The following is a 65,186-nucleotide window of genomic DNA, read 5'->3' as shown; positions in this document are numbered from 1 at the left end:
CCATAGCACACAGAGAGGGAGTTAGTTGATTGGGGGTGGGAGGATAGGTTTTTGCCGCTGGGAAATATAATTTTAATTGGGGGGGGGTTTCATAATATGCATTTTATGTGGGTTTTTATTATTATGCAACCCACTGTGAGACTGCTCTGCTGAAAGCAGTGGTTAATAAATCTAATAATATTAACTGTAGCTCGGTGGCCCAGTAGAAGGCATTTGTTCAGGTCAACCTCAACCAAATGTCTGGTCGAAGAGCGCCTTTATGCACGCCCTGCAGAATTATTTTAGTTCTATTAGGGCCCTGATCTCTTTGAGGATCTCCTTCCACCAGGTGGGGGCCAGGACAGGAGAAAGCTCTGGCCCTGGTTGAGGTCAAGCGAGCTTTCCAAGGGCCAGGGATCACCAGAAATTTGGAAGTGCTGGAGTATAAGGCTCTTTGGGGGGTGTAAGCAGAGAGGTGATCCCTCAGGTATACTGGGCCCAGACCGTGTATGGCCTTAAAGGTGATTACCAGAACCTTAAGCCTGATCTGGAATTCAACTGAATATATATTTTATAGCTGTGCCACACAACAGGAGAGCTCTTATGATATCTCAACTAAACACAATTTCACCACCGTTACTATATGGTCAAGATAGTACCAGGCCTTACTCTAATGGGATATGCTTGTGTCCATCAGGGCAGTCAGAGTCATAGTAACATTGTCTTTTCAGAGTATAGGTTGTTCACTCATATAAGGAAAAAATTGTTTGTCTGTTGGCTGGGTCAGATCCTCACATCACCGTATCAGTTGCAAATAGGGTTTTTTTTCCAGAGTCATGGTAAATAGAAAATGACTGAGTGATTTTTTTTATCTTGGGTAATTTGATTGTGATTCAGTTCATGTTAGTTAAGCTAACAGAGCAGTATTGTAAAAGTAAAAAGGTAAGCTACAACCCACCCGAAATTGTTAGGTTTTTTGCCAAGGATGAAAATATGGGCTGGACCTCTCAACTTTCCTCCCTTCTCTGCAACCTCACAACTCTTCTTCTAGCACCTGAGAAGAGAGAGATCCTGCCACAAAAAGAGAGAGTCAAGCTACTACTGCCATTATGGCAGCCAAGCAGGAGAAGAACAAACTGTGTATTTAACCCTAGTCTCTATGGTTATAGAAGATGGCCTCCATAGGTTGATGGCCCTGACATATTTAATTGTGTTTAATCGTGTTCCAGCTTTCTTCTTCTATTGATCTAGTGTATTTTCATCCTTCCCTTTCTCCAAGAAGATCAACATATTGTATTGTTCTCACCTAGTTTACCCTCAGAAAGCCCTGTGAGGTAGGTTTGGCTGAGAGAAAGCTCATGGTCACTCTGTACATTCTGTGTTAAAGTAGCAAGTCCTGACTCTTAACTACTACAACACACTGGCTCTTGCATTCACTGATTGATGGGAATGTCTACTATTAACATTAATGTTCATGATTCTTTGCCTTGTTTTTAGTTGATTTGGACTGGTACAATTAACCGTGTCTGCCTCTTTAAAAAATTGTAGCATGCTATTAAATCCAATGTGGTGTTTTTTTGCAAACAAGCTTTGCAAATCAATTCTGGGTTTCCTATAATCATATGGAAATACCAGGGAAAATATACTGTCTGGGATTTTTTTTTAAGGACACTGTTGAGACATGTAATGATTTCCAGCTTCTAAAGATGCCAACTAACTTCCTGTATCCCCATCAGGCAATCTTGAGCATTATCAGGTTTGAAAAATATATATCCATTTCCCCCAGTGTGTTTAAGAATTGGCTATGGTTATATTTTTTTCATTTCCCCAAGTTTCCTCTTAAACACATTCATGACTAGAATTTTATTTTCAATAAACACTCCCTTAAGCTTAAAAAAAAAAGAATTCGTACAAATGTGAAGACAACCAGTAGGGTCTGGATGCTATTTGCCCAGGAAACTTCTTTTTTGACTTGCCAGGTTTAACGAACATTAATTTTGGTTGCATACATCTGTGGCTGCAAGAGTTTGAACGACACATTTTTCGTAATAACCCAGCCTTGGAAAAATGAGTGAGACTTTGGCTGGTCTCACCCTTTGTCTGCCACTTCACTGCCCATTTTCCTCAGATGGCTGACATCTGGAATGTAAATTATATTAAAATAATACTCCCATGTTATCAAATGTTCATTATTTGGCTATTGAACCTCATGCAGATCTGCAAAGTTATGCTTATTCACCGTAGTTGTTATTCACCGGGAACGCTGTAGAATGTCTTTGGGAAATATAATAGCCTAATGTTCAGGCCTCTGATGTTATTTTGCAGTGGCTGTTCCTAAGAAATATTGAACCTTGAGAACCTCTACCGCCTGCTGGTTGTTTCACTGGCCTTTTCAAAACATAAAACGTGCATTTCTGATTTCCTTATAGCTACTGCAAAAGGGTTTCTAGGAATTGCTCCCTTTCTTTTACCGCTTGGGGAGACCTCATAAAGAAACCTGGGGACTTATTCACTCTATTAATTTGGTTTCTGCTCACCCACATTAATTTAAAAGCCCCCTTAAGTCCAAGCTGCGCAAAACTTGGATTTCTATAGGCTCCTGGACTTGCACCTGCCATTTCCCCAGAAAACGCTTCTTTGAGAGCACCTGCTTTGTGGAGCCACAACCTGGACCCTGTAAATCTGATCCTCACCAAACTTGGACATCAGATAGAGGAAAGTCATTTGGAGATGTCCTGTGAGTTTGATACCTCTGAGGATGTTCAGAATCATCATGCGGAGGTCGGTAGTGGTAAACCACCTGTTTAGCTCTTGCCTTGAATACCGGGTCACCAGAAATAAGTAGCAATTTGATGCCGGGTTGCACGTGTGATATTGAATTGGGATGCATTTCCTTTGTCACCTGGGCCTAGTCTGCACACAATGCATAATGCACTTTAGAAGTAGATTTTCCTGTTCTGCACAGGAAAATCCAGTTGCCAAAGCACATTTATTTATTTTATTTTATTTTATTTATCATACTTCTATACTGCCCTCCCCGGAGGCTCAGGGCGGTTTACATTATAACAGAGAACCTTACATGTACATCGATAACCAACAATTGCAACCAACACAACACAGTATAACAGTAAACAGTCGTGATACAAACAGGTCCAGGGCTTGTTGATGGGATTCTGAGGGGGCTGGCTTATTGATTGAATTCTGAGGGGTGGGGGTGCATTGAAAGTGCATTACTATTACTATTACTATTACTATTACTATTACTATTACTATTACTATTACTATTACTATTACTATTACTATTACTATTACTATTACTATTATTAAATTTATTCCCCGCCACTCTCTTGCGGCTCGTGGCGGGTTACAGCATTCTACATTATCCTATGTGTGCGGAATGGGCCCTGGTGCTGAAGCTTCAGGAAGGAAAACTATAAAGGAAGTCCCTTTCTGAGGGTCCAGAAGATCACTGGTGAAAGTTAGGCTGAGAGCCGTTGCCTTTTGATAAATAGCCACTTGAGTGCTACACATTCAGCTTTGTTGGGTGCACAGGTAAGATGTCAGATAACATCCAGCGGGAAGGGCCGATTAAAGGGCGAATCATGCGTAGTATTTACTGGGAGCATACATGGAGTTAAGTCTTGGACCAGTCATGCTCTCTCAACCTAACCTACCTCACAAGATTGTTGTGAAGATGGAATGGAAGGGCGGAGAATGCAGTAAGCTGCTTTGGAGTCCTGCTGGAATTAGGCAAAGAAACAAATAAATGAAATAAACAAAGAAACAAACCAGAGTTTGCTGGTGTGAAAGACTGTGAGAATTCAGAGCCAAAGGCATCTTTTTTTGCACCCAGGTCAGCCGATTGACTTGACATGTCCTTTCCATTTGGTGAAAAAGAGTTTTAAAAACTTGTGTTAAAAAAAAAAAATTGTAATTCCCTTTTCAGGGTTTCATTTCCCCCTCCTGCGACAATGATGCCAATATCTCCAAGCATCTGCGGCAGGTCAGGCATTTATTGTTGGTTAAACATAACCTGTTCGATTCAGGACTGCTGCTTGCCCCTAACCCAAATGCTTTTCCAGGTGTTCCTGCCCTTCGCCTGTGCACATTTCCAAAGCTTTTCCTCCAACAGATGTGAAAGGCACTGATCTCCAGTTTCCTGGTCTTTAATCTCCTGACCCTTTTAAAACTAATGGAGTTGTATTTGCCACTTTCTAATCCTCAGGAATTACCCCCACGTTTTCAAGCGTGTCAGTTTAATTTCACGTTCTTTATTAAATTCCACAAAATCACATTACCTTGCAAAATCATCTCTTTCTAAGCAATTTGTAGTGTTTTCCCCTCCTAAGCTTCGAGTTTTGCACTTTAAGTGATGCTGTTCGTTGCCTTTGGGACCATTCGTTGGGTTTTCACTTGTGTTGTATTTATGGACAAAAATCTCTGCTCCTAGGATTGATTTGGAATTGAACCCAGAAAATTCATCTTCAACCTCAAATCAAAAAATGTCTCTGTTGGAAATAGTTTTGAACTACATATGCCACTGGGTGTCCTTAGAGCAGGGAGGGACCAGGCTGTGGCCCTCCAGATGCTGTCAGATGCATGCTAGCAAGGGCCCATGATCACTGGATCACCCCTGCTTTGGATTATGATAGCATCCGGAACCCCCTGTGATCTTCTGTGCTGGATCTTGGCCAGAGAGGGAGGTGTGTCCTGAATTACACCTTGGTGTGTTAAGAACTTTGCAGCAGTTTATTCACCAGGTGAGTGTACCTTCTTTGAACTCTGATGCGACGCAAGGTAAGCTCCTGATTGGATTGGACTGACGTTTCCAAATGACGTTCAGCTCAAGCATGGAGCTGTATCCTTCTGTTTTGCACAACAGTGGCTTCTTGTTGCAAATTGCGACTGCTTTTCCCCATCCAAGAACTAAATCATCTTACTTATTGAACAGGAAGAGAAAGAGCAGCAGCAGCAGCTGTGTTTGTATCGGCCACATTTCACTACCTGAAGGAGTCCCGAAGCCGCTTACCAACAATTTTCCCTTCCTCTCCCCACAATAGACACCCTGTAAGGTAGGTGGGGCTGAGAGAGCTCTAAGAGAACTGCACTGAAAGAACAGCTCTAAGAACTGTGACTGGCTCAGGGTCACTCAGCCCATGGAAAAGTGGGGAAATCAAGCCCAGTTCTCCAGATTATAGTCCACCCCTCTGAACTACTACCATGCTGGCTGAAGAAGAGGCATGTATCTCCTAAGCTCAATAAAGTGATCATCGATGTGTCTAAAGCACTGACTCTCTTGCCATTCATGCTGCCTTGGCACCTGCGTAGCAGAACCCAACCTTGACCGACTTGTAGGCATCTTCATAGCTTTGTCCAACTGGAGGAGGCGGCTGTGGCAGGTGGGATAGCCGTTGTTGGCAGGAGAGTGGGCCAGCGAAAGGTTAAATCGCGGACCATAATTCAGAGTTTGCAAGACCTGACGTTAATGATTGAACATGCTGGAGGACATTAATTAACAGGGTCACAACTTCACTGCCCAACACACAGCGATGATCCAGTTGCTGGAAAGGTGAGCCAGGAGCACTCTCTGCACCTCTGTTTTTTCCCTGTTATCTTCGTCTTCACCTTGAGGGTGGAAACTGCCTCCTCATCCATCATCCTCATTCAACAAAACCTTTGGGCCTTGATGGTTTATGCCCTTCCTCTCGTCCAGCATGCAGCGCAAGCCTGCCTCGATTCAGCAGCGTGCCTCTTCCATGTGCCTTCAGCCCGTACCCACTGCCACATGAAAACACTCAGGTCAGTTTGATTTGATGTATATTATGATGTTTGGATAATGAAATAACAGGCCTCGAAGACAAAAAGTAAGCAAAACCTTGGTGGTTCCAGTCTAGGGGGCCTCTTCACATGCTTAGTTAAACCTAGAAGCTGTGGGCATGCCACCCAATGTGACAGAAACTGTAAACACAGCTGGTCAGGGGTAATTGATCCTTAATCCCTAGCAATTTTCACTTTGTTAGGATCATGTGTATAAGTTTATATGAAGAACTCCATGAGATGCTGGATGCCAGTGCTCCAGTTGCTGGCCTTCTGTATCACGGAGATAGGGCTAGAAGGGCTCTTTATTTGGCTGTATCGTGCCTTAATGCTAATTTGGTGGGGTTGGGGTAGCACGATACAGCTAAGTATGCCAAGTGGAAGCTTCTCATGAGCAAGATATTGGTTTCCTTAGAAAGATTATGAGCTCTGTCTTCATCATAGAGAAGGGCAGATGACGGTACTAGATGGAAGATGTGATTTTTAAAGCTTGTAATGTTGTAATGTTTATGTTTAGGATTGACTAGAGGCAAAGCCTGTGGCACCCAGGGAAACAACGGGCACCAGGATGCACACCTGCACTGTAGCCTTCCTGGAGGCTGGCTACATGGTAAAAGCTCCTGCCCACTCCTAGGCTCCCCATCTCCAAACCTCAAGGAACATTTCTGACCCAGGGGTTGTCAACCTCCAGGTATGGCCTGGAAATCTCCTGGAATTGGAGGTCATCTGCAGACTACAGAGATCAGTTCCCCAGGGGAAAATGGCTATTTTTTGGAGGGGGGACTCTGCAATGACAATTCATCTCCAGGCTCCTGCTTCAGAGAGGAGAACTCTGTGATAGAGAGGTTGGGACCTGGGGATTTGCTGGAATGGCAGGTCATTTCCTTCCAACAGAGATCAGTCCCCCTGGAGAAAAGGGGGGGACACTTTGGGAGGGGGGAGTCTTTGGCTTTGGATTCCATGGAGGTGCAGGGATGCCAAGCTCCAGGTGGGAAACAAAGAGAAATGCTGTGTGGCAGTTATGGCTAATAACAATAAACATCATCAAATAACTCATAAACTTGTCACAGTTTCTTCTTTCAATGAAAATATTTTATATTCCGTTTTATATTCCGTTATATTCTAACGGAAGATGCAGAGAAAGCAGAAAGGCTTAGTGCCTATTTTACATCTGTTTTTTCCCACAGGTCAAAGTGTTTAGGCATATCTAAAGATGGCCATAGCCAAAGGACAGTGTCTGGGTGGCAGGTTAACATGGATAGAGAGGTTGTCGAGAGGCATTTAGCTGCACTGGATGAGTTCAAATCCCCTGGTCCGGATGAAATGCACCCGAGAGTACTCAAAGAACTTTCCAGAGAACTTGCACAGCCCTTGTCCATCATCTTTGGAACCTCTTTAAGGACTGGAGATGTCCCGGGGGACTGGAAGAGAGCAAATGTTATTCCGATCTTCAAAAAAGGGAGGAAGGATGACCCGGGAAACTACAGACCAGTGAGTCTGACCTCTGTTGTGGGGAAGATAATGGAGCAGATATTAAAGGGAGCGATCTGCAAACATCTGGAGGACAATTTGGTGATCCAAGGAAGTCAGCATGGATTTGTCTCCAACAGGTCCTGCCAGACCAACCTGGTTTCCTTTTTTGACCAAGTAACAGGTTTGCTGGATCGGGGAAATTCGGTTGATGTCATTTACTTGGATTTTAGTAAAGCTTTTGACAAGGTTCCCCATGATGTTCTGATGGATAAATTGAAGGACTGCAATCTGGATTTTCAGATAGTCAGGTGGATAGGGAATTGGTTAGAGAACCGCACTCAAAGAGTTGTTGTCAATGGTGTTTCATCAGACTGGAGAGAGGTGAGTAGCGGGGTACCTCAGGGCTCGGTGCTTGGCCCGGTACTTTTTAACATATTTATTAATGATCTAGATGATGGGGTGGAGGGACTACTCATCAAGTTTGCAGATGACACCAAACTGGGAGGACTGGCAAATACTCCGGAAGATAGAGACAGAGTTCAACGAGATCTGAACACAATGGAAAAATGGGCAAATGAGAACAAGATGCAATTTAATAAAGATAAGTGTAAAGTTCTGCATCTGGGTCAGAAAAGTGAAAAGCATGCCTACTGGATGGGGGATATGCTTCTAGGTAACACTGTGTGTGAATGAGACCTTGGAGTACTTGTAGATTGTAAACTAAACATGAGCAGGCAGTGTGATGCAGCGGTAAAAAAGGCAAATGCCATTTTGGGCTGTATCAACAGAGGCATCACATCAAAATCACAAGATGTCATAGTCCCATTGTATACGGCACTGGTCAGACCACACTTCAAGTACAACGATACAGGCTAGATATCAGGAAAAAGTTTTTCACAGTCAGAGTAGTTCAGCAGTGGAATAGGCTGCCTAAGGAGGTGGTGAGCTCCCCCTCACTGGAAGTCTTCAAGCAAAGGTTGGATACACACTTTTCTTGGATGCTTTAGGATGCTTAGGGCTAATCCTGCATTGAGCAGGGGGTTGGACTAGATGGCCTGTATGGCCCCTTCCAACTCTATGATTCTATGATTCTATTTAATTGATAGCAAAATTTGCTTGAAGAACTGAAAACCTTTCAGTCAGTATGTTCTTTAGTTCGGTACAATATCAGAGTAAACCAAGAGCACTTATATGTTACAATCAAACATGAAAACATTGATTGGCAAAGAACGTACAGAGGGTTTCTCAATTACTGCCTCTGTTAGTTTATCTAAACTTTTCTAAATGGACTCCGAGGAATGGTAGAGGACAGGAAGGCCTGGAGGATCATTGTCCATGGGGTTGCGATGGGTTGGACACAACTTTGCAACTAACAACAAAAAATTTTTTTTTACCATGGAGAACCCCCTGAAATATTCTTCAGCCTTCAAGAAACACCAGAAGTGAGATCTCATCAGGGATACCTGGTTGAAGACCATTTCCTATTGGGGGAATATTTCCAGGAGGCGGGGCAATCAGGTAGGGAGTGAGTTATCTGCATACAACTTGAGCCTGTATGGGGAGGGTGGTAGAAGCAGCATCAGCGGCCGAATAAGCTCCCATAGGGAGTTGAGTGCTTGGGATAAACTGACAGTATTCTTAGATGCTTGTCACTGGTTTTCTAGGGATAGACATTAATGTGGCAAAATGATAGCATTTCCTCACAAGCTCTGGTCCCCCCATATATCTATGGCAAAAAAATGTAACAATAAAATTCTTGTTGGATCTTGTTTAATAAGCATGGATGGACCCACATTGAGGAAGTTACAGACACAAGTGACAAGGAGAAGCAATGGCCTCCAATATCCATGATACACTTGTACCTGGAGCTGCTGGACATTGTGAGAGAGCCATCAGACTATGTGGTCTGCTTGAGGCCATGCCTTGAATTGTACCCAGAGCCGGTGTGGCACTGCGGTTAGGAGCAGTAGCTTCTAATCTGGCCAGTCTGGTCTGATTCCCTGCTCCTCCACATGCAGCCAGCTGGGGTGACCTTGGGCTAGTCACAGTTCTGTTAGAGCTGTTCTCACAGAGCTGCCCTGTCAGGGTTCTCTCCGCCTCACCTAGTTCACAGAGTGTCTGCTGCAGGGAGAGGAAGGGAAGGTGATTGTAAGCCGCCTTGAGACTCCATTGGGCAGTGAAAAGTGGGGTATAAAAGCCAACTCTTCTTCTTCTAGGGTGTCAGCCTATGACTGAAGAATCCTAGAATCAGATCCCCTCCCAACCTGGCTAGGAAGCTTGCTGAGGGGACATAGACCACTCTCCAACTCTCAAGTTAACCTTGCTCCCCAGGTTTTTGTGATGACGGAATGGAAGGCAGGGATGTCATGTCATCTTCTGGTTCGCTATGGCAAAGCTCTGCTTGGTTGACTCCCGGTTCCTGACATGGCTTTGGCTCTTGACTCTGCTCCCTAGCTACTTGATCACGGTATGGCTTTGTCATGTCATGTCTCATGTCATATATATCATGTCATGTCTTGTGCCCTATATGTAATGTCTCATGTTTCTTTCTTTCTGACTTTTATTGTTTTTTACATGTTGTAAACCACCATGAGCCAGAATTTCTGAGAATGGCGGTATAGAAATCAAATTATAAATAAATAAATAAGGGTTGTATGTGGCAGGGTTGGTGCACAGAGCCAAAGCTGAAGTCAAGAACAAGCAGAGCTTTGCCATAGCAAACCAAAACACTGAAAATGTCTAGGCAGACGGACAGGGAAATGCTGGTGGGGCCCCGGCTGCTTGTCATCTGGAGCAGTGGTAGTCAACCTGTGGTCCTCCAGATGTTCATGAACTACAATTCCCATGAGCCCCTGCCAGCAAATGCTGGAAGGGGCTCGTGGGAATTGTAATCCATGGACATCTGGAGGACCACAGGTTGACTACCCCTAATCTGGAGGACTGGGCTGGTGCTGGGCGTGTGCTTGGCCTGGGCAGCACACCTGGGTCAGCTACAGCCTCCAGAGCGCCTCCTGGTGGCTCAGCCAGAGGTGCAGCAGGCGACATCTCAAGACTAGACAAGACATTAAAATGTGTCCTGTTCTAACAAGGCTCCAAAATAAACTTCTTTGCTGAAACAGTGCTGTGTTTTGAGTCAAAACTGAGCTTCATTCAGGCGTATTAGATTGAAAACCTGAGATTTGTGCTTGAGGGGAAAAGATGGTGGTATACAACTCCATTGAGGACATGGAGGAAAATGTTCAACTCAAACCACACTCCTGTGCTCCAGACTTATTTCTACTTATTGCATCTTGGGTTTCATGGGTTGCTGTTTCCATGTGGAACCTGCTTGAATCCTCCCCTGCTCTCTTTTGCTGCTGCCATGTGGAGCCCACAGCCGTGTCAGCAAGGCAAACACCAACTGGGCTTTTGACCTAAATCCTGGGGTAGGAGGAAGCGGAAGAGGCAACTTTGATAGGCTTTGAATTGGATAACAGGATCCGACCCCTCACCAGCACAGGTATCCGTGAAAAAGAACAAAGACAGTCAAGTACAAACCTTGCGTGATCTTAATACTCTTGTTTAGACTGCCTGGCAGATTTACACAGCGATGTAAGGGATTCGGGTGTCGAAGCGATTAGTTTGGTGTGAATCACCAGAAAGGCAATGTGAGATTTGCGCATGGCGCATAAGAGGAGACAGCAAAAGTCTTAAAACATAGAATCCATGTCCTGTGCCGTCCAGTGGCAACAAGTGATACGGCACACTAAGCAAAGGGTTTCATGTGGTTATTGTGGTTGGAGCCATTGCTGCAGCAGGTGTGTTTTCAGAAGTCCTTTGGAGGTGGGGGTGGGGGGGGCTCAAAGATTGACATGTGCATCCTTAGCGATATTTGCTCTATTATTACTAGTTTTCATATTTTCAGTTGGAGGCTGCCGTTTCTCCTTTTTGTTCCTCAAAGGCGAAAGATACAAGTTGATAATAGCTCCATTCAGCAACGCCAAATCCGGGGTCTTCAACTCTGTCAAACCTGCGGGCACTTTGGGAATGTCGAAAAAGGGCAGTCAGTGCCAGCACGGTGGCAGGGCAATCATAAAACAGCTGCCACCATCGCAGAGCAGATCACAAAGCACTGGGAGGTTCCAGAAGATATGGGGAACCTCCAAGCCAAGCTCCTCCTCAAATATAATGCTTCCTAGACTTTTTGAGAGCCTCTTGTGGCGCAGAGTGGTAAGGCAGCCGTCAGAAAGCTTTGCCCATGAGGCTGGGAGTTCAGTCCCAGCAGCCGGCTCAAGGTTGACTCAGCCTTCCATCCTTCCGAGGTCAGTAAAATGAGTACCCAGCTTGCTGGGGGGTAAACGGTCATGACTGGGGAAGGCACTGGCAAACCACCCCGTATTGAGTCTGCCATGAAAACGCTGGAGGGCATCACCCCAAGGGTCAGACATGACTTGGTGCTTGCACAAGGGATACCTTTACCTTTAGACTTTTTGAAAGCACCTCCTTGCACTGAAGTGATGGTGGAAAGCTGGGGCTGGCTTTTCGCTTTGAGGAAGAGACACTATTTATTTTTAGTTTTGAAAGAAAAAGGAGGTTTTGCTCCTATAGGGGCCCAAGAAGACGTAACTTGATCTGGAGACATGAGAAGAACATTTTTTCTTATACCCCGCTTTTCACTACCTGAAGGAATCTCAATGCAGTTTACAGTCACCTTCCCTTCCTCACTTTCTCTCTCCTCACACCTGTGAGGTAGATGGGGGCGAGAGAGCCCTGACAGGACTGTTTTGTGAGAACAGCACTACCAGGAATGTGACAAGGCCAAGGTCACCCTGCTGGCCGCAGGTGGAGATTAGAAGACGCCGCTCTTAACTATTACACCAACAAAGATTCTATCAATGATCAGTCCAAGGGCGCATGACTACGAGACACCAGCAATCGGATAATCCAGACCACTCAATCAGGTGAGTCTTCCGTTCAAAACGGACTAGATTTTTATCCTCAAGATTCAAGAAGTGAGTGGGCTGGTAGGCACTTTGGTAGCCCCCACGAACCACACGAGGGAATCACTGGTTGCATCTGTTCAAGACTCTATAGTGTTCTCGTTCCTGGTTCAGTCCTATCAAGCCATGGTGACACCTGTCTTAGTTATATCTAGACTGGACCATTGCAATACACCAGGGGTAGTCAAACTGTGGCCCTCCAGATGTCCATGGACTACAATTCCCATGAGCCCCTGCCAGCATTTGCTGGCAGGAGCTCATGGGAATTGTAGTCCATGGACATCTGGAGGGCTGCAGTTTGACTACCCCTGCAATACACTCTACATGGAGCTATAGTTGAAGAGAGTTTGGAGCCTGCTGCTAGTGCAGAATGGGGTGCCAGGGCCAACTATGAGGATCCTCCAGCCCAAATTTTACAGCAATTACATCACCCTCCTTCCAAACTCATAAAGGCTATTAAAGTCTCTACCACTCCATTGCATATCACCCTAAATTCCAGTGGGCTTTTTGGGGGGCTCCTTTCAATACATTTCCATCAGCACTGCTCAGCAGAAGATTTCAGCATGTGTCTATGAAGTTCACGTGTCTATGAAGTTCAGGTGCAATCGAATCGATTACTCATATTCTACCACATTGTAATTTTTACCGGGATATCAGAAGTAGTCTAATTTCATCTTTGTTACTGCGGTTTTCTAGAGACGCAGATGATCTGTTAGATAACGTCTTACTTGCAGATAAAGATTGTTCTGTTTCTTATACAGTGGCAAAGTTCTGTTATATTACCAGTAGAATGCGGAAATATTTGGTTGATGTTAAATGAAGGGGTTTAGTTTAATAATGTTACTGCAGTTTTAGAGCCAGCTTGGTGTAATGGTTAGGAGCCAGGTTTGATTCTGCATTCCCCCACATGCAGCCAGCTGGGTGACCTTGGGCTCACCATGGCACTGATAAAGCTGTTCTGACCGAGCAGTAATATCAGGGCTCACAGGGTATTTGTTGTGGGGAAAGGAAAGGGAAGGCGACTGTAAACCACTTTGAGATTCCTTCAGGTAGAGAAAAAGTGGTGTATAAGTGAGTGACAGGCTGCTGTGATATACCGGGTAGGGATTGGTTGCCTACTGTGAGTGACAGTCTGCTGTGAGGCATGTCTCCCTCTTCTGCCTTTTCCAACTCCTACTGCAGAGGGTAAAACACGCAAAAAGGCAGCTGGAAATGGTGAGACAGCTTGAAGGTGAGGAGTGTCAATGAGGCACGATATAGTAGCACACATTTGCATGCAGGACATGTGCTGCTATTTTGACCGATGTGCAGAAAAGCTCTCCTTCTCTTCCTGAACAATTACCATAAATTAATAAATACTCCTAGCGCAGGGGCTTTTCCTGGCTGCCCTGGGTCCCAGAGAGCTGGCAGGACTCTTTTGGGGCCTCCCACAGCCCTTATTCCAGAAGGTGTGCAAAGGCTACGTCAGGAGGCAGTTAGCTCCGCCCCCCTATGTTCTCTGAGTTGAAAGAGGTCAGGAGGCCAGGTAAACGTACTGGCAGCAGGGCATGCTCTGAGTCTGCCTCCTGTTTCACCCAACAACCTTCTGAAACTGGCAGGAAGTTGGAGGCGGAGAGCTGATCACTTATTAGCCTTTCCTGTCTGTGAGCTTCCTCCTGATTGGGGCTAAACTACAAGGGCAGGCTATTCCTGCTGAGAACCTTGACTTACTCATGAGTAAACATTCCCAAGATAGAAGCTTTTCCTAGCCACTCTAGGTCCCAGAAAGCCAGTGGGGGGCATTTCTGGGCCTCCTGCAGCCCCCACTTCAGAAGGCACACAGAGGCTGCCCCAGAAGGCAGGTCACCCCACCCCCCCCCCCACCAACATATCCTCTGAGTTTAAAAAGACCAAGAGGCCAGGTCAACTTACTGGCAACAGGGCATGCTCTGAGGCTGCCTCCTCTTCCATCCAGCAAACCTCTGAAACTGACAGGAACGTAGATGTGGAGAGCTGAATCCTTACTAGACATCCCTTATTAGAGCCCTGCCTGAGGGCTTTCTCCCGATTGGGGCTAAAGTACCAGGGTGGGCCATTCCTGACTGAAAGCCATCATCTAATGGGGTAAATTTCCAGGGGAGGGGCAATCAGGTAGAGAGTGAGTCATCTGCATACTATTTGAACTGATTGGCCCTCACTGGCTTAGCAGGTAGAGTTGTCAGTCTCCAGGTGGGTCTTGCAGTTCTCCAGGAGGAAATGGCTACTTTGAAGGGTGGATTCCATAACAGCATATGGCCACTGATCCTTTTTTCTCCCAAATTCACCTCTATCTGGTTGTCACCCGCAAATGTTCAGGAATTTCTCAAGCCAGGATTGGCATACCTACCTGTAGGCAACATTTAGCCCTGTCCTGATTTTGATCACTACCATCACCGCACATGAAATGAAAATTTGACTCTTGCTGTCTCTTCAAAAGGCATCCATTTCCAGTAGTATGAGATCATTACAGAAGCAAATAGATCAGTTTGCTGAGTGACCTTGAGCCACTAACAGTTATCTCAGAATTCTTACAGCCCCATCTACCTTACAAGGTCCCTTTCATGGGGAGAGGAAGGGAAAGGCAATTATAAGATGCTTTGATTCAATAGGAATGGGCATGAATTGTATATCTGCTGTTAATTTTGGTTCATGGCTGGACCATGAAGTGGACCATGAACCTGGGGGCTGGTTTGCAAACTGACTTATTTATATTGGTTCTTTAGTCATTTAAATCTTAAACCCTGCTTTCTGTTCCTCACTAAGCTGTGGGAAGCAGAGAGTAGAGGGGGGCATTTAAACCAAACAGCTGAGTGACAGCTGCTTAGCTGTTTGGTTTAAGTGGCTGGAAGCCATTTAAAGCACAGCTTTCTGCTCCTCCCTTTTTTTCACAGGGAGCAGAAAGCAGGGGGTTAAATGGCTGGTCTATTTCACCCCTGCTTTTCTGCTCTTTGCTGCTTTTGGGAGTGACCCCAAAGTAGGGGATGAAAAGGTTGGGAACCATTTAAACCCCTGCTTGCTGCTCCCTGCAGCTTTTCATGAAGAGCAGAAAGCAGGGAGTTAAGTAGCCCCCAACCATTTAAACCAAACAGCATCTCTTCACATACTGCTATGAATGGGCCACAAACTGTATCCAAATTCATGAAAAGTCTGTGGCAATTCTTCAGCTCACGAGCACTGCTTCACAAACCACAAGCCAGCCAAAAATCATGATGCACTTGAGTTCATAATAGCTGGTTTGTGGCCTTCCATACTCCTGAAGGCACAGACAAGACAAGAGGGGCATAAACCTCTTCTCTTATTGCACACCTTTATCAGGAACTGGGTCCTGAGCACCCTGACCTTTAGCTATATTCCCTCCTAGCTTTAAATAGTTTACCATTCCCAGTGGAAAGAGTTAATTGGCTTCCCTTTAGTTAGTGTTTCAAAAATATCTCGTCTCGCTGTCACCGTGGACTTTCTTGACCTCTCCGTTAACAACACTGCGATATTAATTTCTTGGCGTAATCATTAAGTTTCCCCGAATCTCCCAGAGGGTCCCCATCCAGCGAAATCGCTCCGTAATGTATGTGGAACAAGTAATTTCTGGAAATATTTATCATGACTTAGTGTCAACAAAATGTCTTTCTTTGTGTGTGTGTTTTTTTAAAGGCCACATTTTTTTACGCTGAGAAAACAGATTTGTTTTTCAGCCATCCGAAGACCACAAGCTGCAAGGAGGAGACCCGGCGCTATCTGCAGTGGCTGCTTTCCTTTCGGCATCTGGCCGCAATCCCCCGGGAGGCATGTAAGTAACAGCTTACCACGTACATTACCAAATGTGCTGAGCTGCAAGAATGGATATGAAATGAAAATATCCACAGCACCTGCAGCTTGTCCTCGATGATTCCCCCCGAGTTGTGTGGGTGGGTTGACTTCAAACCCCCCAGTGACATGCAGGCTGCAGCTGCCGGCCGTGGTAGCGGGACAGCTCGCGGAGTGTTCGCAAATGGCTTGCAGATCCCCTTCCCCGAAACGAATCAGTATTGATTGATGCTGCCAATAGACTGGGAGGGATGGGGGAGGAGGAGGAGGAGGAGGAGGAGGAAAAGTAGAAATCCCAATTCTTATTACTTGCATTAGGATGATGTCTTTATTTTCGGATTCCTTTTTATTTGGGGGAATGAACAGCCTGCTCCAGAGGCTTGGCCAGTCCAAGGAGTCACGTTCAAGCAGGCCTGACTCCCACCAGTTCCTAAATCGGGTCACACGAATGTGTGGGTGTTGGGATATGATAACGGACATGCTTGGGCCAGCCTGGAAAAGCCAGGACATTGCTCTGCAGGTGCACCAGAAAACAATCAGGGATCAGGAGCCAAAATTCAAGACCATGTTGCCAAGTAGAGTTTGAGCTGGTATTAGGGCTGTACAACCTGGTTGGGAAAGTTGTTGTTGTTGTTGTTATGGATTTATTGCCCGCCACCCCCAGCAGGTCAGCCCGTTTATGTCCTTTCCATAACATTATGTGCGTAGAGATAATTCCCATGAGCCTCTGCAGCCTTCCATGGCTTACAGCAGGAGAGGCCAAACTGTGGCTCCCTAGACTTCCATGGACTACAATTCCTATGAGCAGGGGCAGGGGCTCATGGGAATTGTAGTCCATGGACATCTGGGGCACCACAAATTGGCCACCCCTGGCTTAGAGGTAAAATGGGAAATGAAATCCCATGAAGCTTCTATTACAGAAACAGGACATCCCCCCCCTCCTGCTCCAGGCAGATGGCAACCCTAGCTGACCCTATCAGGAAGTACTTGGCTTAACAACCCCAGCCGACCCTGTCCGGAAGTGCTTGGGGCTGGAGGTCTCCCAAAATTACAGCTGACCTCCAGACGACAGAGATCAGTCCCCCTGGGAACAATGACTGCTTTGGAGCATGGAACCCATTGTGGTACATCCCACTTCCTGCTGAGCTCCCGCTCCTCTCTAGGCTCCGCCCCAAATCGCCAAGGATTTCCCAAACCGGAGCTGGCAACATTTGGAAGTGCTGGAAAGCTGATAAAGGCCCTGAATTCAGAGAATAGACAACTGGGGAAGGTCTTTTCTCTTTTTTTACCCTGCTGGGCACGAGAAAGGCAAGAGGAAGATGTACTGCTTTAGGATGGTTAGGGCTGATCCTGCGTTGAGCAGGGGGTTGGACTAGATGGCCTGTCTGGCCCCTTCCAACTCTATGATTCCGTGATTCTATACTTGGTAGCTTGCAAACTGGGCGTAGACTATTTAGATTAGCATGGTATGAAGGAGGCTGGAAACTTATGCGCAGCATGCATCTGTCACTTTGATCATTGTTCATTGAAATGGCATGCTCAACTAGGGCTATTTCACTGGAATTCTCTTCGCCTTGGAGCACCCGTGTCTCTTGGCCAGCAGTGGACTCAGGGCTACTCACTGCCTGTCTCTTTCCTGCTCTTTTGGTCCCTGTCTTCTTCCACACACCCCGATCAAGTGCCTAGCCCCCTCATTTCTCCCCTTTCTAAAAAGAGGAGGAGCAACATGGGTGACTGCAGTTCCCCATTTCTTCACTACAGAGCCACTCCAAACTGTCCCCTGAGAAGAGACAAAATTGTGGGGAGGTGGGGGTCCACCTGCAAGGTGTGCAGGGGTTCGCTCGGGATTCTAGCACTAATATCAGGGCTCTCTCAGCTTCACCTGCTATACAGTAGAGAAAAGTGGCATATAAGAACCAACTCTTCTTCAGTAATATCAGGGCTCTCTCAGCCTCACCTCCCTCACAGGGTCTCTGTTGTGGGGAGAGGGAAGAGAAGGCGATTGTAAGCTGCTTTGAAACTCCTTCGGGTAGCGAAAAGCGGCATATAAGAACCATCGCTTTTTCTGCTTCTCAAAATGTTTGTAGTAACACCGACTACCCTGGCATCCTTTCAGTGGGGAAGGCAAGCTAAAAATGCCTTAAATAAATAAATGTAGAGAGGCTCAAAAGGCTAGGATTTTGAAATTTTCAGAGGTCTGCATTTATACATTTTGTACTTGCGGCTTTCATTGCCAAACGTTATTCAATGTATTGGCTTTATGGCTTGCTTGTCCGTGAGGGTGGGGTGATTTCATAACGGTAGTGCTAAATTTCCCTCCCCACCCTCATGGCCAAACATGTGTGTGACACATTTTCACACTCTGCTCTTGAGCGGTACATGAGATTTCCTAACTTGAGCATTCCTGGACAGAGGAGATTCAGAAGGCAGGAGCAAATTTATTATTCTATGCCTCACTTACTTCTACTGCAATTCCCAAATTGCTTTCAGCAATCAGCAGGCACATACCAATATAATGGCTACCTTTTGGAGCACCTGACTGGAGACACGCATGCCACACAGGTGCGAAAGGAGAGCATACCCTCATAATATTCTGGACTTAAGAGTTATGAGCGCAAGGACTGTTTTGGACAACAAAGTTCTCCCTGGAATACGTCCAGGTGTTGTGAGCCGAGTAGATTTGTATTCTGATCTCATTATTTCCAAAGCTGAGCAATCTCTCCAGTATCAGATTTGGAAGACTGGGTTAGGATCGGGTCTGAGGAGACCCATCAGTTAGAAATCACAAGTCTCCTTTGAAAGGTCTGTCCGATGCATGCGCGTGTGTGCACTGATGAGAGGAAATCAAGCCACACTCTGAAATGAAATACTCTTGACATAAACTCTTCTGATATTGCGTGTGAGGTCCAAACATAAGAAGAGCCCTGTTGGATCAGCTCAGTCGTCCATCTCGTCTAGCATCCTGTCACAACCTGGTTAGAAAACCACACCCATAGAGTAGTGGACAGTGGTATTGCATCAGAGTGGAATGAGGTGAAAAGTGGGGTGCCATGGGGCTTGGTACTGGGTCCAGCACTGTTCAACGTTTTCACGAATGATCTGGATGAAGGGGTGGAGAGCCAGCTTGGTGCAGTGGTTAGGAGTACGGACTTCTAATTTGGCATGCTAGGTTCGATTCTGCATTCCCCCACATGCAGCCAGCTGGGTGACCTTGGGCTCGTCACAGCACTAATAAAACTGTTTTGACTGAGCAGTGGTATCAGGGCTCTCTCAGCCTCACCTCCCTCACAGGGTGTCTGTGGTGGGGAGAGGAAAGGGAAGGCGAATGTAAGTCACTTTGAGACTCCTTCGGGTAGAGAAAAGCGGCATATAAGAACCGACTCTTCTTCTTCCTCATTAAATCTGCAGATAACACCCAATTTGGAGAAGTAGCAAAGTCCCCAAAAGATACAAATAGAGCTCAACAAGATCTGGACATGCTGGAAAAGTGGGCAAGTGAGAACAAGATGCAATTCAATAAGGAGACGTGCAGAGTTATACATTTGAGTTGCACAAATGAGACTCATGCACACTGGATAGGAGATACACTCCTGCGTAGCGGTATATGTGAACAGGTTCTTCAGGTCCTTGTGGGCTGTAAGCTAAACATAAGCAGGCAGTGTGATGCAGCAGTAAAGAAGGCAAATGCAGTCCCAGGTGTAAACTGCACGGAGCTTTTATTCCAATCCCATGTCGATTCAGTCCCTGCCCTCTACACAGAATGCGATTTCTGTTTGGATTTTGGGCGATTTAATTTTCCTTCTGCAGCAAGAAGGATTGATCTGGAGTGACCCTACCTTTATTGTGCGATATCTTAGAGTGCTTTTAACCTTCAATATTTTTCAAATCCGGATTGGGAAAGCAAGCTCCTGGTAGAGAACCTCTGATAGGCCACACCTGCTCATGTGACAAGCTTGCCTTAAAGGAGAAGCTCCTAGTTTCTCTCAACTTCTGTCGGTCCTGGATTTTTTCTCCCTTCTCTGCCTTTTTTGATCCTCTCCCCACCCTCCAAGAAAAGAAAGAGGCTCCCTGCTTGGCTCCTTCCCCCTCTTCAAGAAAAGAAAGAAAGAGGCTTGGCTCCCCCCCCCCCTTCTGAACTACCCTAGCCATGTGCAGAACACTTTCCTGTTTCAATGGGGGGGGGGAAGAGGAAGACCCGAGTTCAAATCGATCTGAATTCAACAGGATTGACAATGGAATAAAGAAAGTAAGTGCAGACTCTGCCCTGGGCTGTATTAACAAAGGCACCACATCAAAATTGCAAGATGTCATATTCCCGCTGTCTACTGCATTGGCCAGGCCACACCTGGAGTATTGTGTGCAGTTCTGAAGGCCTCACTCCAAAAAGGACATGGACAAAATCGAGATGGTTCAGAGGACAATGACAAGGATGACCCAGGGCCTGAGGACCAATTCCTATGAGGAAGGGCTGAGGGACTTGGGAATGTTCAGCCTGGAGAAGAGGAGGTTGAGAGGGTGCAGGATGGCTCTCTTGAAGTATTTGAAAGGTGGTCTTTTGGAGGAGGGCAAGGAAAGGTTCCTGTTAGCAGCAGAGGATAGGATCCACAGTAATGGTACCAGTTAGATACGGGGGGGGGGGGGATTTACAGTCAGATTAGTTCAGCAGTTGAATAGCCTGCCTAAAGGGGTGGTGAGCTCCCCCTCAGTGGCAGTCTTCAAGCAGTGCCTGGGTGTCAGGAATGTTTTGGCTGATCCTGCATTGAGCAGGGGGTTGGACTGGATGGCCTGTATGGCCCCTTCCCAACTCTATGATTCAATCAGTTCCTCTGGATGACCAGTGATAGGGCCTTCCCGTAATATTGCCTCCTGGGATTTGGAGATTGACAGCCCCTGAATATTGAGGTTCTGATAGATCTCTCCTCTATGATTCTCTCTTGTTGTTGTTATGTGCGAAGTCGTGTCCGACCAATCGCGACCCCATGGACAATGATCCTCCAGGCCTTCCTGTCCTCTACCATTCCCTGGAGTCCATTTAAGTTTGCACCTACTGCTTCAGTGACTCCATCCAGCCACCTCATTCTCTGTCGTCCCCTTCTTCTTTTGCCCTCGATTGCTCCCAGCATTAGGCTCTTCTCCAGGGAGTCCTTCCTTCTCATGAGGTGGCCAAAATATTTGAGTTTCATCTTCAGGATCTGGCCTTCTAAAGAGCAGTCAGGGCTGATCTCCTCTAGGACTGACCGGTTTGTTCGCCTTGCAGTCCAAGGGACTCGCAAGAGTCTTCTCCAGCACCAGAGTTCAAAAGCCTCAATTCTTTGTCGCTCGGCCTTCCTTATGGTCCAACTTTCGCAGCCATACATTGCAACTGGGAAGACCATAGCCTTGACTAAACGCACTTTTGTTGGCAGGGTGATGTCTCTGCTTTTTAGGATGCTGTCTAGATTTGCCATAGCTTTCCTCCCCAGGAGCAAGCGTCTTTTAATTTCTTTGCTGCAGTCCCCATCTGCAGTGATCTTGGAGCCCAGGAAAATAAAATCTGTCACTATCTCCATTTCTTCCCCTTCTATTTGCCAGGAATTGAGAGGGCCGGATGCCATGATCTTTGTTTTCTTGATGTTGAGTTTCAAGCCAACTTTTGCACTCTCCTCCTTCACCTGCATCAACAGGCTCTTTAGTTCCTCTTCACTTTCTGCCTGTACTTCTGGAAGTTCTCGGTCCACATATTGCTGGAGCCTAGCTTGTAGGATTTTGAGCATAACTTTGCTAGCATGAGAAATTAGTGCAATGGTGCGGTAGTTTGAACATTCTTTGGCATTGCCCTTCTTTGGAATTGGAATGTAAACTGACCTTTTCCAATCCTGTGGCCATTGTTGAGTTTTCCAAATTTGCTGGCATATTGAGTGTAGCACTTTTACTGCATCGTCCTTTAAGGTTTTGAATAGTTCAACTGGAATGCTGTCACCACCACTAGCTTTATTGTTACTCAGACTTCCTAAGGCCCATTTGACTTCACATTCCAGGATGTCTGGCTCCAGGTCAGTCACTACCCCATTGTGGTCATCAGGGATGTTAAGCTCGCTCTTGTATAGTTCTTCTGTATAATTTTGCCACCTTTGTTTAATCTCTTCTGCTTCTGTGAGGTCCCTACCATTTTGGTCCCTTATCATACCCATCTTTGCATAAAACGTTCTCTTCATATCTCCAATTTTCTTGAAAAGTTCTCTGGTCCTCCCGATTCTATTGTTTTCTTCTATTTGTTTGCACTGTTCATTTAAGAAGGCATTCTTATCTCTTCTAGCTTTTCTCTGGAATTCTGCATTCAGTTGGGTGTATCTTTCTCTTTCTCCCTTGCCTTTCACTTCCCTTCTCTCCTTAGCTATTTGTAAAGCTTCCTCAGACAGCCATTTTGATTTCTTGCATTTCTTTTTCTTTGGGATGGTTTTAGTTGCTACCTCTTGTACAATGTTGCGAACCTCCATCCATAGTTCTTCAGGCACTCTGTCTATCAGATCTAATTCCTTAAATCTATTTGTCACCTCCACTGTGTATTCGTCGGGGATATGATTTAGTTCATACCTGAGTGGCCTAGTGCTTTTCCCTACTTTCTTCAATTTAAGCCTAAATTTTGCAACAAGAAGCTCATGATCTGAACCACAATCAGCTCCTGGTCTTGTTTTTATTGACTGGATAGAACTTTTCCATCTTTGGCTGCAGAGCACATAGTCAATCTGATTTCTGTGTTGACCGTCTGGTGATGTCCATGTGTAGAGTCGTCTCTTGGGTTGCTGGAAAAGAGTGTTTGCTATGACCATTGTATTCTCTTGACAAAATTCTACCAGCCTGTGCCCTGCTTCATTTTGTACTCCAAGGCCAAACTTGCCTGTTATCCCGGTTATCTTTTGGCTTCCTACTTTAGCATTCCAATCCCCCATGATGATAAGCACATCATTTTTGGGCGTTGCTTCTAGAAGGTGTTGTAGGGCTTCATAGAACTGATCAACTTCATCCTCTTCAGCAGCAGTGGTTGGGGCGTAGACCTGGATCACTGTGATGTTGAATGGTTTGCCTTGGATTCGAACTGAGATCATTCTGTCATTTTGGGGATTGTATCCCAAGACTGCTTTTCCTACTCGCTTATTGATTATGAAGGCTACTCCATTTCTTCTGCGAGATTCTTGTCCACAGTAGTATACCTGATGGTCATCTGAATTAAATTCACCCATTCCTGTCCATTTTAGTTCACTGATTCCTAAAATGTCGATGTTCAGTCTTGTCATTTCTTGTTTAACCACGTCCAGCTTGCCTTGATTCATGGATCTGACGTTCCAGGTTCCTATGGAATAAAAATCTTTACAGCATCGGACTGTCTTTTCGCCACCAGTTACTTCCACAACTGAGCGTCCTTTCGGCTTTGGCCCAGCCGCTTCATTCATTCTGGCGCTACTCGTACTAGCCGTCTGCTCATCCCCAGTAGCATATTGGACACCTTCCGACCTGAGGGGCTCATCTTCCAGCGTCATATCGTTATGCCTATTGGAACTGTCCATAGAGTTTTCATGGCAAAGATACTGGAGTGGTTTGCCATTTCCTTCTCCAGTGGATCACCTTTTGTCAGAGCTCTCAGCTATGACCTGTCCGTCTTGGGTGGCCCTGCACGGCATAGCTCATAGCTTCACTGAACTACGCAAGCCCCCTTGCCACAACAAGGCAGCGATCCTTGAAGGGGGATGATTCTCTCTAATCTCCTTTTAAAGCTCTCTGTACCCGTGGCCATCCCCGATAGCAAATTCCACACTGCAATCTGTGTGTAAAAATATTTTATGCAGAGTTACACCCTTTCAAACTCATTGACGTCCATGGATTAGAAAGTTGTGGCTTTGTTCAGGGTGGACCCAAAAGCTGTACAAACCTCTCTCGGTCTGAGTGTGCTCTTGTTTGAAGATGGCAATGGAGGAGGTTCTTTTAGATATTTCTAAGGGTTAGGAATGAATCAGATTGTGGAAAGGCATGCTGGGGCAACAAAGAAATTTCTAATGGTGTGATCCTAAGCAAAGTTACACCCCTCTAAGTCCATTGAAGTCAGTAGTCCTAGAAGGCTGTATATCTGCTTGGGCTGCAGATGTTTGAAAGTGTGAGCAAGCCACAGAAGCGTGCAATCTGAAATTTTCTACGGATTGATAGCAATAGTAAAAAAAAAAAAACATTCCCTCTTGCTTTTCTCCTTTCTTTCTTTTTTAACACGCTGCTAGATTTAATGGAGCGTACAAGAAAATGTCAGAAGAAAATTAGTTTGTAATTCATGGATTACAGAAAAGCTTTTGAGCAATCATGAAAAGCTACAGTTGGCTTTAAAGGGAATGGGTGTGCCACGGCATCTGATTGTTTTGACAAGAGGCCACTGTTAGGACAGAGTTTGGAGAAACCGAATGGCTTCCAATTGGCAAATGCGTCAAACGAGGATGCATTTTATCTTGCAGGCTGTTCAGTCTGCGGGCAGAGCACGTCCTAAGGAAAACTGGATCAGATTTAGATGAAGGCGGAGTGCAAACTGGTGGAAGGAACATTCACAATCTGAGATGTTTAGATGGCAGAAAAGCAGGGAAGTCTTGAAATAGGTTTTCTATTCCTTGGCTCCCAAACGGGAGACTGCACCCAAGAAATCAGAAGGAAATTGAAACTGGGAAAGGGCAGCCATGAAGGAGCTAGAAAAGTTCCTTAAGAGAAAGCATATTTTGCTGTGACAACCAAGATAAGGTTAATTCAGGCCACAGCATTCCCCATTACTATTTATGGGTGCGAAAGTTCAACAATGAAGAAAGTAGATTCCTTTGAAATGCAGGAGAGTTTTGTGGATACTTTGGACTGCCACAAAGATGTATGAGTGTGTCGTAGACCAAAATTGAACCTGTATTCTTCCTGGAAGCTGAAATGACTAAACTGGGACTCGCACACTTTGGTTACATCGTGAGAAGACGCTAGCAAAGTTGAAGGCAGCAGAGAAAGAGGGAAGGCCCACCTGAGATGGATGGATTCCATCAAGGAGGCCCCAGCTCTTGGTTCACAAGACATGGCTGTTAATAATAAGACCTGATGATGGCTGTTAATGATAAGACATTAATTCATAGGGTCACCATAAGTCGGAAATGATTTGATGGCACTTCACACACACACAGATTTAATTATTCCAAATCAACGAATACATAACTGGTTTCCATTGATCCCATATTTGTGCCTCTGCAGCGTTTATGTTGACTGCAACCCTTTAGGGGCCTGTAACACTGATTATCTTATGAATTTATTGACCTTAGTTGTACCCCACTTTTCTCCTAAATGGGAGACCCAAAGCCGCTTACGTTGTTCTGCATGTGGTCCTCACAGCCTCATTGGACGATTCCTACGAGGCAGGTTTGGCTGAAAGGAGAGAGATTGGCCCAAGGACACCCAACAAGCTTCCTTGGTAGAGTCAGGATTCAAACCTGGGTCTTCCTTGTCCCGGTCTGAAAATCTAACCACTGCACCATGCTGTCTTTCTTATGAAAAAGTCAAGAGGAAAGGAGAAGAGATGCAGAGAAAGGATTCTGGTTGTGGCTAAACAGATGTCACAAGCTTAGAACTTTATCTGGCTCTAAGATTGGTTCACAAGGATCTCAGTTTTTGATTTAGCCACTTTGGGATGTTTGAGGATCATTTTAGTGACACCAAAAGAAGAGTTCCAGGGGTAGTCAAACTGCGGCCCTCCAGATGTCCATGGACTACAATTCCAATGAGCCCCTGCCAGCATTTGCTGGCAGGGGCTCATGCGAATTGTAGTCCATGGGTATCTGGAGGGCCGCAGTTTGACTACCCCTGAGTTAGACTCCTCTAGCCCATTGACTTCAACACAATTCTGCAGGGAATGGCACTCATGACTTCCATGAGAAATTGCATCAGTTCCAGAGCTTTAAGCTTTATTGATGTGTTCTCTTTCTTATAAATGTCTGGATAATCAATTTTTCAGGGAAGCACCATTTGGATTTTCTGCTTCAAATGGGAAAATGTCTCGAGTCGGTTCTGAGTTCCCTAAACTCGTGGCAAAGGTTCAGCAGATGATGCGCCCTTGCTTCCAGTCATGCTCAGCTCCCAGCAACACCCGAACTAAAGAGGCCAACATCCTGATCACCCACCGTCTATTTTCAGCTCCGAGATGCTTCTGAACATGAAACTCGGGACACAAAAGTGACATTCATCACAACTCCACTGTTGTTCCATCCACTGTTGGAAATGATGCGGGTGGAGTTGGAAGGTAAAATGGTCATGCTACAATCCGAGGATGCTTCCCCATGTGGCAGAATGTGCATGGATATTCATTCATTCATTCATTCATTCATTCATTCATTCATTCTTTGATTTATATACCACCACTCTCAAAGACAATAAAATAGTCAAAGCACAGAATCCTTAAGATCCCCAACACATTAAAACATGCTAAAAGATGGCTATTCATTGGAGTTCACTCCCCATCTCCTCTCCCCTGTCCACCTAGCAGTTCGGAGCTCTTTCCTTAGGAGCTGAGGGTCTTGATCTCACCCGCACTAGGCAATCCCCTGATGTTAATTCCGGGACCACAACCTGGCCTAAACCATTCGCCTGGCGGAAGAGCTCCGTCTTACAGGCCCTGCGGAAAGCTGATAACTCCGGCAGGGGCCTTAGCTCTTCTGGGAGTTCATTCCACCAGGTTGGGGCAAGGGCTAAAAAATCCCTGGCCCTGTTCGAGGCCAGGTGAATGTCCTGGGGCCCTGGGACCACCAGCAGATCCATACCCTCAGAGTGAAGTGCCCTGCGGGGGGCATAGGCAGGCAAGCGGTCCCGCAGATATGCAGGGCCCAAGCCTTAAAGGTTAAAACCAAAACCTTAAACTTGATCCGGAAACAGAGTGGTAGCCAATGTCGATGAAATAGCACCAGCTGGCTATGGGCCCTCCAGTGTACCAGTGAGAACCCTCACAGCCACATATTATACCAGCTGTAATTTCTGGGTCAAAGCTAAGGGTAGCTCCTCATAGAGCGAGTTACAGTAGTCTAATCTGGGAGTGACTGTTGCAAGGATCACTCAAGCCACATTCCTCCTAACATGCCAATTGTGTTGTGTGGGCTGGTTCTAACAGTGGCTGAACACCCCTCAACACCCCCCCCCCACCAATATATTGGTCAAGCCAGCCTATTTATTTCAAGCTGTTTGCAGCTGGATGGTTTTTCTAGTGAAAGGAATAGGGTCTCTTTTTTAAGATGCTCATGAAAATGCACCACGGAACAGCTAGGCAAATTTTGATATACTGCAATTTCAGTGCAATGTTTACACGGTCAAAAGGTCGAGGCTGCTTTTATTACAACCCAAATCCAGCCGTTGTGTGAATTCTGCTGACTTCATAGCCTTTCTGTATCTAGAGAGCACAGCGCATATGTGGGACTTGGCTGCATTTCAAATGGTGCACTTGAAAGGATCCGGCTTGGGAACAGCTCGGCCTTCCTTGTTATCTCCGCGCCTGGTTCTGTGCTTTTGCATCTGGGCCCTTTGGTTTCTGTAGCACCAAGACGGTCAGCACAGGTGACGCTCGCTCTGCTATCTAGTGGCTCCATAGAAGGTTTAAATGTTTGGACTTATTGAATGCAGAAGGGAAATCAAAGGCAGATCATTGCTTGGCAACACACTACAAGGAAACATGACTGGGTTCCCTTTGGGTGTTGGGATGTCCAGGCAATAACAAATGCGAATGTCAAGTGGTGTTTAATATATTTATATTTGCAGCAAGATAACGTAAATAATCTTTTCTGTAAGCTAGGGCTGAATCTGCACGGAGCTTTGATTCCAATCCCAGGTCGATTCAGTCCCTCCTGTCTATACTGAATGCGATTTCCATTTTGATTTTGGCCAATTGAAATTTTCCCTCTGCAACAAGCATGATTGATCCGGAGTGACCCTACCCCGCAATATCCTGGAGTGGATATAAGCCTCAATATTTGAAAAATCGGCATGAGTTAAAGGTGCAGCTCTCTGCTTGTCCTGAATTAACTTGTTCCCTCGAGCCTCCGATGCTGTAGAAAAGCCATGATTGGCCAGGGCGTCAGTTCAAAGGCTTCCTTGTTTCCAGGTTGTAAGGCTTCTCTTAAAGGGGAAACCCTAACATCTCTAAGCAGAAGCTCCAGAAGCCCTAACTTCTCTCAGCAGAGATTTGCCTCTGGGATTTATTTCCCCTCCTCTGCTGTCTCCAAACCTCCTCCCCCCCTTCAAGAAAAGGAAGAAAGAGGCTCCTGTTGTGCTTGGCTCCCCCCACCCCTTCTGAGCTTCCCTAATCACATGCAGAACACTTTTCTGTTTCAATTTGGTGGGGGGGGGGGGATAGAGGAAGACACGAGTTCAAATCAATCTGAATTCACCAGGATCCACAATGGAATAAAAGTAAGTGCAGAACCAACCTAGGAAAGGATGCCAGCGTCTTCTGTTTTGGGTACCCAATAGGAATCTTGCTGGGATGGAAAATGCTTACCTATGAAGACATGCATCCCCAGAAGAAGACCAAATAGCACAGCAGATAAAAATGAAAGCTTGCTAGCCCTACTTGATGAAGGACACATTGTGAAAGGCATGGGATTCTTTATTCAGAGAAATCTTGGGGACAATATTTCCTTCGGATGTTATCCTCCTTTTGTATAGGCTCCTTCGAACTGGTCCACCATTGAAAAAGGCCTGAACAAATAAATGGAAGGAAGGAATAGGAATGGTTAGTAATGAAGCAATCCAAGTATGCTCAGCCCCAGAGTTTCTGGGTTAGTCTACCATCCAAGTACTAAGTACTCTCATCCAATGGCCAGCTTGATGTAGTGATGTAGGTTAAGAGCAGCAGCCTCTAACCATTCTTCTACATGCAGTCAGCTGAGTGGTAATGGACAAGTCACAGTTCTCTCAGAGCTCTCTCAGCATCACTTACCTCTCAGGGTGTCAGTAAGCCACTTTGAGTCTCCTTCACATAGTAAAAAGCAAGGTACAAAACCCCTAATCATCTTCTTCTTTTTTGTCTTCCCAGGGTCAACCCTGATGAACTTCTGAGCTCCAAAGAGATCTGGCTAGCCTGGGCCATTCATGTCAGGGCACAGTCTTCATTAGCTATCGCTAAATATTAACAGTGGCTGATTGAGGGCCTTTAACATGGCCTCTCTTATTGTCTTTTGTTGTACTAGGAGGAAACTCACTCTAACCCCTCCCCTCCATGTCCTCTGAGTTGAAAGAGGCCAGGGCAACTTACTGGCGGCAGAGCATGCTCTGAGGCTGGCTTCTATTCTACTCAACAAACGTCTGAAATTAGCAGGAAGTTGGAGGTAGAGAGTAGACTATTTATTAGCATTTCCTGGCTGTGAGCTTCCTCCTGATTGGGGCTCAACTACCAAGGTGGGCTATTCCTGGCTGAAGGCCATTTCCTAATGGGAGAATATTTCCAGTGGAAGGGCAATCAGGTAGAGAGTGAGTCATCTGCATGCAGTTTGAGCTGATTGGCCCTCATTGGCAGAGTGCAATTTGAGATGATTGGTCCTCACTGGCAGAGTGCATTTTGAACTGATTGGCCCTTGTTGTCAGAGTGCTGTTTCTATAGGTGGCACACCCCAAGGAGGGCCAATCAGGTAGGGAGTGATTTATCAGTTTGGGTTTTATAAGGTTTACTGATGATGATGATGATGATGATGACGATGTACCCAGGACCATACATGACCCCAAAGAGAATCCTCATGTTGTCTCATATTGTATGCTTTTTCAGCATGCACACAACTGGCAGAAAGTCATCTGTACCACTTTTCTGCATAAAGCCCTTCCAGGAGGCATATGATCCTAAAATAAAGTCATGACACATACCATGTATTAACATGTAAAGAGTAAAGTCTGCTTCCCTCTTCTCTCCTTGGGTTTCCTGTTGATAGTTGTGGAAGCAATGAAGTCACCTATAGACACTGTAGTAGGCATACTGATCCATGCCTTCACCAATTTGGAGGCAGCCAAGCCAACTAAGAAGGAGACACAACACTCCTAGTATACTGTTAAACCCTCCCTCATGAAAGCTTCCTTGCTGGTTCATCAAATGATACAACTCCTGGTCTTTCCCCAAAGGCAAAAAGGGCTTGCAAGGAGTTATTCTAAGTCTATTGAAGTCAATGGCTTCTTTCTGGGAGGTAGGGTGTAACTGTGCCTAAGATCACAATGTTAATAGCAGTCCTGCTATTCTTTTGGGATTGTTGAGTGTGTCCGCCTTCAGTGATGCCTTGGTGTAGTGGTTAAGAACGGTGGCTTCTAATCTGGCGAGCTGGGTTTGATTCCCTGCTTCTCCTCCACATGCAGCCTGCTGGGTGAACTTGGGCTCACCTCGACACTGATAACGCTGTTATGATTGAGCAGTAATACCAGGGCTCTCTCAGCCTCACCTCCCTCACAGGGTGTCTGTTGTGTTGAGAGGAAAGGGAAGGCGACTGTAAGGCTCTTTGAGACTCCTTCGGGTAGAGAAAAGCGGCATATAAGAACCAACTCTTCCTCTTATACCTCACAGGATGTCTGTTGAGGGGAGAGGAAAGGGAATGCAACTGTAAGCCACTTTGAGACTCCTAGAAAAAAGCGGCATATAAGAACCAACTCTTCCTCTTCTTCTACCTCACAGGGTGTCTGTTGTGGGGAGAGGAAGGGAAGGAGATTGTAAACCACTTTGAGACTTCTGGTAGGGAAAAGTAGGGTATAAAAACCAACTCTTCCTTTTGCTGCTGCTTCTATTTATTTGGACTGGGTTGGAAATACCTCGTTGAACTTAACGACTGAACTGAAATATGCTCTTAAATATACTGGCCTGGTTTGCCTGTGTTGCTTAAAGTGAGCTCGATGGTGCTTTAAGATACCACTAATAGACAGGAAATGGAAGAGCTTGTCTTCTGCTTGACTGGATCATAACAACGTCCTAATGAAGCGCTTCAACCTGTTTCCTCCTTACGGCATGGCCCTTGGAAAGTGTTTTGAGTTCTGTCAAGAGGTGTTTCTTTTATGAGGGTAGTTAAAGGGACACCTGCTTGGACTGATATAGCTAATGCTGTGTCAACATTTCCACTGATTTGGTTTATAACCCAGCTGTGAAAACTCATTTGAGCCCAAGACTTCGTATAAAATATCTAAAACCCAAGAAAGGGGGAGGGAAAAGTCCATCACTACCTAGACCGTTGTAGGGCACTAGAGGACGAAAAGAAAATGAAAAGGATTAGGGTCAAGGTAGCTACGTTCCATCTAATGTAACCCATTAGATGGAGCATAATTTTGATCTATTAAGAAGTTCAGTGACTCAGGTTATTAAATCACACACAGATTAGGTTGGATCAAGTAGTACAATGGCTACTGTTTCTGTTGGTTAGTTCAGTTTGTCAGCATCTATCTTTTCCCGCTCAACTCTGGCAAGGTAATAATAGTTCATAGAATAATAGAATCATAGAGTAGGAAGGGATCTCCTGGGTCATCTAGTCCAACCTCCTGCACTATGCAGGACACTCACAACCCTATCGCTCATCCACTCTAACCTGCCACCCCCTTGAACCTTCACAGAATCAGACACTAGGTCAGATGGCTATCCAGCCTCTGTTTAAAAATTTCCCAAGATGGAGAACCCACCACCTCCTGAGGAAGCCTGTTCCACTGAGAAACCGCTCTAACTGTCAGGAACTTCTTCCAGATGTTTAGACAGAATTTCTTTTGAATTAATTTCGTCCCATTGGATCTGGTCCTTCCCTCCGGGGCAAGAGAGAACAACCCTGCACCAACCTCTATATGCCAACAATGTAGGGCTCTGAGGAAGGCCTTTACATGTATATAAGGACCATTGTGATTTGGTATGGAACCTGCTGGCTGGAGCAAAATTTGTCCTAATCAGAAAATGGAGACACAAGGAGGTTCTAGTGGAAACAGGACAGTTTACTTTAGATATATAGATGAGATATCATCCATAAAAATGAATTATATAATGAATTATCTACTTCATGAGCATATCACAGCTATTTTGTTGTTCTTAGAGCAGTTTCTCAGTGGAACAGGCTTCCTCGGGAGGTGGTGGGTTCTCCATCTTTGGAAATGTTTAAACAGAGGCTAGATAGCCATCTGACGGAGGGGCTGATTCTGTGAAGGCTCAAGGGGACGGCAGGTTACAGTAGATGAGCAATTGGGATGTGAGTGTCCTGCATAGTACAGGGGATTGATGACCCATGAGGTCCCTTCCAACTCTATGATTCTATGAAATATTGTGGTACAAGATGAAAGAACATATATGACTTTTTTTTGCTTACATAATATGGCTCTACCTGCAATGTGAATCATACATGTGATGTTCTATTAATTTAGAAAGATAAAAATGACCCCAATTATTTATCCATAGATTATAAGAGAGCCAAATAAAATCAGATTCCTGAATAAACATGAATCCAAATACCATAAAGGTTTTGAGATCCTGAAAAATCAGGAATGTCAGTCGTTTTTGTTCCAATATACCTGGACCAGGGGGAAAAAAGCCCTCTTTTTGAGGCATACCCTTAGTTATAGTGTAAGACTAGGATCTGAAAGGCTTTCGGTCTCCTATCCTGTTTCTACCTTAGAAGTTTTCTGGGGGACCTTAGGCCAAAACAGCCCAACCTATATCACAGGTATAGGCTTATTGTTTATTGTTGTAGGGATTAAATGAAGGAGAGGAGGAGGGTGTTAGCTGCTTCGGGACTCCACTGGGGAGAAAGGCAGGTTAAAGATGAAGTAAATGAAAAAAAAAACTATTCCTTGCAGAAATATATTGAAGATTGACATGGATCCCAAGAAGCCTTTCCACCAGCAGAAGAGAATTTCACTTTGCAGGTAAAAGAGAAGGTGATTGCTAGTTATTCTTCCCTCCCGCTGCAGGTTATAACTTGCCTCTCCTTACTGTTCTTATGAGTCCATTGATATGCAGAACCACAATTGGAGGTGGGCTGGCAGAAAGCTGCAGTGGAATGTAAACGGTTAAGTTGCCTTCTTTTAGCCCTAGAGCAGTGGTTCTCTCAACCTTCCTAATGCCACGGCCCTTTAATACAGTTCCTCGTGTTGTGGTGACCCCCAACCATAAAATTATGCAAGTGTTCTTTCACAGAAATTAAATCGGAACTGACCAATGGCTGAAGATCCATTGTTCATGATTGTATATAAATTGTTTTTTTCCCCAGGGTTTCTCAGTTCAGTTCTGCCTCTTGTCCCACCATGCCGATCTTGCTCTTTTCCGCTGCTCCAGACAGACAAACGCTCTATCTCGATCTATCCCGCAAGGCTGTTGTGTAAATGGCACCCCCCTGGCCAAGCTGCTTGCCCTGCCACGACCCCCGTGAAAGCATCGTTCGACCCCCAAAGGGGTCCTGACCCCCAGGTTGAAAGCCACTGCCCTAGAGGATCCATGCCTTTATTTCCATGCCTTTATTATCCATTCACAAAAAGTCAGGTAACGCGGCCACGGTGCATATCCCTTACACTTGTGAAAGATACCTCCAGAAGCTGACAACACACAGGATCTGCCCTGTGAATCTCATTAGGCTGTGATGTAACACAATCTTTATGCTGAGAAATAGTTCCGCAACACCCCACCCCCTCCATGCATTAGCCTTCTTGACTTATGCTGCAGTCATCACAGGGGCTGGCCTCCCATGAGGTTTCAGTGTGTGTTTAACTCCTGTGGGTTGGCTAAATACGTTGGTGTGCAGTGGGACGAGTATCACTTGCCGCAGCGAGAAGTAAGTGATTAGTATAGTGGATGTCTCCACTTTCGCCGAGGCTAATGTCCGGGATCGAGTGTGAGAAGAAAGACAACGCTCGTCCATCTGGGGTCCAAAGGGAGGGGAAGTGCATGGAAGTGTGTGATCTATTACTTCTCCGGGTCTGTGGTAATGGGACTGGATTCCTTGACTCTCTCCGCATGGGCCCACATGGGTCCTTCCCATGCCCACCACGAGCGCAAAAGGGAAGAGTTCTGAAGCAAAGAACTAGTCAATTATTTATTCTGACAATTTATAGTGTCTGCATTTGCCAAAGAGCTCTAGGCGGTAACCATAAAACCAAAAGACAGCAGACAATAAAGTGAAACAAAACTCATAAATCCCAATATCGTAAAAGAACAAAACCATTCATAACTACATGAGGCAAATTCTTTTCTTTCTTTTTCAATTAAAAGGCTGCAGAGATGTCTAAAAGATGTCCGTTTTACAAAGTCCGGCTAAATCACCATGATGTGAAAAATATGAATTTTGTAGTCCTGGATGAGACGCCGGTTCATCTTGTCCACTTTGTTTATAACAGCTGTTGGCCAGATATTTCTGAGAAGCTTACGGGACAGGTTTCCTGAGGTTTTTGCTGCAAACATCACCCCTGGTGATTGGACTTTAGCATCTTGTCAAAGATAAAGATTTCACAGGTGAGTTTATTGCAAGGAAGGAGTAAGGCTTAGGATAATTTTGAGAGCAAACACCAAAGAAGAGGGGCCACTCACAAAAAGACCATGAACAATGTTCTTACAACTATGATTTCTGCCAGTGAAGAAACTGTGATCAGATTTTCATGACCGTCTCCGTGGCTGAGAGAACTCCTGTGACTAGAAATACTCCTGGTCCTACGACAGAAGGCTTAAACCAGCACTTTGGAATTGATCTTGGAAACCACTTCAAAACTCTGTGCCCATGGGAAAGCTAGTACTTCAGGGAGAAGGAGCTTGATCTTGTGTTTTCCTTGACGTGCTACCTTTCAGTATGACTTCTACATCTGCGTTCTGGAGTGGTACCGTTTTTTTGGGGGGGAGGGGCATGCCATTTATTCGAATGTGTCTTCCACCTCAGATCGAAGGGAATGCTTAATAAAAACTGCAAAGGTCAACGGGTCTGACAGGAACTTTATTTTGAAATCCATCAAGACTATAATTTCACAGGGAGAGGACCTCTTTTTCTTTTCTCTTCAGGCCTTTTCCTCAGCTGTAGCTTGTTAACATTTTCAGGGGAGTTTACTAAAATTTGATTGCCAGAGGACAAATCTCCAGTGATTACCTTCGAGCTGCTCTTGTTTCCAGTAGTATATCCTTTTTATGGCACTTGGCATGTAAATGATGCTGACCTTGAAGAAAGCAAGGGAGGGGGAGAGAAAGATTAACATTTGCACGTCATTCCTTGGCTACTCGTGCTGTGTTGGACTACGTTATTTATGATTATTTTTGTGACCACCAACCAATCAGCTTGGGGGCTCCCAATAAAACAAAGAATGTCAATGCAACCTGCACACTTTATTGGCTTGGTGAACGTTCAAGGGAATTTTGTGCGACTTGTGATCCGGGGCTTTGTTCGGCTTCATCGCTAACGTTCCTAAATGACATTCTGGATCATTTGTTACCAGAAACGCGCTTATACATACGTGTTCTGTGACATGTGTGTAATCAGCAGTGGGGAATAGGCGTAGCGAGAGGCGGTAACGTAGCGAAATGGACCGTTTGCCAATGTTTAGGAGGTGATTACACCCTTAGAAACTCAAGGCCGACAACAGATATATAGTAAAATAATAACCGTGTTTATTGGAAGGAAAATAATAAACTAGGCAAAAATATATCCAGCACACTAGCAGGCAGTTGCATAGGGAAAAATAGAGTGGGAGAAGAAGTTTCAGTATAATTACCGGTCTTGAAGAGTAGAGAGGCAGAGAGCTGCAACACGAACCAGCGTGAAGGGAGTTTCTAATGTGTCCCAAATCAGAAAGCACACGGTGGGTGTGAGAAGCCACTGTTTGTATATGTTTTTTGGGAGTGAGCTATGTGATGTAGCCCAGGTGAGCACATGAGGGGATTTTCCATGGAGCAAGATGCTGGGCAATGCCCTGGCCAGGTCCAGAGATGGGTGATGATGGGCTTCGAAAAAGGAGTTAATGGGCCTAAGAAAGGGAGCCATCATGTCTCAGTGGGTCTAGCTAATGTGTTTGGGGGAGAGATTTCCCTTGGCAGATGGGCCAAGTCATATGTGTAAGAAAAAGAGGCTTGCCTAGGAGCCCTTGGGCAAACAGATATAAGCCAAGCCACTGAATCAGCAATACAATGGGTTGGGGGAGAAGGAGGAAAGCAATTCCTGAGTCAAGCTGTACCTGTGATTCCCAACCTACAGTGAAGGACAAGCCGAAGAGGGGGGTGGCCAAGATGGAATCAGTACCTAACAGTGTCTTGTCAGGATATTATAGGGTCTGGTTTTGGCACAAGCCTTGACTATTGAGCAGTACTACTGGTTGTGGAAAGACAGGGTGCCAGCCTGTGAGGCAAACTTCACACATTTTACTGTCCAACATTTCTAATTTAATTCATAGTTCTCCGTTTAAACACATATGCATACAATCATAGATGCATAGTGCTTTTTGAATGCCACCCCTTAAGGAATCATGAGTCTTTTGATACTTTTAAACATGAATCTCATTCCTGATTTGGGGGGACTTTAGAGAGGCATGCTTTGTGTTACAACTTTGGAAAATAATAATTTTATTTCTGACACCCCCTGCATGCTTCTTCGCCTATTCATTGCTCCAGGCAGTTCATCTTAAAAAAAAAAAGAAGAAAGAAATTCCCATCCCAGGAAGAAGGAAGAGGGAGGCAGGTGCAAGGGCAGGACACTGGAGGTGGAGGTAATGCTTCTTCGCCTCCATACATTTCTTTTGCTGCTGGCCTGCTGGTTGTCTGCTGGGCGCAAATAGCGCTTTTTAGGATTCACCAACTCGCGCTTTAAAATGTGGGATATAGCAAGCAGTTTGCTGGCCAGATGTGGGAGATTGGTGACGTCATGCGGAGCAGCCAGAATATAGTGTCTTCGGAGGGTAAGTATGACACTAAATTTATGGCATGCAGAAAAGCCCTTTGTATAGAAAGCCGTAGGAGAGAGAGATTCCTGTTCAGTTTGTTATGGAAGCAAACAGGAAGGAAACGTACTTAAAAGGACAGGAAGTCTCCAATTGAGCCAATCAAGACACAGGACACAATTTGAAAAATATCAGGCATTTCCTAATCTAGCTACATGTTAACTACACATTTCCTCCGGTGTTCCCTGTAGGATATTCTTCATATCCTTTTGAGTCATGGACACTACAGTTCTTGCACATTCCAATAGAATCATAGAATAATAGAGTTGGAAGGGACCTCCTGGGTCATCTAAGACCAACCCCCTGCACTATGCTGGACACTCACATCCCAATCGCTCATCCACTGTAACCTGCCACCCCCCTGAGCCTTCACAGAATCAGCCTCTCTGTCAGATGGCTATACAGCCTCTGTTTAAACATTTCCAAAGATGGAGAACCCACCACCTCCCAAGGAAGCCTGTTCCACTACTCTAACTGACAGGAACTTCTTCTGGATGTTTAGATGGAATTTCTTTTGAATTAATTTCATCCCATTCGTTCTGTTCTGTCCCTCTGGGGCAAGAGAGAACAATTCTACTCCATCCTCCATATGGCACAATTTTAATCCATGGCATATCATAGATCAGGGGTATCAGTGGACTACAATGACCATAAATCTGTGCCAGCACAGGGACTCATAGTAATCCTAGTCCATGGACATCTGGAGAGCCACAGTTTGGCCAACCCTGCCATAGATTCTAGGACAAAATCTCTCTCTCAATTCTTCCCTTCCACAGACCATTCCCACAGATCTCCAGAAATTTCCCAGGCTAGAGTTAGCAAACCTCCTACACAACAGCAGGCCCATTCACCTGAAACCATCTTAGTGCCGCTTTTAACTCTTTGCCTGTGTCCTTCAGGCGTCCAGGTCAGAATGAGGCCTTATCTAACCTGCAGATTTATCCTAGTTAAGGCATGCTAAGGCATTAAATTAGGTCTTGTTTAAGAGTCCCTGTAGAACTGCCAAAACTTAGTAATTTAATATTTTAGTGTTTTTTTAATTTAGAGGCCACTTATAATTGGAGGACCTGAGCTGCAATGTACTTAGATTGTGCATAAATCATTGTCACACAAAGAATCTCCGAAACTGGCATTTCTTTAGGCACTACGAACCCTTTGCTAGAGATCCATAGCTTCAACTCCCAGCCCCAAATGTATAATTCCCAGAGTTTCTGGGTATGAGGAAATGACCATTAAACCAGTTTTAGTCTGTAGTTAGATTTCCCCCCAGAGGAACAGAATTCAGAACACACGAGAGTGCTTGTACGGGTATGTGGTTTGTTGATGTATGCTGTTTGAGTTCTCTGCTTGGTTTCCTAGAGGCAAGAATATGGAAGGAATCAATCTTTGTGTTCCTAGTGGAAAATAAGGGAGGCCCTTTTTTTGGTACAAAGGAAACCAAACAAAAACACCTGCAAAGAAACCGTACACACATGTGCTCTCTCCCTCCCCTCCCCCCTCTCTCTCTCACACACACACACGCACACACACACACACACACACAGCATAATGTGTTCAATTTATCATCATTGTCTGTAGGCTGAGCTGAGGAAAGCCTTCCAAACACTGTTGTTACAGTGGAATGCGGTCATTCTTCATGATATCCTTTAGGGCATAAAACATTTTTAAAACTGAGAGTGTTTCACAATGTAGTTTAAATAATCCATCATCACACAGAACTTTCTCGGGGTCTCCAGCACTTGGGATGGAGAGTGGCTACTTAGAGAAGAATTGCTAAGGGGTAAAATAACTCAAGTTCTGAGGTGAAATTTGACATAATGAGAGGCTGTCCCGTCTCCCCTCTCAAGCTGGGTTCTCTGAAGGTGCTCCTAATGATGGTGGCTGCTGGATGCCGTCAACCACCTTTTGCTCATGATGAGTCCAGGCCAAAACTCCTCAGGTCCATGGCTTACCTCCTACCCCTTGGCTTCTATTGTTTGCCATATGAAGCTTGAAGACTTCCTGGTTTAGTCTCTAAGCAAATTGCTGTTGGTTAGACATCAAAAGGGGGATGTTTTAATTGTTATTGTTGTTGTTGTTGTTGTGTGTTGGGGGGGTTGCCCTCAAGTAGTACTGTAAACTGGATGCAGGAAAGACAATAAATGTACAGGATAGAAGATGAGGCAGCAGTTTTAACTTGTAGCTTTTTGTTCTTTTTCTTTTTAAATATCTTTTTTATTTTTTAAGAGTATGCAAAAAGAAAAAAAGACATTTCAAATACAGTATTTCCTCCTTCCCTTTGCCCCCCCTTGCCCTGTTTTCTTTCTTATCTCACACCTCATTTAGTGAGATAGTCCAAATAGAAGCTCCATTGCTCTCAAAATGCTTCATCTGACTTTCTATTTGCCATAGATGTAAGTTTTGCCGTTTTCGCCAGATCAGCAAGTTTGCCTAGCCAAGAGTCAACCGTTGGCATATCTTGGGATTTCCAATTCTTGGCTAATACTAATCTTGCCACCATTGTAGTGAGAAAAAAAATAGATTCCTGGCATGAAAAGGTTTGTGTTTGGTTTTTAGTTCACCAGTGGCCGAGCCTATGCATTCTTGTGCCTGTCTTGTTGTTTTTGTATCCTTACCAGGATCCCTGGAGAGAGGAGGGGGGGCTGGGGGACAAATTATTTGCACCCTAAATCAGCTGGAGGGCTTCTGAAGGCAATACCATGTTGGTTTTAGAAGCCATCTTGATGTATTTTAGTTCTAAAGAAATTCCTCACTGCAGCCACTAGGGGCGCAGGGAAAGCAGAGCACAGGGAAGGTATATTACAAGGAGGCAATTGGCTTTATGCTAAACCCATTGACCAAGCCTGCACTAGGGCAAGGCAAGACGGAGCAGCTCATGGGTGCTCCAGTCATCGCCAGGCTGCAGCCTCCCAACAAGATTGTTGCTTCCAGCAGTCTGTACCACTCTTCCTTCCCTTCCATAGTTTTGTCTGCTCAGACAGAGCTGCCTTTTTAGGGTGTTGTAGAAAATAAAAGAACTTTCCCTCTTAATTTCTCTTTCTCTTTCCCACATTTTTCTTCTTCTTCTTCATTATAATCTCTTCCTTTCATTAGGAGCCTCCCTTTCTCTCTCCCCGCTTCTAATTCTACCCCCTTTATTTGTCAATCTTGGACTGAATCTGCACTTACTTTGTTTAGTCCATTGTGGATCCTGCTGAATCCAGATTGATTTGAATTCGGGTCTTCATCTATCCCCACTCCCCATTGAAACAGAAAAGTGTTCTGCACGTGGTTAGGGAAGCTTAGAAGGGGAGGGGGAGCCAAGAGCAGAACCAGCCTCTTTCTTTTCTTGAAGTGTGGGGGGGGGGGGAGGATTGGAAACAGCAGAGTAGGGAGAGAAAAAGCTAGAGGCACATCTCTGCCGAGAGAAGTTAGGGCTTCCCCTTAAAGGCAAGCTTGCAGCCTGGAAACAAGAAAGCCTTTGAACTGAAGCCATCGCCAATCAGGGCTTCTCTACCACGAAGGCTTAGCAGCAAGTTTGGAACAGGCAGAGATCTGCATGCTTTCTCATGCTGGTTTTTCAAATATTGAGGGATATATCCACTATAAGATATTGCGGGAGAAAGGTAGGGTCACTCCGGATCAGTCATGCTTGTTGCTGAGGGAAAATTTAAATCGGACAAAATCAAAATGGAAATCGCATTCAGTGGAGACGGCAGGGACTGAATCGACGTGGGATTGGAATAAAAGCTCCGTGCAGAATCAGCCTTGATCTCAATTCCTTCTCATCCACTTAGAATGTAGTATAGCAGCGAAGCCTTGTTAATTTAATGAACAGAAGGGGGACAGGGAGTTAATATTTCCCCATAACCAAAGTAGTAGAAGGATGCTTCCCCCTATCTTCACATGCATGGTTATTTTGACACATATGGAACCAAAGTTAGAACACACATACACAAAAACACACACACACACCGATTTCATTACATTTTAAGCACTGTTCAGGCAGTGAACAGTGGTGAAGTTTCCTTTTGCTACTGATGGATTGGATTTCTATCCCGCCACTTTCCGTAGACTCGTGGCGGGTTATGTAAAACAGATAACATCTCCAATGAAACCGATCCACTCACTTTAAAACAAACAAGACATAAGAAGGCGGCATAATCCCCATCTCCCATCCCCCATCCTCAGCCAACCACTAAACTTCATAGGCACATGCTGAAATCTTCCGCTGAGTGGTGCTGATGGAAATGCAGGGCCATTTCGCACGGCTTCAAAATAGCACAATGGTTGCTAATTGGAAACGCTACTAATTTGCCATAACCCACGACGTCGTAGACAATCTGCAACAATCCTGAAACCGACCCGCAAAAAGCGCTTCGTTGTGGCGCTTTCAGGGGAATCCAGAAAAGTGGATTCACCCTCCGGATAGCGATACACTCCTGCAACCAATCTGCAACAGTAGCGCTAAAGACCTGTGCATTACCATTGTTGCTGGTTCTTCAAAGTCCCTCCCCCTGGCTCTCTCCTCCAAACTTCCGGCGAAGCGATCGCCATTTTTTTTTCTCCGAGCGAGCGGGGATAAACGCACCGGCGAGCCTCTTTCTGTTTAGAGGCTTCCCTGGCTTCAGTCCTTCACCTTTAGTCACTAAGCACAAACCACTTAAAAGCCCGTTTGCTGAAATAAAGTCCCTTTATTTTTTACACATAAATTCAGCCGAAAATCGGGCCCGTGAGAAGGGGGGGGGAATTTTCTTTTATCACTCGAGGCAGCGTGCAAACGATCATACAATCAAACGACAGCTCACATTAGGCAGCTGGATGGGTCTCTCCGTAGCAACGAATCTACCTAGATTCGTTGCTATGGGTCTGTTTTTTTTTTTAAACCTTTCTTAAAGGGAAAGGGGCTGTTTGGGAGCATGCTAACGGCTGCCCATTGGGCTGCTTGACGGCCAGGGGCGGGACGAGCTTGGCAATAGCGCTTCCTTTCTAGCGATTTCTGCCGAGACCGGAAGCCTGTGGGAAACGCTAAAAAACGCAACTGATTCCACTACAAAGGCAGGTATGCATAACGACGAATTCCACTATTTTAAATGGCGATTTTTCATTCCGCAAACAATTTGCAACAAAGATCCCCGTGCGAAAAGGCCCGCATTGAAACGAGCGCTCAAAGAAGCCCGCTAGAATTTAGCAAGGGTGATATGCATTAAATATGGAGTGGCAGAGAATCCCCCTGAGACTTTAATAGCCATTATGAGTTTGAAAGGAGGGTGAATGTAATTGCTGTAAAACTGACTATGCCATCTGCTCGTTGCTACTGGCTATGTTATGGGCTAGGTTTCCATTCTGTAAGAAAAGTATTAATTCGGTGGGATGATCAGAGGTAGCCCTTTTTTCTTTTTTAGAGTCATAGAGTTGGAAGGGACCTCCTAGGTCATCTAGTCCAACCCCCTGCAGCATGTGGCACTGGTCAGACCACACCTGGAGTACTGTGTGCAGTTCTGGAGGCCTCACTTCAAGAAGGACGTAGATAAAATTGAAAGAGTACAGAGGAGAGTGACGAGGAGGATCTGGGGCCAAGGGACCAAGCCCTATGAAGATAGGTTGAGGGACTTGGGAATGTTCAGCCTGGAGAAAAGGAGGCTGAGAGGGGACATGATAGCCCTCTTTAAGTATTTGAAAGGTTGTCACTTGGAGGAGGGCAGGATGATGTTCCCATTGGCTGCAGAGGAAAGGACACGCAGTAATGGGTTTAAACTACACATTTAAACACGTTTAATGGGTTTAAACTACACGTACAACGATATAGGCTAGATATCAGGAAAAAAAATTTCACAGTCAGAGTAGCTCAGCAGTGGAATAGGCTGCCTAAGGAGGTGGTGAGCTCCCCCTCACTGGCAGTCTTCAAGCAAAGGTTGGATACACACTTTTCTTGGATGTTTTAGGATGCTTTGGGCTGATCCTGCATTGAGCAGAAGGTTGGACTAGATGGCCTGTATGGGCCCTTCCAACTCTATGATTCCATGTAGGACACCCACAACCCTATCACTGACAGTGTAACCTGCCACTCCCTTGAATTTTTTTTAACCTAGACTGTCCAGTGGTAAAAAGAATTTTGCTGCACGCTGTCCACAAATGTATTTATGTTAAATAAACAGATAAAACTGTATGGCAGAACAGTAAGCCATGACCTTAACTCAGTTTAAAGTGAGTGCAGGGGAACATTAGAAGGTGCATCCTCATGGCAGCTGCCTGGCCTCTGGTTTTGAGTATCCAACTAGGGTGGGGAAAAGAGAAGACCGATAACCTTACCCTGGCTCCCCCTAGTCAATTGGGTGACTTCATTGTGAAATTATCCCAGGCTGGTCTCACAATCATTCAAGCCATCTAAATTGCTGGGCAGCAGTCCCAGAATATGTAGTTTAGCTCTTAGACTGAAGCTGATCTCCGAAAATGAGTCAAGAACAATCAATGCTTGGCTAAAGCACATCATATGCAGTTATAATATGCTATAATTTAAAAACAAACAACATAGCTGAGCATGTCTGTTTCTTAGGGAACTAAATACATATTTGAACATATCCCATCCTCAGAACTTCACAGGTTGCACAGTCACAAGCATCACATGGGACAACAATAAGAAAGCATACAGAAGATGTGAAGTCTGTAGGGTTTCCAGTCCCCAGGGGATCCCCTGATTTTACAGCTCATCTCCCAGCAACACAGATCAGTTCCCCCCGGAGAAAGTGGCTGGAGAGTGGACACCATAGTATTATATTCCATTGAGGACCCTATCCCACAAATGCTGTCCACTCCCAGCTCCAACCCCAAAGTCTCCAAGTGTTTCCTAATCCAGAGCTGGCAACCCTAAATATTTGAAAGCTCCTCCAAGTGAAAAGTACACACACACACACACCAGCATTTCTGAATGGATTGTGTCCATATAGGTCTGTTTTGGAAGGGATCTCCAAAGTTCTGTTGTCTACCGTGAAGAGATCCCATTTCATATCATTTCATCGAATAACAGATTCTTGTGGGCCTGCCAGGTCATACGAACAATAGTCCCCCAAATCAGCTAGAGGAAAGGGATGTGAGAGCAATCTGGCTGTGATATCTGTCGCCAGATTGATCACCAGGGTTGATTCAGCTGGTTGGGCTGGCTTGACCGGTGTGTCTCCCCCCCTCAGAACTCCATGTGTATCCCTCCCAAAGCTGCACATTCGGTGGAAGAGGACAGCCATGGACGGATAGGAGGAGGAGGAGGAGAGTTGGTCCTTATATGCCACTTTTCTCTACCCAAAGGAGTCTCAAAGCAGCTTATGATCACCTCCCCTTTCCTTTCCTCCCAACAGACACCCTGTGAGGGAGGTGAGGCTGAGAGAGCCCTGATATTACTGAAGAAGAAGAGTTGGCTCTTATATGCCGCTTTTCTCTACCCGAAGGAGTCTCAAAGTGGCTTACAGTTGCCTTCCATTTCCTCTCCCCACAACAGACACCCTGTGAGGTGGGTGAGGCTGAGAGAGCCCTGATATTACTGCTCGGTCAGAACAGCTTTATCAGTGCTGTGGCGAGCCCAAGGTCACCCAGCTGACTGCATGTAGGGGAGCGCAGAATTGAACCCGGCTCACCAGATTAGAAGTCCGCAGTCCTAACCACTACACCAAACTGGCTCTCCAGTGTACCATTCTTCGGTCAGGGGTATGCAATAGCTGCACTCCCCAGCTAGAACCTCCAAATAAGCTCAAGGTCCAGAGTAAAGCCCCTTAGATCAGTGGTCCCCAACCTGCGGGCCGCGGCCCGGCGCCGGGCCGCAAAGGCCATGGCACCGGGCCGCGGCTCCCTCTCCCCGCCCCGCCCCCGCAGTAAAAAACTTCCCAGGCCGCAAGCTTGCGGCCCGGGAAGCTTCTTACTGCGGGAGGCGGGGAGAGGGAATCAGGGCCGGGCCGCGCCTGTGCGGGCCACGCCCGCTCGGCCCGATCCGTGGGCGCGGCCCGGGCGCGGTCCGCGGGGGCGCGGCCCGATGCCCTGCCGGTCCCCAGCCTCGGAAAGGTTGGGGACCACTGCCTTAGATCATGTGCACTCTTATTATCTTCCCACATCTCTCCAGCCCTCTACTCATTCTCCTGCACTGGAATAACTCCAGAAGGATTTATCCATACGGAGAAAAATCTCACAACGAAGAGAGTAAACCAACATACAACAAGCGCTGCTGTGCCATTAGTGAAACCTAAGAACGTAAGAGGAGAACCGTTCGATTGAAACAGTGGTCTAGCAGTTTTCCACAGTGGCCGAGCAGATGCTGTGGAAGGCACATAGCACTTGGCATAAGGCCAAAGGCCTCCACCCCCCCCCCCTTTTTGCCTTTCAACTACTGTTGCATTGAGATATAGTGCCTTTGAACATGAAGGTCTCCACTAGCTCTGATAGATGATAGCCATTGATGGACCCCTATCCCACGAATTTGTCTGGTTTAGTTTAAAGCCGAATCACGTGACGGAGAAGGCAAAGAGAGTTGACTATGGAATAAGTCACATTATGCATTGGTTTGTACACCAGAGAAACATTCGCGGCCTAGCCTCTAAGGGCAGATGGCTGGGGACAGGACATGAATTTTAACAAACATGCTTGACATGAAAGAAACCCCTGCCTCTAGGAGTTTACAGTCTAGATGATAGATTACTCATACATATGGCTACTAACATATGCCTAGGCTGGTGTATGAGTATTTTTCAGACAAATAAAAGATGCCCCAGAGAGTATTTAATCTGCACTGTTCAAGAGAAGCATTTTTCTGTGAATCATTTTTAGGACATGTTCCGAGAATATTTGATTGAATAAATGTCAGGGTTTTTTTTTTCCTGTGAGGGGGAAAATAATGTGAGAAAGTGAAAATGTAACAATACTGTTTTTAAGATGATTTAGGGTTGTTAGATGAACCGACTTTAGCCAATTTGGGCTGCACAGGATAAATCCTAAAGGGGTTACCCATGCTGTAGCCAACTGAAAGCAATACATGCTTGAATGTGGCGCCAAACATATAATAGCTGATAGATAAACAAAGAGGAAAGTGTTAAATGTGAGAAGAACTGGAGGGCTTGTAGGTTTCTAAAAAGTCCAAATCAGACAAGACTTGCTTGTTTTTGTTCCTGACAACCATAGACCAGGTTTATCAAAAGGCTCATTACCATCTTCTCTTTTCTGAGGGAAAAAGGGCCAAGCATTATGTAAAACCTGGCAGATTTATGTGCCACATTTTCACATGATTTTGACATGAAACCTGATAAAACTTGGCAGTTTTTCCTGTATGCCTCACTGTGGGATTTTGCCTTTATTTGGATCTGAAATTCAGAACATAACTCATACTCTAAGAAATCACCCTAAGATTTGAAGGGGAAAAGCCATAGAATTAAGGGCTCTGCCACCTCATGAGTGATATGAGCCACTGAGAATAGAAGCTGGACTCTTGACTGTACAGTACATTTTTCATGGAGGCTGTTGGAGAAGGGGGTTTAAAGTTAGAGGGACTACAGCATCTCTCTCTCTCTCTCTCTCTCTCTCTCTCTCTCTCTCTCTCTCTCTCTCTCAAGAGGGGAAATGGAAGAAGCCCACAATGAGCCTCAGTCCCAAAAACACCAATTTCAATTAACTTAAATCATAGGAACCAGCAGTTATGACAGAATTTTGCTGTCTGGAGTGAATGTTTTAAGAGAGCTGAGAAAAAGCTCAGGAAAATAAGGTACTGGAATGGACAATTGTTAAGTTTCTACAATAAATGCTGATTGAGGCAATACTCAGGTTCATACAAAACTCTATTTACTGTTCTAGAAACCATGGAAGACCATCATGGCATACTATTATGAATGGTGGTTGGGAGCTGAGAAGGACATAAGAGAAAGAAGAGCTGGGGGGGGGGGTTGTACCCTGCTTTTTACTATTCAAAAAGAAGAGTTGGTTCTTATACCCTGCTTTTCACTGCCTGAAGGAGTCTCAAAGTAGCTTACAATTCCCTTCCCTTCCCCCACGACAGACACTCTGTGAGGGAGGTGAGGCTGAGAGAGCCCTGACAGGACTGCTCTGTCAGAATAATAAGACTGTGACTGGCCCAAGTCACCCAGCTGGCTGCATGTGGAGGAGCAGGGAATCAAACCTGACTTGCTGCTCTTAAACCATTAAACAGCAGATTGCCTGTTAAGAGACAGGGAGAAAGGGGCAAACACACTTTCACATATAACACAGGAAGAGTTAGAACACTGTGAAAAGAAAAATCTCAGAGCGATCCAAAGCAGGCCTGCTCAGAATCATAACTGAATCTCTTCAATGGAGCTTACTCCCAGGAAGACTTTGAGTAAGAAAAAAGAGTCTACAGCTAAGAAATAACCTCCTAGCGCAGCAGTTCTTGACAAACATGAGTTCCCTCAGAGGCCAATGGCTGTGACGGATGAAGAAACCTGGAGTTTTTAGGACACTGTGACCCGCCACGAGCCACTTAGGGAGTGGCGGGAAGTAAATTGAAAAATAATAATAATAAAAATAATAACAGAGAGTTGTTCGCTGTACCACCCTGAGCACTCTAATAAACCCACTGGCTTTAATGGAGTTAGAAGAATGTGACTCTGTTTAAGATGGCACTGAGATTCAAGGCCCAAGAAATACAAATAATAGTGATAGGCCCCAAGGAATTCTGGGAAGCACCCCAATTGTGGGCTAAATCTGCCTTCAGATGGGCTTTACACAAGAATGAGGCCACTCCTCTAAGAAAGGCCTAACTTTTCAGGTGTGGGTGAAATTAGACATTAAAAACATGAACAAAGAGTGAAGTTCACCACCCACATCTTTCCAGATGTCGAAACAAGAAAACTCTCTATTAGGCCGTTGTAATTCTTCTTTATTTGGCCTGGTGTTTGGATTAACCTTCACCTGTTTTTTTCACTTGGCCCTTTATTACAACATTTGTCAAGGGTTCAGAGGTGGTCTCTCCAAGGTGTTAATTTTAAACTTTCTTTATAATGTAAACATACTCACTGAGCATTCTTTTATTATGGAGGGAAAGCTAATCCAGACAGTTTTTTTCTCTCTTAAGCCCTCAATTCTTACATATTTTAACAAAAAAAAAAATTTTTTTTTAAACCCACGTTTTACTCAATAGGTATGTTTCAGTTGAAATGGTGGTGTTGTGTGTAATTGAATTAGTGGTGGTAGCTGTCCTTCCTCACGGGAGACTGATTCAAGGCAGATGGCAATAAAATGCCATTATATCCCACTAATAATTAAAAAAACCAACATGTGGTTTTGGCAGCAGGGAAATTTATTTGCTCGGGAGGAAATCTGTTCTTCTGACAGAAGTTCATGTAGTTACATTCTTTTTCTGGGACCCAATTCATAAAAAAAAACACACACATCAGAAGCTCATTTTACATATCGTTCTTATTGATAGCCCAGGACATTGAAGTAGGGCTAGAAACTGGGGGTTTTGTCCCCAGGATGTCAAACTAAATAGCATTTTGCAAGTCAGTCTGGAAGCCATTTTTGCACAAGTTTAAATTGGGATCCATTGTTGTTTATGCTGACATTAGAAGAAGAAGACGAAGAAGAGTTGGTTCTTATATGCCGGTTTTCTCTACCCAAAGGAGTCTCAAAGCGGCTTACAGTCGCCTTCCCTGTCCTCTCCCCACAACAGACACCCCTGTGAGGGAGGTGAGGCTGAGAGAGCCCTGATATCACTGCTCGGTCAGAACAGCTTTATCAGCCCCTGGCAAGCCCAAGGTCACCCAGCTGGCTGCATGTGGGGCATGGCATCAAACCTGGGTCGCCAGATTAGAAGTCCACTCCTAACTCTACACTCCTAACCACTACACCAAACTGGATCTTTTGATAACCCAGAGAATAATAGCATTTGTCATTAGGGAAGCTGCTGAAGGTCATAATGAATAGGCTTGCAATCTGAACACTGGCAGCTCGCACCTTGTCATGCTCACCTTTAATATGTGGTGAGCATCAATGGCCAAAAAGCTCTTCTCTGCTTTGAATGGCATTCCAAGAGAAAAGCTCCTCAAAACTTCACTGTCTCTTCTCTTCTTCCTTAACTTCTTGGCAGAAGGAAAACAAAGGGAGGATAGGGGAGTGAGGACACAAGACCAAGGGTCATGGGAGGTCAGCAATGTTGGTAGGAAAGCCATAGCGTTGTCGTCCCTGGCGTTTTCCTTCTGAATGTCTCTGGCGAGGCTGTAGACCAGGGGTAGTCAAACTGCGGCCCTCCAGATGTCCATGGACTACAATTCCCAGGAGCCCCTGACAGGGGCTCATGGGAATTGTAGTCCATGGACATCTGGAGGGGCCGCAGTTTGACTACCCCTGCTGTAGACTGTGAGGGGGTGTCTCTACCTTCATGTACCTCCAACTTAGCTACAATCATTATTAATATCTCTCAAGGAGAAGGTGTCTCCATAATATGTGTTAGGCAGCCTGAGGATGTAGATTTGACAAAACTGTTTGGAGCTGATTGGTCTGAATGAAGGAACAGCAGGAGAGTTGACCCTGCTCTATTGTTCTTGGCAGGGGCACTTCTTTTTTGGCATGCCTTGCTGCAGGAAACTTCAGGTAGCCATCACGAGTAATTAAAATTAACGGCGTATATGGAGTTCCTTGCGGCCTGGTGATAAAAACCAGTATCTGCCTATTTGAAGAAGTAGAAGAATTGGTTTTTAGACCCCGTTTTTCACAGCACAAAGGAGTCTCGAAGCGGCTTACAATCGCCTTCCCTTCCTCTCCCCACAACAGACACCCTGTGAGGTAGGTAGGCTCAGAGTGCTCTGAGAAAGACTTCTCTGTGTGAATAGGACTATCGGGGCTGTGGCTAGCCCAAGATCACCCAGCTGGCTGCATGTGGAGGAGTGGGGTCTCGTCAGATTAGAAGCTGCTGTTCTTAACTACTTCACCATGCTGGGTGCAGGTGTCTTCATATCTCTGTAATGTGGGTTTCCTTGCCTGTTTTTTTATGTGGCTCAGTTCACTTATAACCCTAAACCCAGGATTTAGCTCATAGGCAATCACTTGTGAATTATTTGTGCACGAGGGGCAAAGCCCCCTGTATCCAGGAATACAACGGGCGTTAGAGAGTGAGGGTGGTAAAAGTAAGTTAGGAGTTGTTGATTCTGGAAGGACATGTGGAGGCATGGGTATGTTGTCTGGGTTGTGGTTGTGTGGCTGGGCATGAGGGTGTGTGATTGCAGAGGGTAGTGGCATGGATGGCACGCAAGAGACTTTGTAGGTTTTAGAACAGGGGTAGTCAAACTGCGGCCCTCCAGATGTCCATGGACTACAATTCCCAGGAGCCCCTGCCAGCTGGCAGGGGCTCCTGGGAATTGTAGTCCATGGACATCTGGAGGGCCGCAGTTTGACTACCCCTGTTTTAGAACAACGGGCGCTAGAGCTTGGTGGTGGGAAGAGGAAAGGGAGGGGTTGTTGAGGATCCCTGGTGTGGGGGATTGTGGTGGAGTGGTGACAAATGAGACCGTGGGAGTGGAGACATGCGTATCAAGAAGCTGTGGTGTGGAATGTGCATTGAGTGTGGGAGAGGACTGACCTTTGGGAATTGTGGCATAGTGGTTACAGATGAGCTTTCAAGAGCCATGTCTTCAGATATGTGAAGGGAAAATCAGACTGGAGACTCTTCTTAGGGGGAGATTACATGGCAGCCAATTCCTCCCCGGTCTGTGTTCAACCTCATTTCCCTTCTTGTGTGAATTAGGCCACAGGCGCCGAAATGTCCCTCTGCCCTAATCCGCATGGGGTAGTCACAGTACGCAGGTGTCTACCCTGCTCCTTCTATCTCATTTTTTTTACGGTTGATAAAACGTTATGTGCCCACATGCTTCTTTCATGGTTGCCCCTTGGAAGAAGAGCTGGATTTTTTAACCCTGCTGTTTACTATCCAAGGGAGTCTCAAAGCGGTTTACAAACACCGTTTCCCTTCCTGTCCTGAAAATAGACACCCTGTGAGCGAGGTGGAGCTGAGAGAGCTCTGTAAGAACTGGGAATGGTCCACAGTCACCCAACAGGCCTCAGGTGTCTCAAGCAGTTTACAATCGCCTTCCCTTCCTCTCCCCATAACAGGCTCCCTGTGAGGGAGGGAGGGAGGATCAAGAGAGCCCTAGCTCATGGTTTGGTGTGGGTTTAGTGCCTCACTTGGGAAGTGGCAACCCTGAGAGAAGGTCTCTCTGTGCACAGCAGTCTTGACCCTAGTCAGATTTATGCACACCCAGGGAGTGTGGAATTCCAGAACATGAACCTACACCAATCTGGCAATCTTACCTCCTCTCTGCAATGTTTTCTTGACCTGAAATAAGTCAGGAGGTGCTAGGTGGCTGCGGGGGCACTACACACTTTGAGGCCCCACTTCCTAACTTCAAGTGATATGTTCAGACCAGGGTCAGCCAACCTCCAGGTGGGACCTGGAGATCTCCTGGAATGGCTGCTCATCTCCAGACTATAAAGATCAGCTCCCCAGGCAAAAAGGGCTACTTTGAAGGTTGGACAGGGTTGTTGTGGAGAAAAAACATTCCCTTCCTCTCTCCATAACAGACTTCCTGTGAGGGAGGTACAGCTGCGAGAGCTCTGAGAGAACTTGGACTGTCCCAAGGTCACCCAGCAGGTCTCAGGTGTCTCTCAGCAGTTTACAATTGCCTTCCCTTTTTCTCCCCATTACAGACTCCCCATGAGGGAGGAGCAGCTGAGAGAGCTCTGAGAGAACTGGGACTGTCCCAAGGTCCCCCAGCCAGCTGCCTGTGGGGATTCAAACCCGGTCTCCAGGTTAGAGGCCTCTATTCTTTAAATGTGCCCCCACAGTGGCTCTCAGAGACCAACGCTAGAGTTGCTCTTCTCCCTCCCCCAGCTGCTTCATCCAACATTATAATCTTTGGCAAGGAACCCTCCAGCCACTCCCAAACGGAGGGATTTCCCCTCAGAATCCCCACAGCACATGGAGGCCGGGCCTTAGAGGGCCCTCCCTCTGATTGGCTGACTCTCCTTCCCCCACATTCTCATTGGATCTGGTCGCTGTCTGTTGCATGGAGGCCCCTGGGAGTGCACTCCCCAGGCACCTGCCTGCTCTGTCAGTGGTCTGAGGAGAAGGGAGCAAAGTCCTTGGACATGACAGTTAGGGGCGGGAGACACAGTCTGATTGGGCGGCCAGCCATAGGGTGAGCGGCCACTCAGGCAGCAGGACAACGCAGGCAGGAGCATTCATTGGCCCATAAATTGTGAAGGCCCAAAAGGTCATTGTGAGGCCCAAAGGCCATTAGGTCTTTTATAATAGTTACATGTTTCTTGCATACTGCCGGGGGGGTGGACTAGATGACCCTGGAGGTCCCTTCCAACTCTATGATTCTATGATCCTTATAGATTCAGTGGTTGCCTTTTCACTGTCATCTGGCCAAAAGGAGAGTGAGCAGGGGACAAGCTGGGAAGTCGCATTCGTAGATCACATGAAGCCAGACTTTTCACTCCATAGCACTCAATTCCCCACCATACTGCTGCTCCCAACCCACTCAGCTTTTGCACCTGACTATCCCATGATTCTCAGCATAGCCCTTTTGAGTGGTCTAAGCGGACAAACACTTCCATTTCCGCTAACAGGAAAGCTGGTTGGATCCAACTCATAGTCAAGACTAATGGTGGTTAATAAACCAACCTGATGCATTCATTTCTGTGGGTGTTTTTGTTGTTCTTCTGGTATAAGCTATTTCTATCTCATGAGAAGGAAGGACTCCCTGGAGAAGAGCCTAATGCTGGGAGCGATCGAGGGCAAAAGAAGAAGGGGACGACAGAGAATGAGGTGGCTGGATGGAGTCACTGAAGCAGTCGGTGCAAACTTAAATGGACTTTGAGGAATGGTAGAGGACAAGAAGGTCTGGAGGATCATTGTTCATGGGGTCGCGATGGGTCAGACACGACTTCGCACTTAACAACAATAACAACAATTTCTATCTACTGCCATGGATGCCCTGCACAACCTGTATCCTTTAAATACCCCAGTAAAGGAATTTTTAAAAAGTATTTAATTTGTGACATTTGCATTCAGGGAATGAGAGCTGGACTTTTTGTTTCAACCTGGAGGAAGGGCTGTGGCTCAGCTTGGGTCAATGTTTCAGTGCAGTAGCTTCTAATCGGGAGAGCCAGACCTGACGCCTCACTCCAAAAGTGCTCTGATTGCGAACATATTTTCCTGCCCAGTTCTGACCACCCAGCCCTCTTCTTGGCTTAGGCCAGATTTGTGGGCATGCATGCCTACTCAGACTGAAAGGAGTCCTCCGGAGACTCAGAGATCATCCACAGGATCCACTAGCTGATCCATTATCTGACCCAGTGGTGTTGGAACCTTCTACATGCCAAGCAGATACCATTAAGCCCCAGTCCCTCTTGTGTCTCCCAAGGGATTCTGGGGCCAATCACAAAGGTTAGGAGGTTGCAAGTCAATCATTCTTTTACAATGGATGCTTATTATTATTTATTGTATGACCTTTATGTATTATTATTATTATTATTATTATTATTATTATTATTATTATTAGAATTAGAATTAGAATTAGAATTAGAATTAGAATTAGTTTCTCGCCGCTCTTGGCAGAGCCAGCTCGTTGCGGGTTACAAGATAAATAAAATAAAAGGCCCCTAAAAACCCCACTAAAAACACAATTAGCAAAATACAAAAACCAGCAACAAACACAGGAGCAAACCAACCCCCACCTACCTTCGCTGGGGACTAGGGAAGAACTCCTGGCCACCCCTCTTAAAATGTGGTGGAATACCTTCCTTTGGAGATCAGAGGATAACCAGGCCAGCCAGACTCCCCCCCCCCGAATACATTTGCCAGCTGTTTGGAAGCAGTGGCTGGATGGCTCAGGCAGAGTTGCCTGAAACTCAACCCTTCCAAGACGGAGATCCTGTGGCTGGGTAGAAGAGGGCCGGTTCAGGAAGCGCACCTCCCATACCTGGACGGAGTGCAATTAACACCTGGACCAATAGCCAGGAACTTGGGGGTGACCTTTGATGCTTCCCTTTCCATGGAGGCTCAGATCACAAAAGTAGCCCAGACGGCGTTTTTCCACCTTCGCCAAGCCAGACTACTAGCACCCTACCTGTCCTCAGATCACTGAGCCACAGTGATGCATGCAACGGTCACCTCCAGACTAGACTACTGTAACTCACTCTACGTGGGCCTGCCCTTATCATTGACCCGGAAGTTACAATTGGTACAGAATGCGGCTGCTAGGGTCCTCACTAGAACACCTTGGAGGGCCCACATTCAGCCGGTACTTCAACATCTACACTGGTTGCCAATTTGTTTCCGGATCAAGTTCAAGGTTTTGGTTTTAACCTTTAAGGCTACATGCGGGTCCTGGGTCCTGCTTACCTACAGGACCTCTTGGTTGCTTATGCCCCCCGCAGGGCCCTTCGCTCTGCGGGTGCAAACCTAATGGTGGTTCCAGGCCCTCGGGATGTTCGCTTGGCCTCGACCCGGGCCAGGGCTTTTTCGGCCCTGGCCCCAACCTGGTGGAATGAGCTCCCGAAAGAGCTAAAGGCCCTGCTGGAGTTAACAGCTTTCCGCAGGGCCTGCAAGACGGAGCTCTTCTGCCAGGCATATGGTTGAGGCCAGGGTGGGCGGTCCCGACATTAGATCTGGGCTCCCTGGGTTCATCTGAGTGATCTGATTGCCTCACTCCCATGTTAGCGACCTGATGTCCCTTGGCTAACGTGGGGCGGTTTGGGGGTGTTAGTGGGGTTAGTTAGTGCTTGCCTGCTGCCTAGCATTGATAGTGTGGATTGGTTTTAATGGTTTTAACTATGGGTTTTATTGTAATTTTTATCTTGTAAACCGCCGTGAGCCTAAGGGAACAGCGGTATAAAAGTTTAATGACAATAACCATAACAATAATAACCAGGAGATCAGAGGATTATCTAGCAGCCAGGCAAGAGATGTTCAAAGTTGGTTTGCCACTGCTGCCTCCATGCCATGAGTTAAGTTCCTTGGAGGTCTCCCATTCAAACACAAGCTGGGGTCATATCTGCTTACCTTCCAAGATCTGACGACATTGGGCATGCCTGGGCTATTCAGGTCAGGAGCTGCAGCCTCTAAACAGAGACTCCCTGGGCTTTTCCAAACCACCTTCAAGGTGCTGGAGGAAAGCAAGGATTGAGTGTTTGCTTAGGGGAAGAAGTTAATGGGTGACCAGAAACCCATCCGCAGGTTCCATGTTAGAGATCGCATCCAAGAAAGCAACAACAACAAAAGGTAACCAACAACAGCAACCAAGACCAAGGGACATGAAAATATAAGATATGAAAAGGAATTGAAAAGTCTCATCCATTCACTGTATAAAGCCGAAGGCGAACTGTCAGTTTGTAAACCCTGCCATTTGTTGTAGAAACAATATTTTGTTAGAATATGCAAGATCTGCAATGTGCATAATTGAGCACAATATAAAGGGTGTCCTGTAGGGGGCATCGGAAGTAATGTATTTTTAGCATAGATAGGATAGAAACTTCCAGATAATTTTCAAATTATCTCCTCCAGCATCCTGGTTGGTTCATCAGGAGACTTCCAGCTTTCTGAGTGCACTTCCTCCCTGCCTCCAGAACAGTGGTTGAAAAGACGAATAACTACAGACAACAACTAGCTAGATAGTTAGGTCTCTCTCTCTCTCTCTTTCTCTCTCTCTCTCTCTCCAAAGTGGTTTCTCTTCCAAATAAAACTATATTATTCTTTAAGCAGTCTGGAGCTCCTCCTTTCTGCATGACCGAACACCACCACCAGATTCCTCCAAGCAGCTGTCTTAAGAAGGCAAAGAGTTGGACATTCACTGTGGCCAATGCCCTTGATAGCAGAACCCTTAATTAAAGAAGTCTCCAGGCCAAAGCTTTTCCCGTCCGCCTTTGGCTGGTTTCGTTTTACTGCCACTCTTCCTGACATGCTTTTCCTAGGCTCGCTTGTTGGTCTCATGACGGTGGCAGAGAAAATTATACTCCCGGCTTGGCGGAGGAGCCTTCCATAACCGATCCTCGGTCCCCAGCGCGGTGGCATGGCTAATGATTACACAGCTGCCCACTAGGCTTCTAGGAGACGGACTCCTGGGTCTCGCCGCTTCAAAAAGTTGCAATAAAGTTTATTTTCCTTTGAAACAAAATATATTGGGATCATTGTCAGAGCAGCCCCAGAGGCTTACAGAAGGGGCCTGTGAACCAGGGGTAGAATATTAGAAGGCCTTGGGCTATTTGTGCTGCGAGGCCAAGCCGAGGTGTAACTTACCTATTCTTCAACCATGCTTTGAAGGAAAGAAATCAAGTCCAGGGGTCAAAGGACCCTCTGGAGCAACACGAGGCAGGCCTAGAGCCGATGCTCAGACAAAGAGTGGAATTCTCAGCTAGTGTAAATATAATTAAGCAAGGTTGCTACATTGGTTTACAATGGCCGGGCGTATAGTGGGGGGGGGGGAGGGGACGGGACAGGACTGCAGCCTTGGTCAGGGTGGGTTTTGCTCCCAGAAAAGAAAACAAAATCTCAGGCCTCCTTGAGTGTAATCAAAAGCCGCAAGACAGACAAACAGCTCCTCTGGCAAGCTCTTTTCTCGCGCTCAGCCTGGGGATCCCGGAGAAGAATCAAAGGGAAATGACGGGGCTCTGCATGAAAATGCAGCAGGCGTTCCAAGTCCCTGCAGGACGGGCCCACAAAGGCCAGAAAACTTGGGAAAACGGAGCGCCTTGGTTTATTCCTGCAATGACACTCATCAGATGTAGATATGGTGCTTGGTTCCATGCCAGATGAGGCCTGAGAAAATTCCTTTCCTCCCACCCACCCCCCACCCAAATGCAGGAGAGATAGAGGTTCCACTACCTCTGGCCACTCCATACTAGAGACGAGCTGAAATCCATTTGCGTGAGAGTGTGAACATATTCGGCAGTGCCCCAAACACCTCATTTTTGTATGTTTATTTTAGTTGTGATGACTTTTCAACCATTCCCCTATCTCTATATAATTCGTTAAGGGCCATGGCGGCGGGCCCTGTCTGTGATGAGGAAGGGTGCCCATAGGCCCCTTCCCCCAGACTGACGGACCCTCCGATTGTCACTCCAGCGGCCAGGGCTCAACTGCGAGCCGCGCACAGCACGGATCCCAATTGGGCCCTGACCGCTGGGCTGACCCACCCCCCTTCACGCTTGCTCGCACCCGCCTGCGCGCCGCCATTCCCTTCCTCGCCACCGCCACCTCACCTCACTGCCCCAACATGACGGCCCGGCGCCCGCGGCCCTGGCCCTGGCCCTGGCCCCGCAGCTGCCTCCAGCCCAGCCACATCCTGCGCCGTCGAACACTGTCCCGCACAATGCTCACCGGCCCGCAACACCACCCGGAGGCCCTGTGAGCGCCTGCCACGCTGCCGCCCCGCTCGCTCCCACAGCCCCTCACCTGCCGCCTCACGGCAACCGCCGCACCGCCCGCTGCAGCTCCCTCAACAATCCTCTCTGGCCCTGCAGCCCATGCCGCTCCCTGCCGCGACACCACGGCGCAGACAACTGCCCCGCCGCCAGCTCCGGGTAGGCCGCACCACCGCCGGGGGGTGCAGGACAAGACGCCTCCACCTCACGCTGCACCCTATGACCCCCCTCGAGTCCGCCCCTCGCGCTCTGCCCATCCACAGCAGGCCCTTTACCCTCCAACCCCCCCCCAGCGCCTGCTGCATTCCAACAGCAGCAGGCTTATTTACTAGTTCATTCATATTGCTGTTGTCTTTCTTCCCAATTGACTTAGCTTGCCCTTGTCCTGCAGCCAGAAGTGACTGGCTTGGTCACACGGTAATGTCCTATGCATAGTCTAATTCCTGGCGAGATAGGATTGACTTGTTCATCCCAACCAGGAAATGCTGTCTTGGCTCTTCATTGCCTTCATTTCCGTCCCTTAACAGCATCACAGCATTGATGTGATTGTAAGTGGATTTTGCTTGCACCCCTGATATATTACATCAGTGGTCCCCAACCCCCCAGTCCGGAGACCAGTACTGGTTCATGGATCAGTCGGTACCGGTCCACGGCTCCTCCCCGTCCTCCACGACTGCTGCCTCGGGGACTGCCCTGCCACTCTGCTGCCGGCTCACCTTTGGTGCTTTCCAGTGGCTACCATGGCTGGGGCTCCCCCTTGGTGTTGCACTGTGCAGCTGCTGCTGGCAGAGCCCCCCAGTGGGTGGCGGGAAGTCAGGGGCACCAGCGGGAAAGCAAGCGGAGAAGGGGCTCAGGCGGCGGCAACGTCCCTCGGCAAAAGACTACCCCCCACCGGGCCTCAGTAAAATTGTCATGCGTTGACCGGTCCCCAGTGATAAAAAGGTTGGGGACCACTGTATTACATCACTTATAAAGTAGGTGGAGTGATATGGGACTTTATACTAGACTAACAAGAGCCTCTTGTGGCGCAGAGTGGTAAGGCAGCTGCCTGAAAGCTTTGCCCGTGAGGCTGGGAGTTCAATCCCAGCAGCCGGCTCAAGGTTGACTCAGCCTTCCATCCTTCCGAGGTCGGTAAAATGAGTACCCAGCTTGCTGCTGGGGGGTAAACGGTAATGACTGGGGAAGGCACTGGCAAACCACCCCGTATTGAGTCTGCCATGAAAACACTGGAGGGCGTCACCCCAAGGGTCAGACATGACTCGGTGCTTGCACAGGGGATACCTTTACCTTTACCTTTACTAGACTGGCTTGTCATCAAGGAAGGAGAAAGAAGCAATGACCAGGAGAGGAGGAGCACCAAATCTGCATATACTAGAAGACGTAGTCACTAGCACTGCCAGCTCTGGGTTGGAGGCGGAGACCTTAGTGGTGGAGTCAGGAGTGGGTGGGATTTGGGGTGGGGAGGGACCTCAGTGGAATATAATGCTATGGAGTCCACCCCCCAAAGCAGCCATTTTCTCCAGGGGAACTGATTTCAGTCTCCTGAAGATGAGCAGTCAAACTCAGCTGTTGGCCCGAGGTCTTGGGTCGGAGGACAGCAGTTTTACCACCTTTTATTTTTCCTTGATCAATCTGTTGAACCCACATACGAATCCTTCACCCAGTGGCTGATCCACAAAGGTTGAACCCCTGACACCACCTATGCAATGTGCACTTTCAGTTTTCTTAATTAACATCCCTTTCTATTTCAATGCAGTCCCTCTGATATCTAAGATCCACCCTCATTTGTACTTGATCCATGCATGTATTACTCCTCGCATGGCATGCGCAGTGTAGCAAGGAGGTCCAAGGATTGTCTGGCAGCCAGGCAAAGGGTGTTTGGAGGTGGTTCAGCATTGCTCACTTTCCATCCAAATCCTTGGGGGTCTTCCATCCAAGCCAACCAAAAGTAACGAGGGGGAGAGGGGACAATCATTAACCCTGCTCTTTTAGAGCAGTGGTCCCCAACCTTTCTATCACCAGGGACCAGTCAATGCTTGACAATTTTACTGAGGCCTGGAGTGTGTAGTCTTTTGCCAAGGGACACCGTCGCCACTTCCTGAGCCCCTGCTTCGCTTGTTTTCCCACCGGCGCCCCTGACTTCCCGCCGCCCACTGGGGGGTGCTGCTAGCAGCAGCTGCGCAGTGCCACGCCGAGGGAGAGGACCAAAGGTGAGCCGGCAGCAGAGTGGCAGGGCAGCCCCCGAGGCAGCAGCCAGGGAGGAGGACGAGGAGGAGCTGCTGCCCAGTACTGAATGATCTACGGACCGGTCCCGGTCCACGGACCGGGTGTTGGGGACCACAGTTTTAGAGCATTCTATCAGGCAAGTCAGTCCTCTGGTAACTAGAGAGAGAAGCATAAATGTGACTACGGATCCTCTTGATAGCAAAGCAGTAGAGGACTCCCGAGTGATGTCCCTCAGAAGAACGGTAGCCTGCTAACTGACTAGCTCAAGCTCTCTCAGCCAGGGTTTTCTGAAACCCTGGGGTTTCTTGGTGGCCCTCGAAGGGTTTCCCTAATGAGTGGGAGTTAATTCACTGTTTATATATTTTAAATTTAAAAAATATTTATCAGGTGATATGACCACATGTGGTCGTGTTGACCCCTTCCCCCATCCCAAAATGGCCAGGGATGGGCCTGGAGGGAGTGGGAAGGGGAGGGTCCTCGGTAGATATGTACACAGCTGTGCTTTCCAACCATATTCTGCCCAATTTCACCACTTCTGGGGGTTTTCAAATCCTAAACAATATTTCAGGGCTTTCTCAACAATAGAATTTGAGAAAAGCTGGACTAACTGATGGCAATGAAGGTAACCCAGAGAGACATCTAGATTCAAGCCCAGAAGCACCTTAAAGACCAACAAGATTATCAAGGTATGAGCATTGGATAGTCAAAGGTCCCATCATCATACCCACGATACCTTGTGTTTGTCTCTGCAGGGGTGGCCAAACTGTGGCTCTCCAGATGTCCATGGACTACAATTCCCATGAGCCCCTGCCATGGGAATTGTAGTCCACGGACATCTGGAGAGCCACAGTTTGGCCACTCCTGCTCTAATTTGTTACAGGGATTGAATCTAGCTGTTCTACTGCAGACCAGCATAGCTAAACTCTGAAATTACTAGAAGAGAGAATTAGAATCATAGAATAATAGAGTTGGAAGGGACCTCATGGGCCATCTAGTCCAACCCCCGGCACTATGCAGGACACTCACATCCCTATCGCTCATCTACTGTAACCTGCCACCCCCTTGAGCCTTCACAAAATCAGCCTCTCCATCAGTTGGCTATCCAGCCTCTGCTTAAAAATCTCCAAAGATGGAGAACCCACCACCTCCTGAGGAAGCCTGTTCCACTGAGAAACCGCTCTAATTAGACAGAATTTCTTTTGAATTAATTTCATCCCATTCGTTCTGGTCTGTCCCTCCGGGGCAATTAAATACTGGGAGCTCAGGGAAAGGGATCTAGGTAGGCATATATAATGTATTCCTTCCTCACTCACAGGTGGGAAGAAATTAAGGCATGTAAATCCCGTTTCCACAAAGTATCTTGGCAAATTACATACTTATATCATGATCACGCAAAAAGGGGAAAAAGTACTTAAACGCACGGTTTGGTGTATTGCACAGAACACGATGTGTCCAAACTGGGTAATTTTGCAGAATTAAAGCAAGGCACATTATGTTACTGTTCATTGGACTATACTAGTTAGCCACAAATCTTTGAACTTGTTGCCAGGGGAAGAACTCTGAGAAGACGCCAGCTGGCTGTTTGCTCTGCTATCGTCAACGTTTCTTTTCACAGACGAGATACTTCCATTTCATCAATCATCCCCGGTAGTGAAATGTTTATGAACGGAGATCAGCATCCTGCACTTTTTGAATGCCTACCCAGAAATGGGATAAATGTGAGACACTTTACCTTTGGCTTTTGAATGGCGGGTTTCCCAAGTTTTTATTGGTTTGTTCTTTGCAGTCCGAAAGGAAACAAACTTCTCATAGGTAAATTCCTTTCCATTTTAGTTCACCCCATTCCAGAAATAAATTCTTCAGTACCCAAAGAGGAGGTCCTCAGTGGAATCCTAAGCAAAGTTGCACCCTCGCAAACCCATTGAAGCCAATGGGCTTCGAAGGATGAGACACTATTCAGGATTGCACTGATAGTCTCATCCAGTTGTCCGCTGACCTCTCACCTCCCATGGCCAAATGCCACCTGGCTGCCAATCGGCTACTGACATACAGTAGGAAACAAGTGTCTCATGGGCCGTTCCCCCTCTTATTTTTAGCCTTGCCAAAAACATCACTTTCAGCACACCTTTCCTCCAGTGCCCATTTTATCCCGAAAAGGATGCTCTTCCCACAGGTGGCCCTTGAACCTTCGACCCGGAGTGGTGGACTAGCAGCAAAATATCTCTGGGCTCACACTGCCCTTCGGCGAATTCCCACTCTTGCAAAATGGGTCTTCTTTTTTTAATCCTTGCCCCGCCAATGAACTACAAAAACATAAACAGAGAATAAATGTGTGAATTCAGGCTGGGAGGTACAAAATAATGTACTTGGGGCCTCGTGAGACAGGAAATGAACAAATGCGGACGTACAGCGCGAGGCATGCAGTGCAGGCTGTTTCTGTTTCATATTGTTAAAAACGCTGGTGGATTCCAAGCTTCATGAAATTTGCCTTTGTTTGAACATACTGCATGTTCTGTGACCCTTTAGCCCGGTCCCTCCATAGGGGGTCTCTACCTTGCTGCAGCAGGGATATGCTTCTTCATATGCAAGACCCATTTGGATCCCGTCTTGAAAAGCCTGTTGGTTCATCTGCAAGGAATAGATACTGCAGTGGTTAGTTGTTGATGGTATCTCTCCTCCATCCTTTGGGGACAACTTCCTCCTGATGGAGGACCACCCTGACTCTCCCCCAGGATCCTTAGCCAGATGCCTGGAAGCAGTGACGAAATGGATCAAGCAGAGTTGTCTGAAGCTCAACCCTGCAAAGATGGAGGTCCTGTGGCTGGGTAGGAAGGGACCGTGGGAGGAAGCGTGGATGGTGTGCAGCTCTCAGCAACTCACTCCACCGGGGACCTGGGCATGATCCTGGATGCTTCCCTTACAATGGAAGCCCAGGTCACAAAGGTGGCACGGCTGGCATTTTACCACCTCCGCCAAGCCAAACTACTAGTGCCCTACTTGGCCCCAGAACACCCAGCCACAGTGATCCATGCGATGGTCACTTCTAGACTGGACTTCTGCAACTTACTCTACACAGGCCTACCCTTATCCTTGATCTGGAAACTACAACTGGTGGGGAATGCCACAGCCACTAAGACATCATGGAGTTCCCATATCCGGCCGGTACACCAAAAACCTGGCTGGCTCCCAGTTGAATTCCGGATTAACCTTAAGGTTTTGGTAATCACCTTTAAGACCATATGCAGTTTGGGCCCAGTGTATTTGAGAGACCGCCTCCCTGCCTATACCCCCCAAAGAGACCTCCTACTGGCTGTGGATCCCTGGCCCCAAAGAAGCATGCCGGACCTCAACAAGAGCCAGAGTCTTCAAGGTCCTGGCCCCCACCTGGTAGAACGAGCTCCCTGAAGAGATCAAGGCCCTGCCCAAACTTCCAGAATTCTGCAGGGCCTGCAAAAGCTCCTCTATCAGGCATTTGCTTGAGGCCGTCTGATTTAAAACATCTTCTTGTTCCCCCCCCCCCCTTTCATGACTGGACAATCTGACCTACCCAAGGATTTGTCATTGTTCTATTAAAATACTCGTAAGAGCGGGCTTTCAATAAAATCTAAAATACTCATAAGAGCGGGCTGCACTCCCTGGGGACCCCCCCCCCGTCCGGCCGTCCCCCTCCCCGGCAAGTCCCCAGATTCCCTGCGGGCCCTGGAGCAGGTGGGCCCACAGGGAAGCCTCCCCCACCCGCCCCCTCCCCCCCAAGTGCCCGCCTTTCCTGCCAGTGACGCGGCAGGCTTGTTCTGAGGCCCTCAGGGAAGCCTCTCCATGCCAAACTCCAGCCAGGCGCCTTCTGATTGGCTCCTCACCCGACTGGCTAGAGCTCTTGTCTGTCCGGGTGTGGGGCTAATAGGAAGAAGAAGAGTTGGTTCTTATATGCCTCTTTTCTCTACCAATGTGTAGAAACAGATTTTGTGGTGAGACTTCTAAAACTGCTGGATCAGAATTTTAAAAGTTGTGCAGCAACACTGCTTTTATGATTAACCTGCTATGATTTCACATGGTGTAATCGTTTGAAAACTAAAATGAGATGTACAATTAAGAAAATATGTTGAAATACTAAAGATGGTACAGACATTAGAAGGTGATAGAAGAAGAAGAGTTGGCTCTTATATGCTGCTTTTCTCTACCCGACAGAGGCTCAAAGTGGCTTACAGTCGCCTTCCCTTTCCTCTCCCCACAACAGACACCCTGTGAGGTGGGTGAGGCTGAGAGAGCCCTGATATTACTGCTCGGTCAGAACAGCTTTATCAGTGCTGTGGCGAGCCCAAGGTCACCCAGCTGGCTGCATGTGGGGGAACGGGGAATCAAACCCGGCTCGCCAGATTAGAAGTCCGTGCTCCTAACCACAACACCAAGCTGGCTAAGATTTCATCTTTAGCCATAAATTGGTCAAAATGTATTGGACAGTTTTATTTATGTTATTTATCACCTTAATACTTCACCTTTCTCCCTGATGGGGACCCAAAGCCGTTTACAATATTCTTATTGCCTCTAATTTATCCTCACAACAACCCTGTTAGGTAGGTTAAGATACGTGTGTGATTGGCCCAAACTTCCATGGCAGAGTCAGGATTTGAACTTGGGTCTCCTAGATCCTAATACAAACTGCCGGTTTTCACACTGTATGTTTCTATTCAAAATGTGACCGTATGAACTTGAGTTTCTTGGGCTGGATTCAACTAGTTTTTCTGCTGGTGAAAGAGGGAAAAGAGAGTCCCCTTGATTATCAAAACAGTTAAAAGCTGTCGTGAACAACAGGCATTTGCAAAAGGAGCTGGAATCGGAAAGGGAATTGGTTTAAAAACTGGCCATATCCAACCCTTTGCACCCAGCACTTGAGAGAACCCAGCCATTTTGTTTGATGACCTGGATTTACTGAAATCGCTTTTGCAAGATATTGGTTACTGCGTTGCTACTTTCTGTTTCACGTGGATCCAACAGATTTCAGGCCTTGGCCTGGTTTTGAGTTGGATTTCAGACCTGACTTTGCTGGAGACAAAGGTTAGGAGAGCAGGGAAAGGTATGCATTCAATGCCAGGCAGGAATCCTGCAGGTAAGGCTTCACCCAGCATCAGAGACGCAGCAACAGTGACATTTTGCCTGTAGGAGCCCAGCCTGCCGTGTAGCTGTTCAAGGGCAGAGGGGCAAGGGGGAAAAGATGCAGGTCCCATCTGCAGCTCCCAGAACGCTTTTGCTCTCCTCTCCAAAGGCCGATCGGAACGGCAGCGTAAAACCTTTCTGGGAACGCTCAATGAAAAACCGAGAACAGAGCGAGCCGTTTGCCTGACAGAAGTGCTAGCCGATAAACACTGGTCCGCGTTCGTATTCTTCCCGTGGAGGACGACACCTGCTTCAGACATTAGACTCATGAACTGGATGGGGCAGCTGCTTTCTATGGGTGTCTGCGTAATTGAATTAAGCTGGTCCTTTTCATCCGCGTGCCAGAGGATTACTCCTCTCCCGGCATCAGGCTCCAGCATCGATGACACACTTTTTGCAAAAGGCGTACTCTTC

General features: G+C 46.6%; 2 long non-coding RNA genes across 3 annotated transcripts; one reads left to right on the top strand and one right to left on the bottom strand.

Moving 5' to 3' along the window:
- Positions 1 to 5,340: 5,340 nt before the first annotated feature.
- Positions 5,341 to 34,425, top strand: LOC143824267 (uncharacterized). Of its 2 annotated transcripts, none has more exons than XR_013226744.1 (6): positions 5,341 to 5,778; positions 15,956 to 16,050; positions 26,062 to 26,346; positions 32,883 to 32,951; positions 33,296 to 33,564; positions 34,291 to 34,425. It is a non-coding gene; the product is annotated as an uncharacterized LOC143824267 (long non-coding RNA). The 2 variants fall into 2 exon arrangements; XR_013226743.1 differs by having other exon boundaries at positions 15,915 to 16,050.
- On the bottom strand, positions 34,308 to 49,056 carry LOC143824273 (uncharacterized). Its single transcript, XR_013226745.1, has 3 exons — positions 48,944 to 49,056; positions 35,153 to 35,219; positions 34,308 to 34,505 (listed from the first exon to the last, which is right to left on the bottom strand). It is a non-coding gene; the product is annotated as an uncharacterized LOC143824273 (long non-coding RNA).
- Positions 49,057 to 65,186: the final 16,130 nt, after the last annotated feature.

Source organism: Paroedura picta, chromosome 1 (genome assembly GCF_049243985.1).
Source record: "Paroedura picta isolate Pp20150507F chromosome 1, Ppicta_v3.0, whole genome shotgun sequence".
Lineage (NCBI taxonomy): Eukaryota > Metazoa > Chordata > Lepidosauria > Squamata > Gekkonidae > Paroedura > Paroedura picta.
Note: the sequence above shows the minus strand (reverse complement) of the source record. Positions and strands in the feature narration are given on the sequence as shown.